This window comes from Arachis ipaensis, chromosome B3 (assembly GCF_059453495.1).
Source record: "Arachis ipaensis isolate K30076 ecotype BB chromosome B3, ASM5945349v1, whole genome shotgun sequence".
Classification (NCBI taxonomy): Eukaryota; Viridiplantae; Streptophyta; class Magnoliopsida; order Fabales; family Fabaceae; genus Arachis; species Arachis ipaensis.
Window position 1 is genome coordinate 105,535,938 of NC_142438.1, and position 72,089 is coordinate 105,608,026.

At 38.9% G+C, this 72,089-nt stretch overlaps 2 non-coding genes and 1 pseudogene across 2 annotated transcripts; 1 reads left to right on the forward strand and 2 right to left on the reverse strand.

Moving 5' to 3' along the window:
• Nucleotides 1-20,800: 20,800 nt before the first annotated feature.
• On the reverse strand, nt 20,801-29,187 carry LOC148571914 (uncharacterized; annotated as a pseudogene).
• Nucleotides 29,188-37,092: 7,905 nt separating this feature from the next.
• LOC148571915 (small nucleolar RNA R71) lies at nt 37,093-37,196 on the reverse strand. The gene has a single exon (XR_015907791.1). It is a non-coding gene; the product is annotated as a small nucleolar RNA R71 (small nucleolar RNA).
• A 31,260-nt stretch (nt 37,197-68,456) lies between these two features.
• On the forward strand, nt 68,457-68,564 carry LOC148571916 (small nucleolar RNA R71). Its single transcript, XR_015907799.1, has one exon. It is a non-coding gene; the product is annotated as a small nucleolar RNA R71 (small nucleolar RNA).
• Nucleotides 68,565-72,089: the final 3,525 nt, after the last annotated feature.

A 72,089-nucleotide genomic window follows, 5' to 3' on the forward strand; every position in this document is an offset into this window, starting at 1 on the left:
GTGCCAAAACCATGGTTCACAACTTCGATACAACTAACCAGCAAGTGCACTGGGTCGTCCAAGTAACACCTTACGTGAGTAAGAGTCGAATCCCACGGAGATTGTTGGTATGAAGCAAGCTATGGTCACCTTGTAAATCTCAGTCAGGCAGATATAAAGTGATAATGGTGTTTTCGAATATTATATAATAAAATAGGGATAGAGATTCTTATGTAAATCATTGGTAGGAATTTCAGATAAGCGAATGGAGATGCTTTTCGTTCCTCTGAACCTCTGCTTTCCTACTATCTTCATCCAATCAGTCTTACTCCTTTCCATGGCTGGCTTTATGCAAGGGCATCACCGTTGTCAGTGGCTACATCCCCTCCTCTCAGTGAATAATATGCTCACGCACCCTGTCACGGCACGGCTATTCATCTGTCGGTTCTCGATCATGCTGGAATAGGATTCACCCTCCTTTTGCGTCTGTCACTAACGCCCAGCACTCGCGAGTTTGAAGCTCGTCACAGTCATTCAATCATTGAATCCTACTCGGAATACCACAGACAAGGTTTAGACTTTCCGGATTCTCTTGAATGCCGCCATCATTCTAGCTTACACCACGAAGATTCCGGTTAAGAGATCTAAGAGATATTCATTCTAGCTTGTTTCATGTAGAACGAAAGTGTTTGTCAGGAACGTGTTCATAGGGGAGATTGGTGATGAGCGTCACACATAATCATCACCTTCATCACGTTCTTGGGTGCGAATGGATATCTTAGAAGCGAAATAAGATGAATTGAATAGAAAACAGTAGTACTTTGCATTAATCTTTGAGGAACAGCAGAGCTCCACACCTTAATCTATGGAGTGTAGAAACTCTACCGTTAAAAATACATAAGTGAAGGTCTAGGCATGACCGAGATGGCCAGCCCCCTAAAACGTAATCAATAGTCTCCTAAGATGAACAATGGATTAAAACTGAGACCAAAGATGCCTAATACAATAGTAAAAGGTCCTATTTATAATAAACTAGTCACTAGGGTTTACATGAGTAGGTAATTGATGCATAAATCCACTTCCTGGGCCCACTTGGTGTGTGTTTGGGCTGAGCCTGAGTGTTGCACGTGTAGAGGTCCTTCTTGGAGTTGAACGCCAGCTTTTGTGCCAGTTTGGGCGTTCAACTCTGGTTTTGGCTCCTTTTCTGGCGCTGGACGCCATATTTGGGTAGAAAGCTGGCGTTGAACGCCAGTTTACATCATCTATTCTTGGCCAAAGTATGGACTATTATATATTGCTGGAAAGCCCTGGATATCTACTTTCCAACGCAATTGGAAGCGCGCCATTTCAAGTTCTGTAGCTCCAGAAAATCCACTTTGAGTGCAGGGAGGTCAGAATCCAACAGCATCAGCAGTCCTTCTTCAACCTCTGAATCTGATTTTTGCTCAAGTCCCTCGATTTCAGCCAGAAAATACCTGAAATCACAGAAAAACACACAAACTCATAGTAAAGTCCAGAAATGTGAATTTAACATAAAAACTAATGAAAACATCCCTAAAAGTAACTAGATTCTACTAAAAACATACTAAAAACTATGTCAAAAAGCGTATAAATTATCCGCTCATCATAACATCAAAAGTGGGAAAATTTGGGTGAATAGGTAAAGAAATTCTTGCTTTACAAAGTATGTATGTTAGGTGAGATCTTAGACTAATCAAGGATTCACTTATTAGCTCACTTAGCCTTATACATATACCCTTACCTTTACCTTGGCCCCATTACAACCTTAATTAAAGACCTCATGATTTTTGTATGCCTATATTCTATAATTGTTGATTGGTTAGATGAAGAACAAAGTTATGGAAAGTAAGGATAATAAGAAGAATAGAGTGATTAACTTAATAAACACTGAGTGACTAGAGAGTAAACACAAAATTCAGTGAGGGTTCAATAGCTCATCAACATATATCTCTTCTTAAATTGTTAATTGTCTTGCAAGTTTGTAAAATATTTTTCTCTCCCATCTCAATGGTAAAAGTGCTTTATCATTATCTAAGGTTTGGCTATATATATATATATATATATATATATATATGATTCCTTGAGAATGTAAATTAATTTAACTACATGTAAGCTTTATATACAAGTGAATAAAAATTAGAATTGCATGATTCATTTAGGTAGTTGCATTTAGAATAGATTGCATTGCATGAGATTCCACCACTTTAACCTTACCTTACTCTTTATCTTGGATTTAGCATAGGACATGCTATTGTTTAAGTGTGGGGAGGTTGATAAACCCATATTTTATGATATATTTTGTGCCTAATTTAAGTGATTTATTCAATCTTTCACTCACTTATTCATGTTAATTGCATGGTTTTACTTTCCCTTCCTTATTATGTGATGTATGTAAAAAAAAAAACATGTTTCCTATGCTTTAAAAGTAATTGTTTTAATTACCCTTTATTTCCATTCGATGCCGTGATTCGTGTGTTGAGTAGTTTCAGATCTTCTAAGGCAGGAATGACTTAAAGGATGGAAAGGAAACATACAAAAATGGAAGGAAAGCACAAAACAGAGTTTTTGAAGAAACTGGAAGTGACGCGATCGCATGGACGACGCGGCCGCATGCCAGCGCAAAATGGCAGTGACGCGACCATGTGATTGACGCGATCGCGCGCCTTAAGTGATACGCATATGACGCGGACGCATGACTGAAGCGACCGCGTGATAAGGAAAACTCCAGATGACGCGACCGCGTGACCCACGCGGACGCGTGACAGAGGCCACGCACCAGAAATTACAGAAAATGCTCCTAGCGATTTCTGAAGCCCTTTTTAGCCCAAATCCAAGTCCAGAAGGCACAGATCAGAGGTTATGAAGTGGGGGAATGCATCCATTCAGAGAGAGTTTCCAATTAGTTACTTTTCATGATTTAGATGTAGTTTTTAGGGAGAGGTTCTCTCCTCTCTCTTTTAGGATTTAGAATTAGGATTTCTTTTGCTTTCAGGATTATCTCTTTTTATCAGGTTCAATATTCCTTTTTAATTACTTATTTTCTCAATTTAATTTATGAATTCTTCTATGTTACAGATTATTATTTGAATTAATGTTATTTGAGGTATTTCAGTTTATGATTGCTTTCTTTTATTTATATTACTGTTGCTTCCAATCTGAAGACATTTTTATTCAAGTAGATTTACTTTTTTCCTTTTGGTCTTGGTTAAGAAATCAGTAACTCAGGAGTTATCAAACTCAACATGATTGATGATTGTTATCTTTGCTAATTGAATTGAACTTCAATAATCCCAATCTTTCCTTAGGGATTAACTAGGATTTGAAGATCAAACTAATTAGTCATTTAACCTTTCTTTGCTTTAAGTAAAGGCTAACTAAGTGGAATTAAGATTCAATCTTCATCATCATTGATAAGGATAACTAGGATAGGACTTCCAATTTCTCATACCTTGCCAAAAGTTTATTTTACATTATTTATTTATTTTACCTGCCATTTAAATTATTTGTTCCCCATCTTCAAAACCCCAATTTACAATCTTCATAACCAATAATAAGAACATACTTCCCTGCAGTTCCTTGAGAAGACAACCCGAGATTTAAATAATCGGTTATCAATTTTAAAGGGGTTTGTTACTTGTGACAACCAACACGTTTGTAAGAAAGGTTGATTGCTTGGTTTAGTAACTATACTTGCAACGAGAGTTTACTATAACTTCTAAACCATCAATCTTCAGTCTCTTCAGCGACGCTTATCCGTCGCGGTCATTTTTTTTGTTATATGCAGAATGAAAATGCAAATGTAGTCTATATGCAGCTATATACAGAGGTTATGAGAAGAGTCATTAACAAAAACAAAAATAGAATAAAGTAAAATAAAATTAAGATGGAAACGAAACGATCATAACATGGTGGGTTGTCTCCCACCTAGCACTTTTAGTTGAAGTCCTTAAGTTGGACATTTGGTGAGCTCCTTGTCATGGTGGCTTGTGCTTGAACTCGTTTTGAAACTTCCACCAATGCTTGGACTTCCAATAAGCTCTATAAATACCAAGTAAATTTCTCAAGCTTTGATTGAGTTCTTCACAAGATTTGAGCTCCCAAATTTGATCCTTATATATTTCTGGATCCCAAATCTTGTTTCTGTACCCGTCTACAAGTTGATCATCATGATTCTATCCGGGTGGTAAGCAATCGGAATTCTCACTAAGGCATCCAAACAGCCTCCTAGACCCATTCAGTTGTGCTTTACACCAACCTTTGCATTTAAACTTTGAGCTTTTCACCATATTGAATCTTCCATGACAATTCCTACCACTAGCCATCTCCCTCTTACTCGTAAAGCCACAAAGAGCTCGAAGTTGACCATCTGTCTCAAGTAACACATATTCAAGCGGGAAGGTAAAGGTCAAGGATAAGTATTTTACCCACTTGAATGTTGTATTGGATGGTAATGGCTTTGGGGGAGAGGTCTCCAACAACTTTGACAAGGTGATTTCAAGCTCCATTCTCTTGTGATCTTCCTTGATAACTTCCGCCTGTTTACAAGCTTCTTCAATTTCAACCTCTTCCTCTTGATAGCTGATGAGCGGATAATTTATACGCTTTTTGGCATTATTTTTAGGTAGTTTTTAGTATAATTTAATTAGTTTTTACTATGCTTTTATTAGTTTTCAAGCAAAATTCACATTTCTGGACTTTACTATGAGTTTGTGTGTTTTTCTATGATTATAGGTATTTTCTGGCTGAAATTGAGGGACCTGAGCAAAATCTGATTCAGAGGCTGAAAAAGGACTGGAGATGTTGTTGGATTCTGACCTCCCTACACTCGAAATGGATTTTCTGGAGCTACAAAAACCCAAATGGCGCTCTCTTAATTGCGTTGAAAGGTAGACATCCAGGGCTTTCCAGCAATATATAATAGTCCATACTTTTCTCAAAGATAAACGACGTAAACTGGCGTTTAACGCCAGTTCCATGTTCCATTCTGGCGTTAAACGCCAGAAACAGGTTACAAGTTGGAGTTAAACGCCCAAAACAGGTTACAACCTGGCGTTCAACTCCAAAAATAGCCTAGGCACATGTAAAGCTCAAGTCTCAGCCCCAGCACACACCAAGTGGGCCCCGAAAGTGGATTTCTGCACTATCTATCGTAGTTTACTCATTTTCTGTAAACCTAGGTTACTAGTTTAGTATTTAAGCAACTTTTAGAGATTTATTTTGCACCTCATGACATTTTTAGATCTGAACTTTGTATCTTTGAAGATATGAGTCTCTAAACTCCATTGTTGGGGGTAAGGAGCTCTGTTGTGTCTTGATGAATTAATGCAACTATTTCTGTTTTCTATTCAAACACGCTTTTTTCTATCTAAGATATTCATTCGCACTTCAATATGATGAATATGATGATCCGTGACACTCATCACTATTCTCAAACTATGAACGCGTGCCTGACAACCACCTCCGTTCTACCTTAGATTGAATGAGTATCTCTTGTGTTCCTGACTCATGAGTCTGATCACCTCTCCTGACAATAGAACTTTCAGATCCGTGAGACCAGAGTCTTCGTAGTATAAGCTAGAATCCATTGGCAACATTCTTGAGATCCAGAAAGTCTAAACCTTGTCTGTGGTATTCCGTGTAGGATCCGGGAAGGGATGACTGCAACGAGCTTCAAACTCGCGAGTGCTGGGCGTAGTGACAGACGCAAAAGGATCAATGGATCCTATTCCATCACAAGTGAGAACCGACAGATGATTAGCCATGTACATGGACCTTTTTCACTGAGAGGACGGATGGTAGCCATTGACAACGGTAATCCACCAACATACAGCTTGCCATGGAAGGAACCTTGCGTGCGTGAAGAAGATGACAGTAGGAAAGCAGAGATTCCGAAGACAAAGCATCTCCAAAACTCCAACATATTCTCCATTACTGCATAACAAGTATTTATTTCATGCTCTTTTATTCTTCGCAATTCAAACTGATAATCATAATTGATATCCTGACTAAGTTACAAGATAACCATAGCTTGTTTCAAGCTGACAATCTCCGTGGGATTCGATCTTTACTCACGTAAGGTATTACTTGGACGACCCAGTGCACTTGCTGGTTAGTGGTACGAGTTGTAAAAAGTGTGATTTACAATTTCGTGCACCATGTTTTTGGCGCCGTTGCCGGGAATTGTTCGAGTTTTGATAACTGACGGTTTATTTTGTTGCTTAGATTAGGAAAAAATTATCTTTTTAGTTTAGAGTCACCAAAATTGCGTCTTCTATTATTGTTTTTGGTTAAAATTTTTTTAAATCCTTATTTTCTTTTTCAAAATTTTTTTCTTCTTCAAAAATTTTTTATAAACTAATAATTGAGTTTTTCTATTTTAATTTAGTTTCATGTTTTAAGTTTGGTGTCACTTGCATGATTTTATTTTTCTTTCAATTTTTCAAATTATATGTTCTTAGTTCTTTCTTGATCTTCAAGTTGTTCTTGTTTATTTTCCTTATTTGATCTTTAAAATTTCCTGTTTGGTGTTTGTTGCTGTTTATCTTATACATTTTCGAATTATTAGTGTCCAAAATATAAAAATTTTAAGTTTAGTGTCCTTTGTGTTTCTATTTTCTTAAAAATTTTTAAAATTTGTTCTTGGTGTTCATCTTGATCTTCAAAGTATTCTTGGTGTTCATCTTGACATTCAAAGTTTTCTTATTTGTTTTCTTTGTTTTGATCTAAAAATTCTAAGTTTGGTGTCATTTTATTGTTTTTCTCTTTCCTCATTAAATTCAAAAAAATATATTTTCTCTTTATTTTAAATAATTTTCGAAATTTACATCAGAATTTTAGATTTTTATTTTAAAATTTCTATTTTATCTTATCTTAGTTTTAAAAATTTCGAAATTCAAATCTTTTTAAAAAAAATCATATCTTTTTCAAAAACTTATCTTATCTTATTTCAAATTTCAAATTTCAACTTCCAAAATTCAAAATTCAAATTTTAAAATTTGAATTTCAAAATTCAAATTTCAAAATTCAAATTTCAAAATTTAAAATTCAAAATTTAAGTTTCAAATTTAAAAATCGAATCTTTTCAAAATTTAAATCTTTTTCAAATCCTTATCTTATATTGTTGACTTTTCCAAAAATTAAAAATTCAAAATTTAAAATTTAAATTTCAAAACTTTTTAATTTAAATTCATTATCTTCTCTTACCTAACTTATCTTATCTTTTCTAATCTCAAATCTTAAAATCAAATCTTTTTCATATCTTTTCTTTTATTTATTTATTTATTTTATTTTATTTTCTTACAAGTATCTTTAATTTTAAGATATATCTTTTTCAAAACTTCCTAACCAATTTCTCTCTCTTCATTTTTTCGAAAATCCTCACCCACATTTTTTTTCAAATCTTTTTAATTAATTAATTTAGTTTTCAATTTTCTTTTAATTTTTCTTCTAATTTTTGAAATTATAGTCAATTTTTCATTTATTTTATTTTATTTTATTTTAATTTTGGTTTTCAAAAAAAAAATTTATTTGCAATCTGCATCATCTCCCTTTCTCCATCATGGACCTAAGTGCAAATGAACAGTCCAAAAGGACTCTGGGGTCATATGCTAACTCCACTACTGCTGCATATAGGAGTAGCATCTGTATACCTCCCATCAAAGCAAGCAGTTTTGAGCTAAATCCTCAGCTCATTGTCATGGTGCAGCAAAATTTCCAGTATTCCGGTCTTCCACAAGAAGAACTTACTGAGTTTCTGGCGCAGTTCTTGCAAATTGCTGACACAGTGCGTGACAAGTAGGTAGATCAGGACGTATACAGGCTGTTACTGTTTTCGTTTGCTGTAAAAGATCAAGCTAAGAGGTGGTTAAATAACCAACCCACATTTCAGGAGATACTATCTTCTATAACAAGGCAGTTAGCATAATTTAAGGAGATACTACAAGAAACCAAAATTGCTGACAAGGATATGGAATCATAATTGAATCAGACAAAACAGCAGTTATCAAAACAGATAACAGAGGAGTGCCAAGCAGTTCAATTAAGAAGTGGGAAAACATTAAATACCTCACTTCAGAGCAGCAGAAAGCTAAGAAAAGAACAACTGACAGAGGATGAGCAAAATGTTATCCAAAATCCCTCTGAGGACAGTAAGAGCCCAGAGAGGAATAACTCTGGCGTTCAAACGCCAGAAAAGGATGCAAAGATGGCGTTAAACGGCCAACCCACGCGCAGTTCTGGTGTTCAAACGCCAGAAACAGGCAAGGAGTTAGCGTTAAACACCCAATGGAAGCTCAGTTCTGGCGTTCAAACGCCAAAAACAGGTAAGAAGTTGGCGTCCAACGCCAATCCAGCTTCCAAACCTGGCATTCAAACGCCAGTGAGGGATCAGACATGCACAAGTGCTGATATCAACCCCTCTAAAAAGGCTTCTCCAACCACCTTTGTAGGAAATAAACCTGCAACAACTAAGGTTGAGGAATACAAAGCCAAGATGCCTTATCCTCAAAAACTCTGCTAAGAGGAGCAGGATAAGCAATTTGCCCGCTTCACAGACTATCTTAGGACTCTTGAAATAAAGATTCCGTTTGCAGAGGCACTTGAGCAAATACCCTCTTATGCCAAGTTCATGAAAGAGATCTTAAGTCATAAGAAGGATTGGAGAGAAACTGAAAGAGTTCTCCTCACTGAAGAATGCAGTGCAGTCATTCTGAAAAGCTTTCCAAAAAAGCTTAAAGATCCCAGGAGCTTTATGATACCATGCATATTAGAGGGTAATTTCACCAAGACAGCTTTATGTGATCTTGGGGCAAGTATCAACCTAATACCTGCATCCACTATCAGAAAGCTTGGTTTAACTGAAGAAGTCAAACCACCCCGGATATGTCTTCAACTTGCTGATGGCTCCATTAAATACCCATCAGGTGTGATTGAAGACATGATTGTCAGGGTTGGGCCATTCGCCTTTCTCACTGACTTTGTAGTGCTGGAAATGGAGGAGCACAAGAGTGGTACTCTCATTCTAGGAAGACCTTTCCTAGCAACTGGACGAACTCTCATTGATGTCCAAAAGGGGGAAGTAACCCTGAGAGTCAATGAGGATGAGTTTAAGTTAAATGCTGTCAAAGCCATGCAGCATCCAGACACACCAAAAGACTGCATGAAAGTTGATCTTATTGACTCTTTGGTAGAGGAGATCAACATAGCTGAAAGTCTCGAATCAGAGCTAGAAAACATCTTTAAAGATGTCCAGCCTGATCTGGAGGATTCAGAGGAAATAAAAGAACCTCTGAAAATTCCTCAGGAAGAGGAAAAACCTCCTAAATCCGAGCTCAAACCACTACCACCATCCCTGAAATATGCATTTCTGGGAGAAGGTGACACTTTTCTGGTGATCATAAGCTCTGCTTTAAATCCACAGGAAGAGGAAGCACTACTTCAAGTGCTAAGGACACACAAGGCAGCTCTTGGGTGGTCCATAAGTGATCTTAAGGGCATCAGCCCACCAAGATGCATGCACAAGATCCTATTGGAGGATGATGCTAAGCCAGTGGTTCAACCACAGAGGCAACTAAATCCAGCCATGAAGGAGGTGGTGCAAAAAGAGGTCACCAAGTTACTGGAGGCTGGGATTATTTATCCTATTTCTGATAGCCCCTGGGTGAGCCCTGTCCAAGTTGTCCCCAAGAAGGGAGGCATGACAGTGGTTCATAATGAAAGAAATGAACTGGTTCCTACAAGAATAGTTACAGTGTGGCGTATGTGTATTGATTATAGAAGGCTCAATACAACCACCAGGAAGGATCACTTTCCTTTACCATTCATAGACCAGATGCTAGAAAGACTAGCAGGTCATGAATACTACTGCTTTTTGGATGGCTATTCAGGTTACAACCAAATTGTAGTAGATCCTCAGGACCAAGAGAAAACAGCATTCGCATGTCCTTCTGGAGTGTTTGCCTACAGAAGGATGCCTTTTGGTCTGTGCAATACACCTGCAACCTTTCAGAGGTGCATGCTCTCTATCTTCTCTGATATGGTAGAGAAATTTCTGGAAGTCTTCATGGATGACTTTTTAGTCTTTGGAGACTCATTCAGCTCCTGCCTTAACCATTTAGCACTTGTTCTGAAAAGATGCCAAGAGACCAACCTAGTTTTAAACTGGGAAAAATGTCACTTTATGGTGACTGAAGGGATTGTCCTTGGGCATAAAATTTCAAACAAGGGAATAGAGGTGGATCAAGCTAAAGTTGAAGTAATTGAAAAATTACCACCACCTGCCAATGTTAAGGCAATCAGAAGCTTTCTGGGGCATGCAGGATTCTATAGGAGGTTTATAAAGGATTTTTTTAAAATTGCAAAACCTCTGAGCAATCTGCTAGCTGCTGACACACCATTTGTGTTTGACACAGAGTGTCTGCAGGCATTTGAAACTCTGAAAGCTAAGCTGGTCATAGCACTAGTTATTTCTGCACCAGACTGGACATTACCATTCGAACTAATGTGTGATGCCAGTGACCATGCCATTGGTGCAGTATTGGGACAGAGGCATAACAAGCTTCTACATGTCATTTATTATGCTATTCGTGTTTTAAATGATGCCCAGAAAAATTACACAACCACAGAAAAAGAATTGCTTGTAGTGGTTTATGCCATTGACAAGTTTAGATCATACTTAGTAGGATTAAAAGTGATTGTGTACACTGACCATGCTGCTCTTAAATATCTACTTACAAAGCAGGATTCAAAACCCAGGCTCATAAGATGGGTGTTGCTTCTGCAAGAGTTTGATATAGAAATAAGAGACAGAAAAGGGACAGAGAACCAAGTAGCTGATCATCTGTCCAGGATAGAACCAGTAGAAGGGGCGTCTTTTCCCTCTATTGAGATCTCTGAAACCTTTCCGGATGAGCAATTGTTTGCCATTCAGGAAACACCATGGTTTGTAGACATTGCAAACTATAAATCTGCAAGATTCATACCCAAGGAGTACAGCAGGCAACAAAAGAAAAAATTAATTACTGATGCAAAGTACTACCTGTGGGATGAACCATATCTCTTTAAGAGATGTGCAGACGGAATAATCCGTAGGTGTGTGCCTAGAGAAGAAGCACAGAAGATCCTATGGCATTGTCATAGATTACAATATGGAGGACATTTCAGAGGTGAGCAAACAGCCACAAAAGTTCTCCAATGTGGCTTCTACTGGCCCACTCTCTATAAAGACTCCCGAGAGTTTGTGCGTAACTGTGACAGCTGCCAGAGAGCTGGTAATCTGCCTCATAGTTATGCCATGCCTCAGCAAGGGATCTTAGAGATTAAGTTGTTTGACGTATGGGGTATTGACTTCATGGGGCCTTTCCCACCATCATACTAAAACACTTATATTCTGGTGGAAGTCGACTATGTATCCAAATGGGTAGAGGCCATTGCAACACCCACCAATGATACTAAGACAGTGCTGAAGTTCCTCCAGAAATATATCTTCAGCAGATTTGGTGTCCCTAGAGCACTAATCAGTGATGGAGGCACTCACTTCTGCAACAAACAGCTTTACTCTGCTATGGTCCGATATGGAATTAGCCACAAGGTGGCAACTCCATATCATCCACAGACAAATGGGCAAGCTGAAGTCTCTAATAGAAAACTAAAAAGAATCATGGAACGGACTGTAAGTACCCGTAGAAAGGATTGGGCAAGAAGCTTGGATGACGCTCTGTGGGCATACAGAACAGCATTCAAGACTCCTATAGGGACCTCTCCATACTAGCTTGTGTATGGTAAGGCCTGTCATCTGCCCGTGGAACTAGAGCATAAGGCCTACTGGGCAACTAGATTCCTAAACTTTGATGCCAAATTAGCTGGAGAAAAAAGATTGCTCCAGCTAAATGAGCTAGAGGAATTCAGACTCACTGCTTTCAAAAATGCCAAGCTTTACAAAGAGAAAGCAAAAAGGTGGCATGACAGAAAGCTGTCATCTAGAGTCTTTGAACTAGGACAGAAGGTTCTGCTGTTTAACTCTAGGCTCAGATTATTCCCCGGGAAACTTAAATCCCGGTGGAGGGGACCATATGTGATTACAAGTGTGTCACCATATGGCTATGTGGAGCTTCAAGACATTGATTCTAATAAGAAGTTCATTGTTAATGGACAGAGAGTCAAGCATTATCTTGAATGCAATCTTGAGCAAGAATGCTCAAAGCTGAGACTAGATTAAAAGCTCAGCAAGGTCCAGCTAAAGACAATAAAGAAGTGCTTATTGGGTGGCAACCCAATTTTTACTTATCTATGTTAATTTTTTGTTTTCCTTTTGTATTTTATGTTTTCTTTAGGATGATGATCATGTGGATTCACAGAAATCAAAGCAAAGTCAAAAACAGCATTAAAAACAGCTCACCCTGGAGGAAGAGCTTACTAGCGTTTAAACGCCAGTAAGAAGCATCAGACTGGCGTTTAACGCCAGAAAGAAGCATCAAGCTGGCGTTAAACGCCAGAAACAAGCACCAAGTTGGCGTTCAACGCCAAGAAAGGGGGAAAAGCTGGCATTTAACGCCAGAAACAAGCAGCAGTCTAGCGTTAAACGCCAGGATTGCACTCTAAGGGCGTTTTGCACGCCTCAATGGAGCAGGGATGCTAAGTCCTTGACCCCTCAAGATTTGTGGACCCTACAGGATCCCCACCTACCTCACCTCTTCTTCTCTCCTCTTCACACCTTTCCATAACACTCTTCTCCATACTCTCTTCACCACTCACATCCATCCATCATAAACCCCTCATACACACTATCACCCTCCCTTGGACGAACCCACCATACATCTCCATCTCCTCCTTTCTTTCTTCTTTTGCTCGAGGACGAGCAAACATTTTAATTTTGGTGTGGAAAAAGCCCCGCTTTTTAATTTTCCATAACCACATGGCACCTTTCATGAGATTAGAGAAGATCAAAGAGCTATGAGGGAGGAGCAACAAAGGCAAGGAAGTGACATAGAGGAGCTCAAGAGCACCATTGGTTCTTCAAGAGGAAGAAGACGCCACCCTTACTAAGGTGGACCCATTCCATAATCTCCTTGTCTAATTATTTTTTTCTGTTTTTGTTCTCTATGTATTATGTTTATTTATGTTTGTGTATGTACTACATGATCATTAGTGTCTAGTGTCTATGCCTTAAAGCTATGAATGTCCTATGAATCCATCACCTTTCTTAAATGAAAAATATTTTTAATCACAAAAGAACAAGAAGTACATGATTTCGAATTCATCCTTGAAATTAGTTTAATTATTTTGATGTGGTGACCATACCTTTTGTTTCTCTGAATGAATGCTTGAACAGTGCATAGGTCTTTTGAATTTGTTGTTTATGAATGTTAAAATTGTTGGCTCTTGAAAGAATGATGAAAAATGAGAAATGTTATTTGATAATCTGAAAAATCATAAAATTGATTCTTGAAGCAAGAAAAAGCAGTGAAAAGCAAAAGCTTGCAAAAAAAAATGGCAAAAAAAAAGAAAGAAAAAGAAAAAGCAAGCAGAAAAAGTCAGTAACCCTTTAAACCAAAAGGCAAGGGTAAAATAAAAAGGATCCAAGGCTTTGAGCATTAATGGATAGGAGGGCCCAAAGGAATAAAATCCTGGTCTAAGCGGCTAAACCAAGCTGTCCCTAACCATGTGCCTGTGGCGTGAAGGGGTCAAGTGAAAAGCTTGAGACTGAGCGGTTAAAGTCATGATCCAAAGCAAAAAAGAGTGTGCTTAAGAACCCTGGACACCTCTAAATTTGGGACTCTAGCAAAGCTGAGCAACAATCTGAAAAGGTTCACCCAGTTATGTGTCTGTGGCATTTATGTATCTGGTGGTAATACTGGAAAACAAAGTGCTTAGGGCCACGACCAAGACTCATAAAGTAGCTGTGTTCAAGAATCAACGTACTGAACTAGGAGAATCAATAACACTAACTAAATTCTGAGTTCATATAGATGCCAATCATTCTGAACTTCAAAGGATAAAGTGAGATGCCAAAACTGTTCAGAGGCAAAAAGCTACGAGTCCCGCTCATCTAATTGGAGCTAAGTTTCATTGATATTTTGGAATTTATAGTATATTCTATTCTTTTTATCCTCTTTTATTTTCAGTTGCTTGGGGACAAGCAACAATTTAAGTTTGGTGTTGTGATGAGCGGATAATTTATACGCTTTTTGGCATTGTTTTTAGGTAGTTTTTAGTATAATTTAATAAGTTTTTACTATGTTTTTATTAGTTTTCAAGCAAAATTCACATTTCTGGACTTTACTATAAATTTGTGTGTTTTTCTTTGATTTCAGGTATTTTTTGGCTGAAATTGAGGGACCTGAGCAAAATCTGATTCAGAGGCTGAAAAAGGACTGGAGATGCTGTTGGATTCTGACCTCCCTGCACTCGAAATGGATTTTCTGGAGCTACAGAAACCCAAATGGTGCGCTCTCAATTCGGTTGGAAAGTAGACATCCAGGGCTTTCCAGCAATATATAATAGTCTATACTTTGCTCAACGATAAATGACGTAAACTGGCATTTAACGCCAGTTCCATATTCCATTATGGCGATAAATGCCAGAAACAGGTTACAAGTTGGAGTTAAACGCCCAAAACAGGTTATAACCTGGCGTTCAACTCCAGAAACAGCCTAGGCACGTGTAAAGCTCAAGTCTCAGCCCCAGCACACACCAAGTGGGTCCCGGAAGTGGATTTCTGCACTATCTATCGTAGTTTACTCATTTTCTGTAAACCTAGGTTACTAGTTTAGTATTTAAGCAACTTTTAGAGATTTATTTTGCACCTCATGACATTTTTAGATCTGAACTTTGTATCTTTGAAGGTATGAGTCTCTAAACTCCATTGTTGGGGGTAAGGAGCTCTGTTGTGTCTTGATGAATTAATGCAACTATTTCTGTTTTCTATTCAAACACGCTTTTTTCTATCTAAGATATTCATTTGCACTTCAATATGATGAATATGATGATCCGTGAGACTCATCACTATTCTCAAACTATGAATGTGTGCCTGACAACCACCTCCGTTCTACCTTAGATTGAATGAGTATCTCTTGGGTTCCTGGCTCATGAGTCTGATCGCCTCTCCTGACAACAAAACTTTCAGATCCGTGAGACCAGAGTCTTCGTGGTATAAGCTAGAATCCATTGGCAGCATTCTTGAGATCCGGAAAGTCTAAACCTTGTCTGTGGTATTCCGAGTAGGATCTGGGAAGGGATTACTGCAACGAGCTTCAAACTCGCGAGTGCTGGGCATAGTGACAGACGCAAAAGGATCAATGGATCCTATTCCATCACAAGTGAGAACCGACAGATGATTAGCCATGTACATGGACCTTTTTCACTGAGTGGACGGATGGTAGCCATTGACAACGGTGATCCACCAACATACAGCTTGCCATTGTAGGAACCTTGCGTGCGTGAAGAAGATGATAGTAGGAAAGCAGAGATTCAAAAGACAAAGCATCTCCAAAACTCCAACATATTCTCCATTACTGCATAACAAGTATTTATTTCATGCTCTTTTATTCTTCACAATTCAAACTAATAATCATAATTGATATCCTGACTAAGAGTTACAAGATAACCATAGCTTGTTTCAAGCTGACAATATCCGTGGGATTCGACCCTTACTCACGTAAGGTATTACATGGACGACCCAGTGCACTTGCTGGTTAGTGGTACGAGTTGTAAAAAGTGTGATTTACAATTTTGTGCACCAGTAGCTTTCTTCCAATTCAATATCTTCTTCATTACTCACCAAGGGCTTGGGAGGTTGTGCTTCTTCTTCTTTAATCTCCATCTCTTGATCAACCTCTTCAAAGTCTTTAGCCATGATATGCCTTGGAGGTTTTACACCCTCTTCAACATCAAATTCAAACATTTTGGAAGGAGGTTCTATGACTGGACTTTCCCATGGAGGTTCAGCATCTCCTAAGTCTTCAACCACTTCTTCCTCTTCAATAATTATTGCTTTGTCCAGTTGTTTTAGTATAAAATCGTACTCATCATTGATGATTTTATTTCCATGATAACTCCTTTCAATTATTCCTTCATCTTCAAGGGTCTCTCCTATCTCCACATTTTGGGCCTCCTCTTGCTCTAAGACAAAATCAGACTCCTCCTTGATGTCTTCCTTCACTAATTCTTCAACCACTCCTTCGACTTCAAGGGTCTCCACTACTTTCATCTGTAGGGCCTCCTCTAGCTTCTTATGAAGTATGGATTCGCGAAGATAATTCCTTCTTTCTTGTTCCACATCAATAGTATAACTGGGATCATCTTGCTCTTGGATTGATGGATATGGGTGCTCTTCCATGGAGGGTGGTGATGGGATGAGAAGATTATTATGTGGTTGAAAAGGAAGCGCACTGAAGCTTGAGGGTTGAATATTGGAGGTAGAGGGTGGTCCATGCGGGATATAAGATTTTGGAGTGTAGAGGTGAGACCAATGATATTAGAGATGAGTGTGTTGTTATCCAATGGAGGTTGGGGTGGATAGAAGGGTTCATTTGTTGGGAGAAAGGGCTCATAATACGGAGGTGGTTCTTCTTGATAAGGATATGGAGATGGTGGATATTGAGGTGGTGGTTCTGGATGTGGTTCATGTGGTGGTTGGTGTGGTGGATGTGGGTTAGGGTCATATGGGGTGAATGGTGGAAAGGTGCTTGTGAGTATGGTGGTTCAAAGGTGTGTTGGAGAGGTGGTTCATAGGCATATGGTGGAGCTTGCTGGTAACTACAAGGGGGTCCACCATATCTATCATCTTGGTAAGCACCTCGGAATGGCTCTTAACAATAGTAATTTGGTGGAGGTGGTTTGTCACGAAGGGGTCCACCATAACTATTGTCTTGGCATGCATTGTAGGATGGTCGTTGTCCATGGTATCTTGGAAGGTGTTGTTGCCGAAAGGGTTGATCAGATCATCGTAGCTCCTTCCATCTTTGATTGTTTTGACCTTGATGCATGTTCCTGTTATAGCTTCCATTCCTTGCAACAATATTAAAACCGAACTCAAAGCGAGAGAGGTGAGAATTCATAGTAGCTAAAGAAAATAAAAACAAAAACTAATAAAAATTAATGAAAATAAACTCCTAAAACTAGAAACACTAACAACAATATAAGATAAAGATTTGAAAAAGGTTTAAATTTTGAAAAGGTTTGATTTTTAAAATTTTAAATTTAAATTCTGAAATTTGAATTTTGAATTTTGGAATTTAAACATTGAAATTTGAAATTTGATTTTGAAATAAGATAAGATAAGATTTTGAAAAAGATATGATTTTTGGAAAAGATTTGAATTTTGAAATTTAAAACTAAGATAAGATAAGATAAAAATTTTAAAATAAAAATCTGAATTTTTTTTAATTTTCAAAAAAATCAATTAAAATAAAGAGAAAATATATTTTTGAATTTAATGAGGAAAGAGAAAAATAATAAAATGACTAGCTTTAGAGGGATCCAAACCAATCAGCAAATTCCAATTATCAATCACAAAGGAGTTTGATAACTCAAGTGTCACCAATTACTCAACCAAAGCCAAAAGGGGAAAAATCTAAATTATTTATATCATAAACAGAAGGAAACAATCATAAATCTAAAATACCTCAATTTATATTAAATAGAAAATCAAATTAAACATAGGAATCCATAGACCAAATTGGCAACATCAAGTAATCAACTAAAGTAATAGAATGAATAAAGTAGAAGAGAACGTAAAGTATAGGAACATTGAACCTGGAATGAAGAAATAACCATAAACTAAGAGGAATCCTAATTCTAAAATCTAAGAGAGAGGAGAGAGCCTCTCTCTGTAGAGAACTACATCTAAAACCTAAAATTGTGAATTATGAATGTTGTTTCTATGTTGTTGTGTCAATGGATGCATTCCCCCACTTTATAGCCTCTAATCTGTGTTTTCTGGGCCAAAAACTGGGTCAAAACAGCCTAGAAATCACCCTCAGTGATTTTTGGTATGTACAGGTCACTGCAAAGTCATGTGGAAGCGTCGTCCACGCGTTCGCGCGGATTGAGTTTTTGCCAGGCCACGTGTCCGCCTGATCTACGCGTTCGCGTCGCCTGGCTTTAGGGCAGCTATGACAAATTATATATCGTTGCGAAGCCCCGAACATTAGCTTTCCAACGCAACTAGAACCGCATCATTTGAACCTTTTTAGCTCAAGTTATGGTCAATTTAGTACCAAGAGGTCAGTCTGGACAGCATTAGCAGTTCCTTTAGTTTCTTGTATTCCTTCCACTTTTGCATGCTTCTTTTACATTCTCTAAGCCATTCCTGCCCTGTAATCTCTAAAAATAATTAACACACATATCACGGCATCGAATGGTATAAAGGAGAATTAATTTTTGGTAAATTAAAGGCTTGGAAGGCAAGTTTCCAATTATAGAACAAAATTAGGAAGGAAAATGTAAAACCATGCAATTAGTATGAATAAGTGTGCAAAGACTTGATAAAAATCACTCAAATGAGCACAAGATAAACCATAAAATATTGGTTTATCAATAATCCACTAAGCACGCATAACTAAACTGACTAATTTAACAAAAACTGAACAAACTAATTAAACTAAGAAAATGTAAACAGGAAAAAAATTGAGAATCTGCAAAAAGTTTACCTTTCAAAGTATTGTCTATGTTCTCAGCCTCAGTTGGATTAATAAATTCTTTGTCCTGCTCCTCTATAATATCTCCTTCATTCTCATCCAATTGCTCTTCACTATCAGGTTCATTGTTAAGTTTAAGAAATGTATCAATCGGCATTGAAGCAAATTGACATATTTTTCCCTTCTTAGTTGGCCTTTCTTACAAGCTACCGCACTCTTCAATATCATCTTCAATTGTGGTCTCTTTTCTCTTCAAATCTTGACTCATTCTAGAATCTACTTCTGTAGTATTCTTGTGAGCCATAGCAGTAGATTTAGAAGGAAGTTCTTTTTCTTGTCTATATGTTGATCCTTGTGAGTGAGTCATACTTGCTTCCATCTATACTTTACTTTTCTTCAAATTCTGCCCTTTTTCTTTTGCAACTTTTGGCTTTTCTACAAAATCCTTCTTATCATTTGCTTGGATACCATTTTTTCTTAACTTCTACTCCCTTTCCTTATCACTAAGGGTTTTTATCCTCTTAAGTGGTGGCGGTGGTTGATGTTGCTGCTGACCAGAAGAAATCTTTTCTCGCTTAACTTCCATATTTTTGAAGAACTTTGCATGCAATTCAGCACTTGACTTTGAATCTATCTCCTATTCAATGAATTTTTTGAACATTTTCTAAAAAAGGAAATAAAATAATGAGATTAATATACATCGTAAAAAATCTATTAACATAATAGTAAAAAACCAAATCACATATTAAAAGAACCAAGAATCTATAAGAAATTCACCTGTTCATAAACAATTACACCAAAAATAAAAGTAAAAAAAGTTATTCTATGTCGAGAAGAGAAATCTCTTTAAAGATCAGAATCATCATCATATTCAGCTTGTTGTAGAACAAGTGAAGGTTTCTCAATGATTGTATTTGGCATGTCTTCTCTAGTCCATTGAACTTCACAATTATCCTTTGGCACAAACAAATTATTCGCTTGATCAAAGGAGTCTTTCTGATTAGACTCTTCGGCTTCAACATCATACATATTGAATAAATCCCTTGGCACTGTGTCCATGACATAATGCTTGTCTTTGTTAAAAGGGTCTTGAATATAAAAGCATTGGTGGACATGTGAAGCTAATACAAAAGGATCATCCCGAGAACATCTTTTATTAAAATGAACTGAAGTTAGACCAAAATTCTCTTCTTCAACTTCAAACCAATCACAATTGAAGAGAACAAATTTGAAACATGCATAATAGTCTAACTCAATTATGTCATTTATTGCACCAAAATATGTTACAGCTTTTGTCATTGGGTTGTTGTCCTTGGCACTAGCAAAGCTTGGTGTTTCGCATACCAAAGTCACACCACTATTTTGAGTTGTGTGGCTTGCATCATGTTCTCTAGTTTGAAATTTGTAGCCATTGATTACATAACTAGAAAATCGTTTTGCAACTGTGTTTGGGCCTCTAGATAAATCTTTAAGTTATTTCGGAACATCTTCATGAGAAGCACGCTCTTTGAACCATTCACTAAAATCATGGCTTAGAGTTTTTGCCTTCTTCCATTTTCTACCTTTAGTTTGATTGTTGACATGTTCCTCATACTCTCTAAAGTAAGTAAAAAGTGAGTAAGTTAAATTTGCTAATAGAGAATTGGTAATTGGAAAATATATAAGAAAAATACCTAATGTAGTCTTTAACTTTATCACAGTTGAATAAGATGTACCGATGAGCTTGTATTTTTGAGTTGGTATCTAGAGAAAAAGGTTGCCCTTTCCTCTTTCCACCAATTGGTCGCCCCAAGAATGCAAAATAGCTATCATGACATACGTCAGCTTCACTGTAATTATCATAATTTTGTGTCCTCCTACTCAGCCTTGTATCCACATTAGGACTTAAATACCTTGAGCAAAATGTCAAGTATTCCTCGGCTAAATATCCTTCAGCAATTGAACCTTCGGGGCAGCTCTTATTGCGAACGTAGGACTTTAACCTACACAGATATCTCTCGATGGGGTACATCCACTTAAATTGAACTGGGCCACCCAACCTTAACTCATTTACCAGATGAATAGGCAAATGTACCATTATATCAAAGAAACTATGAGGAAATATTCTTTCCAATTGGCACAAAATTTCTCTAATATCTACTTCTAAATGATCTATTGTATCATTTTCAAAAACTTTTTGGTACAAAGAACGAAAGAATGAACCTAGATAAATTAAAGGGCCAGCTACTTGATTCTGCATTGTGCATTTTATAGCTACTTGCAACAAATAATTCAACATAAAATGAGCATCATGACTTTTGTAGCCTGATATCTTTTTCTCAACAACATGAATACACCAAGAAATAATTTAGGCACTACCAGATGGAAATTTTACTAACTTCAAAATATCATAAAAGATGGTTTTTTCTTGATTAGTATGGTTAAAATAAGCCTTAGCAATTTTTGCTTTCTTGCCACCATCTATCTCCTTTGGTTGAAATTTTTTTCTTATGCCCATATCATTGAGATCGTAACGAGCATTTGTATGATCTTTGGACTTTCCTGGAATGTCTAATAAAGTTCCAATTATGTTATCACATACGTTTTCTCGATGTGCATAACATCAAGATAATGGCGCAATGTATTTTGCTTCCAATATGGCAACTCAAAGAAAATGGACCTTTTCTTCCATGGACCATCAATTTTATTTTTTTGCTTCTTTCTAAATACCTTGTCAAAATCTTTCAAATCTTCAAAAATTTGTTCCCCATCTAATAAAGCTGGTGAAGACCTCAATACAACATCGCCATTGAAAGATCTTTTGTCCATCCTATGGATGATTCATAGCCAAAAATTTACCGTGATCCATGTAGCACATCTTCCGGCTATGTTTTAAATAACAAGAGGCGGTGTCATAATTACAGCAAGGACATGCTAACTTTCCCTTTGTGCTCCAACTGGATAACATAGCATAAGCTGGAAAGTCACTTATGGTCCATAAAAGTGCTGCATGTAGTTGAAAAGTTTTATTCTTTGAAGCATCATATGTTTCCACTCCAACTTCCCATAAAACCTTCAACTCTTCAATTAATGGCTGAAGATACACATCAATGCTTTTTCCAGGCGAACATGGTCCTGGGATGAGCAAGGACATCATGACATACTCTGGTTTCATGCAACACCATGGAGGAAGATTGTATGCAACCAAAACTACTGGCCATGTACTATGGGAGATGCTCATGGTTCAAAATAGATTAAATCCATCGCTAGCTAACCCTAATCTTATGTTACGAGATTCTTTAGCAAAATCGGGATGAAGCCTATCAAAGTCTTTCCATGATTGGCCATCAGCTGGGTGTCTTAACTTTCCATCCTTTGAATGATGTTCATCGTGCCACCTTAATGATTCAGCTGTTTTTGAACAAAGGAATAGCTTCTTAAGCCTTGGAATCAAGGGAAAATGCCTCAAAACCATCGCAGGCACAGGTTTTTTCTTTAACTTATCAACTTTTATATCTACCTCAACATTTTCTATGTACCTGGAAGCTCCACAAATTGGACAAAATTCATCATCTTCATATGTATCCCGGAACAGAACACAATCGTTGGGACAAGCATGAATTTTATTATAACCAAGTCCTAAATCTTTTACCGTGGCCTTGATTTTATTGAAAGAATCAGGAATATTCAAATGAGGAATCGCTTCTTTCAGTAATTCAAGTAAAGCAGTAAAGAATGCGTTGCTCCAACCATTAAGAGTCTTCAACAAATAAAATCGGATAACGAATGATAATGTCGAAAATTTTTTACAGCCAGGATATAACTCTTGTTTTCCTTCTTCAAGCAATTTATAAAACTTTTTTGCATCTTCGTTTGGCCCATCACTATCTTTATCTCCTTCAAGCACATGCCGAACGTCTCGTTTTGCAGCCCATGAATGTCGTCGACAAATCCTTCATGGACTTCACTCTCATCAGATTCACTATCCATGTGACTTATCCTTTCGCCGTGATGAACCCACATAGTGTAACCTTTTTGAAATCCCTTACTTATTAAACGATCATAAACTTCATCCCCTCGCCCCAACTTAAGTTATTACATATAGAACAAGGACAAAGAATTTCTTGTCCTTGTGGTCTACCTTTAGAAAAGGCAAAATCCAAAAATGAATTAACACCATGTTGGTAACCCTCAGTATGTCTTGGTAAACTAGTCCACCCTTTGTCCATTACTTTCTCAACTAAAATAAAAGAACACAGAAATATGTTTTAGACTAACTATAAGTGATTTTTTCAATCAAGAGCTTATTGCTTCTAAAGAATTTCAAGAAGTCAACCACACATGTTCAAAAGAGAACATCTCAACCAATCATGAGACTAACAATTTGTATCTAACAAACTATGCAAAGAAGCTTAAGGAATCAATTAATCAGTAAATATTCTTAACAATTAAATGTTCAAACAAACTTAAAAAGATAATATATTAAATGATTTACCTGTAGTGTAGCTCAATGTCTAAGGTAGTCGCAGCTACAGAAAGACCTGCTATTTGATTTCCTTTTTCTGGTTTTAAAGAGACAAACTAAAACAGCAACAAAGAATAAAAATATAAGTAATTTATAACCAGATTTTTTAACAAAAAAATTCACTTTTTAAACCAATTTTTACAAATCCTATTTTCAAAAGTGATATATAATTGATAAATCAAACAGTACCCAACTAGCCAAAATTGGGTTAAAAAATTAAAACAAAAATCATAGCTAAGCTCCTAACACAACAATAGTGGACTTGTACCAAAGGCCAAACTACTTTAAATGTGGGACCAGTAATCTAGTTGTGTTCTGAAAAAATATCCTCCTATATTAAAAATTTACTATTGACTGAATTAATTGATTAACACCTGTGGTAAAAGCTTTAAAATTTATCTCATAAAATGTATGTGAATTTAGGCAGTTTGTTTAATAGATTCCTCCACCGATTTTTGAGACAAGAGGAAGAATTAAAAAGTGAGTAAGTTAAAGGAAGAAATAAAATATTTTACAAAAGCGGGCAAAAGGATAATTACCAAATCAAGAAAAGACAGTTCTAATTGAAGACTCAATAGAGGAAAACGACTCAGCAATAGCATATTCAGCTTTATACATTGCTATGTTGCAAACCCTGTTTTATTGCTCAACTGTGCAAAGCAACACATTCATCACCCATTGCATTTTCTTCTTCGCTTCCTTCACATTTATATTTATAATTCCTCTTAAGAACCCACTGTTTCCAGAAACTTATGCCCCATTGTTCAGTCTTTGTTTACATTTCCCCAACAAAGAAAAGGACTTTATTTTCATACTATATTCTTCACTTATAAATTATTAATGAATTATTATTATTATATCATACATGTGTATAAGACAAATTTAGAATATTCCAAAGGGAATGGGAGATTGCTAATAACGTTGAATTAACTTATTAGCTTATTTGAATTATTATGAAAATTATCAAGTGCGATAAAAAAATAGGTCTGCTATTTGTGTACCTCTTTTTAAATGAGTGTTATCCCCATACCTGTATATGAATTTTTAAAAGCTAATGTAAAATAAGTGCTTACACAGTGCTAGCTTGTTGAGTTTAAACTAAACTATGCACAAGGAATGGCTGCAACTTTAATAAATGGGATATACCAGGGAAGTAGAAAAGGATAAAAAATAAAATTCTCAGTTCACAATTATGCAGTCCAAATTCAAACCAAAACAGAAACTTAGTCAACATTCAACACTCATCTTGCTCATATTCACAAACATTACCACTTTCCTTTCTTCTTCTTAAATCCAACAAAAATACCCAAGTCCCAACAGTCAATCAAGCCCTAACTAAGCAATAGCAAATCAGATAAGAAAAACACTTACCACAGATGACAACCCTCAACCCGCTGATGCAGTGAAGCAGCAGCAACAAAGCAGAAGCAGCGAAGCACAACCCAGTGAAGCAGAAGTAGCGAAGCAGAACATGGGAGAAGCAGCAAAGCAGAAGACGCAAGGACACCATAGAGAACGGAGAAGCACTGAAGCCGCGGAGAGGAGAGACTCAGCGACGCCGGGAAGGAGGAGGCAGCAATGATTTCGGGAAGGATGCAGCGACGATGATGTGCGACAATGGTGAGTTGCGATTTAGGGCTTCCTGGTGACTTGCGATGATGGTGCGATTTCGGGCTTCCTGGTGAGATGCGGTTCGATAACGTCTTGGATTCTGAAGGCGTGGGTTAGGGTTGATGGTACGGTGGAGGGAGGAAGAGCGTTCTTCGCCCTTTGGTTTCGAAGAGTAGAAGAGGAAGAGCGCGCGTTTCTGATTCTAAAGGTTCTTAGCTTATTTGCTATGCTATTAGTGACAAATAATTAATAAACAATATAATAGATATATAATATATTTATTCTAAAATTATTTTAATTTTATTTTTTTATATTAATATTTGTTATATATTTATAATAAAAATAAATAATATTTATTATAAATTTATTTTAACTTTATGTTTTCAAAATATAATATTTTTTATATATTTATAATAATAATATATAATATTTATTATAAATTTATTTTTTTAAAATAATATTTGTTATTTATTTATAACAATAGGTTTTGAGTATTTTATAAATTCAGTATTTATAGAAAAAATAGTTTAAATTTATATAATTATCTGAAATTATTTTTATTGGTATTGTTTAATTTGTATAATTATTTAAATAATATTAGATAATGGTTGTTTCATAAACAATTGTTGTAATAGTTGTAAAATCGTTCTTTAAAATAGTCAAAGAGAACGGTTTTATTTTGTTACTATAGCGTAATGAAAAAATGAACTTCAACAGCAACACTGTAAAAACCGTTGTCTAAGACCATCTAATAGAACGGTTTTAAAGTGCTGCATTTCGGCAACAGTTTTAATGCATTTCTTTTGTACAATTCTTTAAACAACAAAAAAAACCGTTCCTTAAAAATAAATCAAGATAACGGTTATAAAACCGTTCTTTAAAATAGTCAAAGAGAACGGTTTTAATTTGTTGCTATAAAATAATAAAAAATTGAATTCAATAGTAACACTACAAAAAACCGTTGTCTAAAACTATCTAAGAGAACGGTTTTAAGGCGTTGCAAAATTTGGCGTTGCTAAAGGCCATATTTGTTGCAGTAATTATCATGAAAAATAGAAGTTGGTGATAGATGGTGATTGGTAGTGTTGGATGATGGTTGAAGGAGGGAAAGAGAAGAGGAGAAGGGAAAAGAACAAAAGAAATGGAGAGAAGAGAAGAAAAGAAGTGAGTGAAACAGGGCAGGGGGTCACGCGTACGCGTCAGGTCACGCGTACGCGTGGATGGCAGAAGTGAGGTGCAACGCGCACGCATCGTCGATGCGCACGCATGATAGTGCAGAGAGAGGAAGATGACGCATACGCATGGGTCAAAATTGTGCTAGACGCACAATTTCAGCACACTACGCGCACAACACGTTGGTTTTTGTAATGGACTTAGAAAATTTGGGGATCACGCGTACGCGTGGGCGAGGCATACGTGTGAGGGGTTGGAAACTTGGGGGAAACGCACACGTGCGGGTAACGCATATGCGCGGCTGGAAGCTCTGTTTTTCAAAATTTTCCAATTTATCGCACCAAACAAAGCATTCCAAACATCCAAATAGCTACCAAAACATCATCAAACCTTATTTAACATACTAGACTCCCAAATAAACTCAACAAATTAACTAAACAAGAAATTAAACTTATTTTACCAATATTTACAGAAGAGAAAAATAAAAAGATGTTACCATGGTGGGGTGTCTGATAAACCCCGTTTTTAGGGTTTATCATGCATAGAATCTAAGGATTTTATCAATGATCTTCCACACTTATTCATATAAAACTGCATGATTTTGTGTCTCTTTCCCATTTTTCCTCATAGATGAAAATGTGCTTCTTTTGCATCAAAATTGATACATTGTAATCCTCCTCAATTACCATTAGATGCCTTGATCCATTTGTTGAGTGATTTCAGAAGTTACAGGGCAAAAATGGCTAAGAGGAATGAAGGAAGCATGCATGAATGGAAGGAGCATGGAACAAATTAAAGAATTAAAATTTGCACATGCACGCGCACGCGCACCCTGCGCGTACGCGTGGATGCGTTCATCCAGAGCCAGCGCAGTGGACCCGAGCGAGGAGCCGGCGCGCCTATATGGCTGGGCTATATCCCTTATGACGCTCGCGCGCACCTTACGCCTGTGCGCAAGATCGCAAAGGACCCAAGGACGCGTACGCGTGCAGTGCGCGTATGCGTCGATGTGCGCACATGATTTTTTAAATGAAACACGTGCCCAGCGATTTCAGGGGGTTTCGAGGCCCTGTTTTGGAGCAGATTTTGGAGGGAAAAGCTTAAGAAGACCAAGGATTAGGAGTGTTAGGACAATTAGTCATAATGGGAGATATTTTTAGGAAGTTAGTTACATTTTATTTCTAGAGAGAGAAGCTCCAACTTCTCTCTAGGTTTTCATCCTCCATTGCAAGTTTCCTTGGAATTCTTGGTGAGATCCATTGATAATTGACTTTTTATGTTGATACAAGTGTAGATCCTCTCTTCTTCTACTCTTAATTGATGTTCTTTTGATTCTATTTCTTAGATCTAGATTTGGTATACTTTGTTACTTTGAATTTGGATTAATGAATTGAGGTTTCATTCAATTGTTTGATTGTTGATGATTATTTGGATTAGATAGCTTTAATTCAATTCTCTTCTTTCAATTACATCATGTTTTCTATAATTGCTTACTAATTGTTTGTGATAATGACAACCTTAGCTATGGAGTAGATTTCTCTTACTTGGCTTAGGGGTTGAGTTATTGGAGACACTTAAATAGTTGATATCAATTGTAGATTATGAATTGAGAATTGCTAATTGACTTGGAGTGCACTAAAGCTAGACTTCCCTAGGGTGAGACTAGGACTTGTGACTCAAGTTGGTTACTCTCACTTGACTTTCCTCCATTGTTAGGGGGTTAACTAAGTGAAGCAACAATCAATTCTTATCACAATTGAAGGAAACTATAATGATGGAACTTCCAATGCTTACCCTTGGCCAAGGCTTTTATTTCAATTAATTGTTGATTGCCTTGCTAGTTTGAATTCTTGCACCAATTCTCAACACCATAAAAGCTTTCCTAATCAATGATGCACATTCTAAAGCAATTCTTAGGGAGAACGACCCGGGATCAATACTCTCGGTCACAGATTTTAGAATTGTTTGATGCGGTATTCGCGTGTTGGTTAGACTATATTCATGATCGGATTCATCACTAGTTTCTAACCGGCATAAGAATATTAACGTTCATCAAAGTGGTGCCGTTGCCGGGGACTTGCTTATGTGTGCCATTCTATTGGTTAGTGTGAATATGTTGATATGTGAATACTTGAATTTCTCTCTTAATTGATTGTTTGCTTGTTTGATTATTAGTTAGGATTAGTCTTTGCTTAGATACCAATTGATGTCATGAGTTTCTTATCTCCTTCATTGTATGACGCGTTCACTACCAAATCCGAGCTTAGCACCCTTTGATTCGGAAATTAAAAGAACCTTGCTTCATATTAGGCAAGCTCGGAGGCGGTTAGTCTTTGAGGAAGGTGAAAAGGTTTTTACCAATTCACCAACCATATCATCGTCATCCAACAAAGGCACTAATTACTCTTCCGTTGATACTACTAGTAGTTTTTCTTTTGATCTAGGTTTTGACAACATGGCCGCTCCAAGGAGAGTTACTCTCAAGGAAGCGGGTGCACCGGATTTTGTTCTCCAACTTCTACATGTGCTTCATCCCAACTTGAATGCAAACTTTGAACTCAAGACCGCTCTCATCAATCTCTTACCAAAGTTCCATGGACTTTCATGGTGTATGCTCGACTACTAGGCGGAAAGGATCCGATGAAGTAGCTATATGGTTGTTTGCCTTTCCCTTCTCTCTTGAGGGAAGAGCCAAGGAGTGGTTCTATACCTTACCTAGTGATGCTGTGTCCAATTGGGATTTGCTTAGGAGAGAATTCCTTGATAAGTTCATGCCCGTGGAAATGACAGACAAGCTAAGGAAGGAGATCTCATGTATTGTACAAGGCGATATGGAAACTTTGTATGAATATTGGGAACGGTTTCGCAAACTTCTTGATTCATGTCCCAACCATATGATTGACACTCAAGTCTTGCTTAGCTATGTGTGCCAAGGCATGAGAGAGCAAGATAAGAATTTGTTGGATGCTTCAAGCAACGGTTCTTTGTCAAAGTATAGGATGGTGGAGGAGGCATGGCAACTCATTACCGACTTGGCCGAGTCCACTCAACATGCTAGACGGAGAGTCAACCGTCCAAAGGCCGTAAATGAAGTTTCTTCTAGTGGTGAGACCACTACCCTTACCAAGACCTTGTGTGAAATGACAAGCCTTCTAAAGCAACTCCAAGTAAATCAACAACAACCTCCATCTTAACAACAACCTTCTCCTCAAAACCTACAATGTCAATAATTGGTCCCCCAATGAGTGTGTGGCATTTGCTCATGCTACTCCCATTACACGGACGAATGTCCAAGTCTCCAAGAAGATAACACTCTAGCGGCTACCCACAACTTTTATGATCGCCCCTACTATGAACGTTCGAATTAAGGATACCATAACCAAGGGAGCAATTATAACCAAGGGTACCCCCAACAAGGAGGCAACTATAGCCAAGGGAGTAACAACTCCAATCAAGGATGGAGGGATAGCTCCAACCAAAGTTGGCAGGACAATTATCAACAAGGAGGAAGGGACAATGGAGGCAACCAAAGATGGAACAACAACACTTCACAAAACCGCTATTCACAAAACCCCCCAAACTAACAACCAAATCAAGGAAGGAACTATCAAACCTACATACCACCTCATAGACAACCTCTTCCAACCAACCAACCCCAAGCACCACAAATTACCTACCCTTCCATATCTCCAAATCAAGATGACACACTCCGGTCCATACTCCAAGGACAAAAAGAACTCCAAAACACACTCAACTCAAGTCTTAATGGCCTCACTTATACTCTCCAAGCTCTCATTGCTCGCATGGAGCCACCTTCTATTCCCACTCCTCAAGCCTCAACCGCTAGTGCCATACCCTCTCAACCTTTACCCAACCCCAAGGGTGGCATCAATGCCGTAACCTTGAGGTCCAGAACGCAATTGAAGGAAAGGGATTCCAAAGCACCTAGTCCAATGAAAGTTGCTCAAGAGGAAGATGGAGTTGAGATAGAAGAAATTGAAGAAGAAGATGAGTCACATATAATAGTTGAAGATGAAGACCCTCAACCAAAGAGTGAAGTCCTTAGAAAGGAGCAAATTTTAGAGGAAGTGGCTCAACCAATTCCATTTCCTACATTGACAAGAATGGCTAAGAAGTGTGTGGAGCTTGACCTAACAATGGTAAAGATGTTCAAGAAAGTGGAGGTAACTATCCCCCTCTTTGATGCGATACATCAAGTACCTAACTATGCGAAATTTCTTAAGGACTTGTGTATGAACAAAGATAGAATTCATGAGTTGGAAACCATTCCATTGGGTAGTTCCATTTCGCCTTTGATGGGATCCATTCTGGAAAAGTGTGTTGATCCGGGTCCTTGCTTAGTTTCTTGTATCATTGATGGAGTCCAATTCGTTGATTGTATGTGCGACCTTGGTACATGCGTTAGCATTATGCCTCTTTCCGTTTATCATCTATTGAAGCTTCCACCGTTGAAGCGGTCAGCGGCTAGGTTTCTCTTGGCGGACAAGAGCATAATAACCGTGTCGGGTATTACGGAAGATGTGTTGGTCAACATCAAGGGTTTGATATTTCCAATTGATTTCCATATCATTGAGATGCCACCAAGTTAATCCGAGAGGGTCATCTATCCTACTTGGGAGGCCGTTTCTGAGGACCTCTAGATTCAAGTTGGATGCCCACTCGGGAACCTACTCATTCGAGATAGATGGCAGAGTTGTAAGTTTTAGCCTAGAAGAGGCAATGAGGCACCCACCGGAGAACCATTCCATATTCCGGTGTGATCTAATTGACAACATTGTGGTGGAAGTGCATTATGCAAAGCTAGAAGAGAAACATATGATTGAAGGAAATAGTGAAGATCCAAGTGAAGAAGTTCAAGTGACAAGCCAAGAGCAAAAGCTAGAATTGAAGCCATTACCACGCCACCTAAAGTACTTATACCTTGATGAAGCCCACAAGTTTCCGGTGATCATAGCAAGGGAACTAAATCCTCAACAAGAAGAGAAGTTGCTATGTGTTTTGAGGAAGAACAAAAGGGCAATAGGGTGGAGTTTGGCGGATCTAGTGGGGATAAGTCCCCAAGTGTGTGAGCACCGGATCTTTTTGGAAGAAGAAGCTAGACCCGTGAGACAACCTCAAAGGCGATTAAATCCTACTATTTTGGAGGTTGTCAAGAAAGAGGTAACACGGTTACTTGAGGCAGACATCATCTACCCTATTTTGGATAGTGAATGGGTAAGTCCCGTTCAAGTTGTGCCTAAGAAGTCCGGGGTAACCACAATCAAGAATGAAAGTGGAGAGCTCATAACAACACGGGTGCAAAACTCTTGGCGAGTATGCATAGACTACCGAAGGTTGAATTCGGACACTAGAAAAGATCATTTTCCACTTCCGTTTATCGATCAAATGCTCGATCGATTATCCGGTAAATCTCATTATTGCTTCCTAGATGGCTATTCGGGATACTTCCAAATATACATTGCTCTAGAGGACCAAGAAAAAATAACATTTACTTGCCCTTTTGGAACTTATGCCTACAAGCATATGCCATTCGGCTTATGCAATGCACCGGCAACTTTTCAAAGGTGCATGATGAGCATCTTTACGAATTTTCTAGAGCAATGCATGGAGGTATTCACGGATGACTTCACGATATATGGTGATTCTTTTGATCATTGCTTAGATAGTCTTGAAAAAGTTTTGGAAAGATGTACTAAAACCAACCTTGTCTTAAATTTTGAGAAGTGTCATTTCATGGTCAAGCAAGGCATTGTTTTGGGACATATTGTTTTGAAAGATGGTATTTCCGTAGATCCGGCTAAAATTAATGTCATATTTAGTTTGCCTTACCCCTCTTCTGAGAGGGAGGTCCCCTCTTTTCTTGGACATGCAGGATTTTATCGGAGATTCATCAAGGATTTTAGCAAGGTAGCATTGCCTCTCTCAAGGTTGCTACAAAAGGATGTTGAGTTTGATTTAAGCAAGGAATGCATGGAGGCTTTTGACAAGCGCAAGATAGCATTGACCCAAGCTCCCATTGTGCGAGGGCTAGATTGGAGTCAGCCATTTGAAATAATGTGTGATGCTTCAAATTTTGCCGTGGGAGCCACGTTAGCACAACGTGAGGGTAAGAATCCATATGTCATAGCCTATGCATCAAAAATATTAGATGGAGCCCAATCCAACTACACTACTACCGAAAAAGAACTTTTGGCCATTGTTTTTGCCTTGGACAAATTCCGAGCATATCTTCTCGGTTCAAAGGTGGTAGTGTACTCAGATCATGCGGCATTAAAGTATTTTTTGGCTAAGAAGGAATCCAAACCAAGATTGATTAGATGGGTTTTATTGTTGCAAGAGTTTGACTTGGAAATCAAGGATAGGAGTGGTACGCAAAACCTAGTGGCGGACCATCTAAGTCGCCTTGAACATACAAAAGGTGATACTACTCCTATCAATGATTCATTTCCCTTTGAGGGCTTGCATGCAATCTCGGAAACCATTCCTTGGTATGCACCATTCGCCAATTACTTAGTATCTCGCTCCTTCCCTCCTAATCTCTCCAAACACCAAAGGGATAAGCTAAAAAATAAATCCAAATACTATGTGTGGGATGACCTATACCTTTGGAGATGTGGGGCGGATCAAGTAATTCGGAGGTGCATTCCACAAACCGAATTCCACTCAATCTTGGAAGCTTGCCACTCCTCCGAAGGAGGAGGCCACTTTGGACCTCAAAGAACGGCAAGGAAAATCCTAGATTGTGGCTTTTGGTGGCCAACTCTTTTCAATGACTCTTCTCATTTTTGTAAATCTTGTTCTCAATGCATTAGATTTGGTAATATCTCTAAGAAGGATGAAATTCCCCAACAAACCATGCTATTTTATAAAATTTTTGATGTGTGGGAAATCGAATTCATGGGGCCATTCCCAAATTCTAATGGTTTCCTCTACATTCTACTCGCCGTTGATTATGTGTCCAAATGGGTGGAAGCAATACCCACCCGGACGGATGATGCTAATGTGGACCTTTCTTTTGTGAGAAATAATATCATTTGTAGATTTAGGTCGCCACGAGCAATCGTGAGTGACCAAGGTTCACATTTTTGCAACAAAAGAATGGAAGGGCTAATGAGGAAATATGGCATCATGCATAAAGTAGCCACGGCCTACCACCCACAAACAAACGGCCAAGCCGAGGTTTCCAATTGGGAGATTCAACGCATCTTGGAAAGGATTGTAAAACCCAATAAGAAAGATTGGAGTGCCAAGCTCACCGATGCATTATGGGCATACCGAACGGCTTACAAAACGCCAATTAGCATGAGCCCCTTTCGGTTGGTGTATGGCAAAGCTTGCCATTTACCGGTGGAGATATAGCACAAGGCATATTGGGCCATCAAAGAGTGTAATCCAAGTTTGGGTGGAGCCGGAATTGAAAGAAAGCTACAACTAGCAGAGTTGGAATGTTTGAGGCTTGAAGCTTATGAGAACTGTAGACTTTACAAGAAAAAATAAAAGCCGTCCATGATAGGAACATAAGAGGCAAAGAATTCAAGGCCGGTGATCTTGTCCTTCTTTACAGTTCTAGATTGAGATTGTTGCCCGGTAAACTAAGGTCAAAATGGGAAGGCCCTTAGTGAAAGCGGAACCCTATGGGGTTTACCATTTGCGCCATCCCTCAAGTTCGGATCTCTTCAAGGTCAATGGGCACTGTCTCAAGTTGTATCATGGTGAACAAATGAAGAGCAACAAAGATATTGAGGTATTCCTTTTGGAAGATGCACCTCTTGACAAAGAGCAATGAGCTAGTGGAAGTCCAACTTAAGGACATTAAATAAAAGTGCTAGGTGGAAAACACCCCACCATGGTGAGATCTATCCTTTCTCCCCTTTGTGTATAGTTTTTGAATTCTTCATTGTTTTGTAATTGCTTAGCTATACTTTTGCTTGATTAGAATTGCTTGTGACTACCTGATGCCAGGGCATTTTGGCCAGTTTCACTGACCTTTTCTTTACTGTTTTTAGGTTAGTTTCATGCATTTCTGTAGGAAATAAGCAAGTTTTGGGTAAATATTCACTTATGCCTTGACTCAAGCATACATTGTGCATTTTACATAATTTCATGAGGATTTTGCATAAGTTTAGTGACAAATATTATGTTGCATTACTCATGACTTGGACTAGAGCTTTGATGCACTTTGTTGCTTGATTTTAGGACCAAAAGGAAGCAAGAAAAGGGGAGGTAACTTGCAAGATTAATGAGAAAAGTGATTGCCAATAACACTCTCAAAAAGCCATCAATGCCCACGTTAGAGAGTCACGTTAACCAAGTTAACGTGAACTCTAACGTGGAGAAAAGAAGTTGAGCCAACGTTAGTGACACTCAACATTGTCACTAACGTTGGCAATTACTCATAAGTGGCCACGTTAGAAGCCACGTTAACCTAGTTAACGTGGCCTCTAACGTTAAAAGGGGGGAGAGAAGCCAACGTTAGTGACACTCAACATTGTCACTAACGTTGGCCTATGGTGCAAAGTACCACGTTAACTCCCACGTTAACTTGGTTAACGTGGGAACTAACGTAGAGGATGAAGAGTTGTCGACAACGTTAGTGACACTCAACATTGTCACTAACGTTGAAGCAACCACACAACCCCAAGAGTCACCTTAACTTCCACGTTAACTTGGTTAACGTGGAAGCTAACGATGAGAAATGAAGGATGAGCCAACGTTAGTGACACTCAACATTGTCACTAACGTTGGGATGGCTAAAAGAAGGCCACGTTAGAAGCCACGTTAACTTAGTTAACGTGGACTCCAACGTGAGACCTAGGAGCACATTGGAACGTTAGTGACAATGCTGAATGTCACTAACGTTCTCGAAGGATGGCAAAGGCCACGTTAGAAGCCACGTTAACCTAGTTAACGTGAGCTTTAACGTGAAGCAAGAAGGGGCACACTGGAACGTTAGTGACAATGTTGAGTGTCACTAACGTTCTCGAAGGTTGACAAGGCAACGTTAAAAGCCACGTTAACCTAGTTAACGTGGCTTTTAACGTGAGGCAAAGGGGTGCATTGGAACGTTAGTGACAATGTTAAGTGTCACTAACGTTCCCGAACTTAGACATTCACTAAATGATTAACACTCCTTACGCCCTGAGCTTAAGTCTCTGCCCACTTCACACTTTCTCTCTGCAAGTAAAGCCAAGCCCAAATAAAGAAAGGAACTGCTTCAAACTCAAGATCCAAAGGCCCAAGACTTGAAGAGTAAACTAGAAGCTGAGAAGAGTAGTATATATAGGAGTAGCTTTGAATTGTAAAGGAGTTCTGAAAGCTGGAAAAAAGGAGAATTACTCTCTGTATTTTACTTTCTTTGCAATTTCTAGTTTTATGATGTATTCTCCATCTTTGTTTTCATTTTCAAGAGCTATGAACAACTAAACCCCTTTCATTGGGTTAGGGAGCTCTGTTGTAATTTGATGGATCAATACTAATCTTCATCATTCTTCTTCTATCTTTCCTCTTGATTTTACTTGAAAGCTTTCGATCTTCATCCAATTGAGTAGTTATCTTGGAAGAGAAGCTATTCAAACTTGGATCTTTTTTGAACCTTGGAAGAGGAATGAAGAGATCAAGCTAGAAATGCTTTCTCATGCTGGACCAAATTGGGTTTGGATGGGTATGTGACTATAACCCTCTCAATACTTGGTTTGGGAAATGCATGTGGTATAATCAGTGACCATACTTCATCTCTTCTCATGAGCAATTGACCAAGGAATTGGCTATTGATCAAGATTTGAGAGATTGAATTGCAAGAAATTGTAATTCAATCACTTAAGATTGCCAAGGAGATCAATGAGTGCATTGATTGAGGAAGAGATGAAAATAAACTTGATCCGGAGAATTGCAACATCTCCTAAGCCCAATGAACTCCCCATCTCTGATCTTACCCATTCTCTTTAATTTCTGCCATTTACTTTTATGAGCAAATCCCCCATTCCCATTTACAATTCTGCAATTTATTTTCAGTCATTTACTTCCAGTCCTTTAATTCTAGCATTTACTTTTCTGTTATTTACATTCCCACCATTTTATTTTCTGCAACTCTCAACCCAAATCCTGGATTCGCTCAACTAGAACATTCTTCTAATTAAAGTTGCTTGATCAATCAATCCCTGTGGGATTCGACCTCACTCTATTGTGAGTTTTTACTTGACGACAACTTCGGTACACTTGCCGAAGGGAGATTTGTTGAGAGACAAGTTTTCCGTGCATCAAGTTTATGGCACCGTTGCCGGGGATTGATTGTGCATCAACAATGATTAGATTGGAAGATCACTAGATTGAGCATTTTATTTTGTGAATTTCATTTTCTGTTTGAGTGATTTACTTTTTGTTTTAGTAAACTTCTTCCCTTCTCCCTCTACTCTTTTGTTTTTCTTTGTTATTTTCAATTCTGTTTACTAACCCACTAACTGTTTGATATATTGCATCACCCATAACTAACAGCAATTCTGACACAAATACTGTCTGCACCTATTTTCTCTGCTTGTACTTGTTGGTTGTATGACAGGGAGAAGAAGCGGGGCTTCAACTTCCTTTGATTCTGAACCGGAGAGAACCTTCCTTAGACTAAGGAGGGAGGCAAAAGAAAAACGAGTAGCTGGTGCTGAAGAAGAGGAGGAACAGTTTGAGGAATACTTTGAACCAAACATGGAAGAAAACATGGAAAATCGTCATGAAGAAGAGACTCACAACCATGGCAGAGGAGGTGGAGCAAATCATGCTGGGGAGGATAGAAGAGTTTTGGGCTCTTACATTAATCCAAACCCAGGCAATTGTGGAAGTAGCATCCAAAAGCCAACAATCCATGCCAACAACTTTGAACTTAAACCACAGCTCATCACCCTTGTTCAGAACAACTATTCGTTTGGAGGAGGTGTTCAAGAAGACCCCAATCAACATTTGACCACCTTCCTGAGAATATATGACACAGTGAAATCTAATGGTGTTCATCCTGACGCCTATAGACTACTCTTATTTCCCTTCTCACTCAGAGACAAGGCAACCAAGTGGCTGGAATCCTTCCCAAGAGAGAGCTTGACAACTTGGGAGGATGTGGTGAACAAATTCTTAGCAAGATTCTACCCTCCTCAACGAATCAATAGGCTGAGAGCTGAGGTTCAAACCTTCAGGCAACAAGATGGTGAGACTCTGTATGAAGCATAGGAGAGGTTCAAAGACTTAACAAGGAGGTGTCCACCTGACATGTTCAACGAATGGGTCCAGCTGCACATGTTCTATGAAGGGCTCTCTTATGAGTCAAAGAAGGTAGTAGACCATTCATCTGGAGGATCCTTGAACAAGAAGAAGACCATTGAGGAAGCCATAGATGTTATTGAAACAGTAGCAGAAAACGACTACTTCTATGCTTCCGAAAGAGGGAACACAAGAGGAGTGATGGAGTTAAACAATGTAGATGCTCTGTTGGCCCAAAACAAGCTCATTACCCAGCAGCTAGCTGACCTCACCAAGAAGATGGAGAGGAACCAAGTAGTAGCAATCTCCACTTCATCAACAACACAAGAAGGAGTAAACGAAGAAGCAGAGGGGAGTCAGGAGCAAGCCAACTACATTGGGAATTCACCAAGGAAAAACTATGATCCATACTCCAAGACTTACAATCCTGGATGGAGAAATCACCCGAACTTTGGGTGGGGAAGTGAGCAAGATCAAAACCAAGACCAGAGACGTTACAACTCCAACAACAATGCAGCTCACCAGCAATTCACCCAGAGGACATCTCAACACCCCCACAACAACACTTCTCCACATACTTATCAAAACCAAAACAGCACATCTACTCCGAACCACTCATCAATTGATGACAAGCTCTCTAAGATTGAAGCCTTACTTGAAGGAATATGCCAAGAGATTCAAGAAAATAAGGTGTTCAAAGAGGAGGTGCGAGCCAATATTAAGAACCAGGGAGAGACTATTAGGAAGCTGAAATTCCAGGTGGGATATTTAGCTGAGAAGATTCCTAAACCTACTGATAGCTTCCCAAGTAACACGGAGAAAAACCCCAAGGGAGAAGCAAAGAAAGTAAGATGGGAAGATTGCAAAATGGTCACTACAAGTGATCAAGAGATTGAAGACAAGCAAGGTAAAATGCGCAAACAACCTGAAGACAACTCAACAAAGGAGGAGGATAGAAAGCACAAAGAACCAGAAATCTCACAACAAGAGCTGCTGAAGCTCTATGCACCATTCCCTCAACTGCTAAATGGTGCTGTGGGAAAAAGAATATACTCAAGGTTCCTAGACTTGTTTGCATCTCTGCATGTGAACATACCATTCATCAATGCAATTCAACAAATGCCTGCATTCATCAAGTATATGAAGGAACTTCTTCCGAGGAAAAGCTCACTCAAGGGAGGGCAGACTATAGTGATGAACAAGGAATGTAGTGCCCTTATTCAACCTGAGTTGCCTACAAAAAGAAGAGACCCAAGAAGTTTTCATATCCCTTGTGCCATAGGTGAGACTATGTTCGATAGAGCACTATGTAATTTGGGGGCCAGCATCAACTTACTGCCTTTATCCCTGGTGAAGAGGCTGCAGATTAATGAGATAATGCCCACAGATGTAATCATCAGACTGGCTGACAAAACTCAAAAGCAAGCAATAGGAGTGGTGGAAAATGTGTTGCTAAAGGTTGGGAAGTACTTTCTCCCAACAGACTTTGTCATTCTGGACATGGAAGAGAGTCACACTCACCCAATCATATTGGGAAGACCATTCCTAGCTACGGCCAGAGCACTTATCGATGTAGAGAAAGGGGAGCTAATATTGAGAATTCATGATGAACGACTCAGCTTCAATGTCTTCAACTTCTCACAAGAAACAGATCAAGAGGACAAGGAACTAAGCACAAACGATAAGGAGACACTGAAGGAGGAAACAAGCACTGAAGCACAGCCAGTTCATTCTGAAACCCCCTCAATTGATAAACAAGGAAAACAGCAACTGCCACAGCTCAAAGAAAAGTTGGAGGAACCCAAACCTCTAGAGGCAGGTGAAGACAGCATCACAACTCCTTGGAGAAAAGAGGTCACCAAGGGGAAGGCAACCTCAAAAGAAACAAAGAAGAAGGTACCAAGGAGATGGAGGAACAAGAAGATCCCTACGGAAGATTTCTCTCCAGGGGATAGAGTTGTCTCATCTTACTTCCCAGATATTCCTCCTAATCTCCCTACTGTACCATCTCAATTATCTAAGGTCTTCAGTATCAACAGAGTTCTTTCCCTGGAACATGTGGAGATCATTGATCCAACCAATGGATACAAGTCCACAGCAAGAGGGGAGGACTTTAAGCACTACCAACCACCATGATGAAAGAAAAACGTCAAGCTAGTGACGCTAAAGAAGCGCTTCATGGGAGGCAACCCATGTTTTATATGCTTTCAGATGATAATGAATAAGTCAATCTTTATGATTTCAACCCAAACTTGACAAACACTTGGTGAATTCTTTATCATGCAGTATATAGTGAAGAACAAGTTTGGTGTTCAAAGCAAACCAATATGCATGCTGGTCTTGGGAGCTTGAACAAAACTTTTCATCACATTGCTTCAAACTAAGTTTGGTGTCACCCCATGGTGCCACCAAAATGCATATAAGGAACCACCAATAGTTAGTTAGTTGGTTGGAATTCATAAACAAACAATCAAATCCTTTCTTTCATTTTATTCTAGCCGTAGAGTTTTAATTTTTTTTCCTTATTTCAAATCTTTATAGGAAAGGAAAAAAAGCATAAAAAGGGATTGATTGGACAATTAAATAGGGGAGATTTCGCCACTTAAAGAAGAGGGGTTACACACTTGTTCTAAAGAGGGAATACGTTGGAAAATGTTGCCATGCAACATTGAAAAAAGGGGACCCCTAGAAGACCGAGCAATCCCCATCATAAAGTGATGATCCTTGTCTTCTAGCCATGCATAACCCCAACCGTCCATCAAGTGACCACTTCATCAATCTACACCCTCCATTCTCTCACAACTTCTCTATATAAACAACCCTTGTCCATACCACCCTTCATTGTCATCACACACCTTCACCACTCTTCATTTCGGTACAATACACCCCTTATCCGATTATAAACATTCCTCCCCTTACTCTCCTCATTGCCATAAAACCCTAAACAACCAAAAGTCTCCACAACCTTACCACCTTCACATATTAAATCATTCATGGCATCTTCAAGTTCTAAGAGAAGGGAGGGGAAGGAACCCATGGAAGAACACCCATATAATGAGAAGAGATTTAGAAGCTTGCATCATGCATTGCAATACGGGTGGATGGTTGATAAGGAAATCATTTATGAGCTGGAATTTCAAGTTAAGAAGACTGAATGCCCCGAAATCATAGAGAAGGTAGAAAGGAGAAGATGGGAGCTCCTCACTGACCCGGTCACTAAGGTGAATATAAATCTCATAAGAGAATTTTATGCAAATGCAGTCAGGTATGATAAGAAAGATGAGTCATATACAAGCTTTGTGAGAGGAACAATGGTGGATTTTGGTCCCATGAGTGTAATGAGGGCATTGAAGCTACGGTCTATACCATTTAAAGAAGAAAGTTACCACTCAAGATTGGACAACAACCCCAATTATGACCAGCTTTTACTAGACCTTTGTGTACCAGGAGCTGACTGGGAAAGGGGTGCAGGAAATAAACTAAAGTTCATTAAGAGAACAGATCTCACTCCTGAAGCTAAGGGGTGGTTCGAGCTAGCGAGGAGGTCTATTCTCCCAGCTGCAAACAACTCGGAGGTGAATCTCGAGAGAGCAACAATGTTGCATTGTATACTCAAGGGAGGAGAAATCAAAGTTCATGAAATCATAGCTCAAGGAATTAGAAAGATGGCAGAGAAAAGCGACTCAAGAGGAACATTAAATTACCCCAGCACTATTTACCGAATATGCAAGAAAGCTAGGGTGGTTTTTGAAGATGAGGACCCCGTTTGGATAAAGGAAGGCATTCCAATAACGGTCCGAAGGATGAATGCTGCAGCATTGCCCCTGCCTCAACGAAAGCAAAGAAAGAGGACAGCCCCTCAAGTAGTTGAAGGACAGGTCTTAGAGGGACAAGCACCACAGACCTTGGACATGCACCAATTACAGGAAGCCATTGATGGCTTATCTAGACAATATTTGGAAAGCCAAGGAGCACAGAAAGAGCTTCAACTACAGATGATGGGGCAGCAAGATGAGTGGCAAAGGCAAATGATGGAACAGCAACTAAGCCAAGGACAACAATGGGGAGAAGCATTCAACAGGATGGAACAAAGGCAAAACGAGCAACAAGAATCCACCCAGAGGCTAATCAACATCCAAGCACATCAAGGGGCACACATACATGAGATGCATCGAAGACAAATAGAACAGGCAGAACTATTGGACGAGCAAAGGGCATTCGCAGAAGGAGTTTACATGAGTGAAACAGGACATCAGATAAATACTCAAGCCAGGCTCGGCTACTTAGTGGGACAGCTGCCAATATTGCATCCAGGAATAGCCAAGTATGATGAAATGAAGGATGAATTAGCACGAAAGGAAAGACAAAGGGTGGAAGAGAGTCATGAGTCAGTGAGGAAGGCACTTGAGGATTGGAAGCAAGCAAGATTGGCACGGATGCGAGGAAATGCAAGAGGAAACAAGGAGGACAAGCAAGGAAAAGAGCGTGGACATCCACAATAGTAAAAGGTGGTGGAGTTCCTTCTTTGTTCCATCTTTCTCTGTGTTTTAAATAAGGAAGATCTTGTATGAAATAGAACTTGCTTCCATGTTATGTTTGAACCTTTTTCAAATCATGTTATTTTTTTAGTTTTTGGTATTGAAGAGAGTCTATGTGCACTGGTCTTTATGTCACTGCACCATCACTTAACCTACTTGTAAGCTTGTCCCTTTAAATCAAATAAAAAGAGAATGATTCTGTTTGTAAAAGACCAGAGTGGAGTTGATATTGTGGAAGTGCATTCATGAATCTTTGGGGTAGTCATAAGTTAGCTAAGTTGGTTCAACCACAAGGCTAGGAGGACAACTATTTATCCTGAATACTTTGCTTTGGATACACTCATGAGACTAAGTTAATAACAAGATCCTAAGAAGAGAAAAGGGAAAGAACAATGGAAGTGAAAAACAAAAGAAAAAGAGTAAGCAATAAGGCTAGGCATCAATGGTTTTAAGCTTGAGGCAAGTGTCTGTGGTGCTCCTGTGTGAGGGATCTACTTGGATGAATAAGCTCTTAGTGGTGCCTTATCACTTGGTAACTTGGGTTAACTAACTCGGGATTATCAGCTGAAAGTCCACTATCAAGAGTAACCTTCACTACAGAACACTTAGTAACCCAAAGAGGTGCTGGACACCAAGGTCTCAAGAAAAGAAAATAAATAAACTAAATGCCTGTAGTGTGTATGTATAGGGGATAGGCTTGAGGGAGTAAGTCCTTAGGGGTGTCTCAACACCAAGCACCTTGAACCAACTTGTTCGAGAGTGTTGGCTGAAAGCTTATCTTAAAGAGTTGCCCCCTTATAGAGCACTTAGCCTAAATAACACAAACAACCCTTGTAATAACAATAAAAGGATCAATGAATAAAAGTCTCATGGGATATGAACAAAGTGGGTGTTTTAGGACAGAATAAAGGTCTGAAAGCCAGTAATGGAATGAACCTAAGTTGCTATGCATGAAACCACCATAAAATCAGTAATATGACTTCCACAAGGATGACTCATTCCTCTGGATATTCCATTCATCATTCTCTTGTTCCAGTACTTGCTTAGGGACAAGCAAGCTTTAAGTTTGGTGTTGTGATGCCAGGGCATTTTGGCCAGTTTCACTGACCTTTTCTTTACTGTTTTTAGGTTAGTTTCATGCATTTCTGTAGGAAATAAGCTAGTTTTGGGTAAATATTCACTTATGCCTTGACTCAATCATACATTGTGCATTTTACATAATTTCATGAGGATTTTGCATAAGTTTAGTGACAAATATTATGTTGCATTACTCATGACTTGGACTAGAGCTTTGATGCACTTTGTTGCTTGATTTCAGGACCAAAAGGAAGCAAGAAAAGGGGAGGTAACTTGCAATTAATGAGAAAAGTGATTGCCAATAACACTCTCAAAAAGCCATCAATGCCCACGTTAGAGAGTCACGTTAACTTCTAACGTGGAGAAAAGAAGTTGAGCCAATGTTAGTGACACTCAACATTGTCACTAACGTTGGCAATTACTCATAAGTGGCCACGTTAGAAGCCACGTTAACCTAGTTAACGTGGCCTCTAACGTTAAAGGGGGGGAGAGAAGCCAACGTTAGTGACACTCAACATTGTCACTAACGTTGGCCTATGGTGCAAAGTACCACGTTAACTCCCACGTTAACTTGGTTAACGTGGGAACTAACGTAGAGGATGAAGAGTTGTCGACAACGTTAGTGACACTCAACATTGTCACTAACGTTGAAGCAACCACACAACCCCCAAGAGTCACGTTAACTTCCACGTTAACTTGGTTAACGTGGAAGCTAACGATGAGAAATGAAGGATAAGCCAACGTTAGTGACACTCAACATTGTCACTAACGTTGGGATGGCTAAAACAAGGCCACGTTAGAAGCCATGTTAACCTAGTTAACGTGGACTCCAACGTGAGACCTAGGGGCACATTGGAACGTTAGTGACAATGTTGAATGTCACTAACGTTCTCGAAGGATGGCAAAGGCCACATTAGAAGCCACGTTAACCTAGTTAACGTGAGCTTTAACGTGAAGCAAGAAGGGGCACACTGGAACGTTAGTGACAATGTTGAGTGTCACTAACGTTCTCGAAGGTTGACAAGGCAACGTTAAAAGCCACGTTAACCTAGTTAACGTGGCTTTTAACGTGAGGCAAAGGGGTGCATTGGAACGTTAGTGACAATGTTAAGTGTCACTAACGTTTCCGAACTTAAACATTCACTAAATGATTAACACTCCTTACGCCCTGAGCTTAAGTCTCTGCCCACTTCACACTTTCTCTCTGCAAGTAAAGCCAAGCCCAAATAAAGAAAGGAACTGCTTCAAACTCAAGATCCAAAGGCCCAAGACTTGAAGAGTAAATTAGAAGCTGAGAAGAGTAGTATATATAGGAGTAGCTTTGAATTGTAAAGGAGTTCTGAAAGCTGGGAAAAAGGAGAATTACTCTCTGTATTTTACTTTCTTTGCAATTTCTAGTTTTATGATGTATTTTCCATCTTTGTTTTCATTTTCAAGAGCTATGAACAACTAAACCCCTTTCATTGGGTTAGGGAGCTCTGTTGTAATTTGATGGATCAATACTAATCTTCATCATTCTTCTTCTATCTTTCCTCTTGATTTTACTTGAAAGCTTTCGATCTTCATCCAATTGAGTAGTTATCTTGGAAGAGAAGCTATTCAAACTTGGATCTCTTTTGAACCTTGGAAGAGGAATGAAGAGATCAAGCTAGAAATGCTTTCTCATGCTGGACCAAATTGGGTTTGGATGGGTATGTGACTATAACCCTCTCAATACTTGGTTTGGGAAATGCATGTGGTATAATCAGTGACCATACTTCATCTCTTCTCATGAGCAATTGACCAAGGAATTGGCTATTGATCAAGATTTGAGAGATTGAATTGCAAGAAATTGTAATTCAATTACTTAAGATTGCCAAGGAGATCAATGAGTGCATTGATTGAGGAAGAGATGAAAATGAACTTGATCCGGAGAATTGCAACATCTCCTAAGCCCAATGAACTCCCCATCTCTGATCTTACCCATTCTCTTTAATTTCTGCCATTTACTTTTATGAGCAAATCCCCCATTCCCATTTACAATTCTGCAATTTATTTTCAGTCATTTACTTCCAGTCCTTTAATTCTAGCATTTACTTTTCTGTTATTTACATTCCCGCCATTTTATTTTCTGCAACTCTCAACCCAAATCCTGGATTCGCTCAACTAGAACATTCTTCTAATTAAAGTTGCTTGATCAGTCAATCCCTGTGGGATTTGACCTCACTCTATTGTGAGTTTTTACTTGATGACAACTTCGGTACACTTGCCGAAGGGAGATTTGTTGAGAGACAAGTTTTCCGTGCATCACTACCTTGGATAACTTGTTCATAAAGACTTGCATTGATTTTTCCATGAATGACTTGATTATGTGGTAGAAGCACATTCCTGTTTAGGTTTTGCATTGATTTTGGTTGTTCTTGGCCTTTTTGGCTTGTTTGGCCAGTGAATACATGATAATTAGGCATTTTTCCATTCAAAAAAAGGGGGGGGGGCACGCGTGCGCGCACCGTGCGCATATGCGTCCCTAGGTTTTCGCAGCTCTTGGGCAATTTACCAGAGAGTTGTGCAAATTCTGGGCCAGCTTTGGGCCCTGGGCATAACCAACTTCACGCGTACGCGTCCAAGGCAATTTGCGCAAAATTGGGCCAATTTCATGCTACTGGCCCAACTGAACTCACGCGTGGGCGCACCAGGCGCGCACGTGTACCTCGACCATAATACCATTCGACGCGTTAGCGCACCGTACGTGTCCGCGTCGCTCACCAAATTTTATTCTTTGGTACTTTTTTCCGAGAGTTGGGCCAGAGTTGTGCCTAACCTGTGCTGAGGGCACAACACATATGCATGCGCATGCGCACCTGGCGCTCGCGCGCCCACTCACATTTCGCTACTTCACGCACACGCGCACCGTGCGCGTCTGCGCTCTTACTGATTTTGCCCATGCAGGCGCACGCGTGCATGGCGCGCGCGCGTCGGCTTCGCGAACCAATTGAATTAGAGTGTGCCTTTCTCCTTCTATTTTCTTTTTTTCTTCTTACCACCATCCCTCTTCTTCACCTCTCCCCTCCTCTAGCATCCCTACCTCCTCTTCTTTGCCACCACCGGCGGCAACCACCACCTCCGGCAGACCCACACCTCTCTTTTCCCTCTTCCCTCTCTTCCTCTTCACTAACCTTCTCTCACCTCCATACCCTATCTCCTCTTCTCCCTCTCAAGGTACTCCTTATTTCTAACTTTTGTTTCCTTTTTCCTTTTTTTCATTCCCTTAGTTACATGCTCTTCCTCTTTTTCTTAAGTAGTTGCATTCATGTTCTCTTTGTTTGTTGCATTTTCTTTCCTTATTTCTTTTCATTTTCTCATGGGTGCTCTAAGTGGAGCTTACTCTTGCATTGATGAGTTTGTTTGATTTACTTGCTTTCTTTTGTATTTAGTGGTGTGATGTGATGATTGATGATGCTTTATGGGATGCTACATTGTCACTCTTCTCTAAGTTTTTGTCATAAAGGGATGCACATCAAGTGTTTAATGAAAGACCCATATGACTTCTTGGAATTATTTTGACTAAGTGTTCTCTATTTTGGTGTTCTTTCTCATTCACTTGTTTGTTCATGTATGCATTGAGCTTACTACATTTCTTGCTTCATTTCTACAAGCTCATCCCCTATTTTTCTTACTTTTTGTTGTTGATGTTAAGAGTGTGTGCTTCTCATGCTTCTTGTTTGCATGCCTATACCACTCATGTATCACATGCTAGTGACTAGCTATGATCTTCATTATTGCCTTAGTTACATGTTGCAGCTGTCATGTATCTAAGCCATTTATTCTTTTGTGCTTTATCACTTGCATGATTATTCTTTCTTGGCACCTATTTAAGCTTAATTTCACCATTTTTCCTTCTTTTCTAGGATGGTGATCAAACGAGACAATGGAAAGGCCCCTAAAAAGGCTCCATCACGGTCTACTAGCAAAGCACAACAAGGCCCACGAGCTAAGCCCCTCATCACCAAGACTAAGAGCATTGCTAACATTAATGTTTTGGAAAAAGACAATCCGGCGAGGGATCCGAACAAGTTCCCCAACCGCTATTGTGAACTTGTCTATCCCTTGATCAAGCCGAGGAACTATCATGCGGAGCCCCTTCTAGCCCCTCCGGCTCATGTCATACCGCTCATTATGCCCTGCATCGAACGACGGCAATGGGAATTCCTATTGAGGAAGCCACGGGAGGCAAACTTGTCTTGGGTGGTTGAATTTTACACCAACTACCACTCCTCTTCCCTTACATCGGTATTTGTGCGCCGAAGGCAAGTTCTCGTCACAGAGGAGGTCATTCAAAATGTGCTTAAGACCGGACCATTAGCGGAAGGGGTTGATGCTTATCAAGAGATTTTGTCGGCATGGTGCCAACGTGCGTTTGATTGGGATGCTATCCTTAAAGTCATTGCCATACCCGAATAATTCTGGATTCGAGGAAGGTTGAGGCCCCGGCCCAAGGGCATCACCGCACGCTGTCTCACCAGAGAGGCTCAAGCATGGGCCCAAATTCTAGCCCACTATGTGCTCCCAAGCACCCATGGCTCCTCTATCACCGCCGAGTTAGCCTTGTTGGTTTGGTGTGTCCCCACAGAGAGACCGGTGTATATTCCCCGTCTCATCTGCCAATCTATGGGCCGCATCAACGCTAAGGGGAATCTACCTTTTCCCGCTCTAGTGACCGATTTAGTCGCCACAGCCGGAGTTCCCCGAGAGACCAAGGATAGAAGGGCCATGATCCCGGTGGATGGAGATGTTGTTCCAACTGGGAGATATCTTTACCCTCCGGCGGACACCAAAGAGCCACCCCTAATCGTTTGATGATTGGACTTTTGACGGTTTAGAATTTCACAATAAATTCTCGTTGCAATATAGTTTCTAAACCAACAATAATCTCAAAATTTGTTCGTCACAGTACAAACCCCTAAAATTATAAACCGAAGTATTAAACCTCAGGTCGTTCTCCCTAGGAATTACAACGAAGTGTCTTGTTATTGGTTATGGAGTATGTTTTGGGGTTTTTGAGATAAGAGGCATGAAAAATAAATGGCAAGAAAGTAAACTAAAGGCTAGAAAGCTCTTGGCAAGGTTGTGAGAATTAGAAGTCCTATCCTAGTTATCCTCCTCAATTGTGATCACAATTATCCATTGCAAACACTTAGTTAACCTCTAACTATGGAGGAAAGTCAAGTGGATGAATCAACTTGATTCCACAAGTCCTAGCCAACTCCCAAGGGAAAGACTAGCTTTAGTGGTATCCAAATCAATTAGCAACTTCTAATTATCAATCAACAAAAGAATTAGATAACTCAAGCGTCACTAATTACTCTACCAAAGCCAAGAGGAACAAAATCTACTCTAAAATCCAACCAAGCATTTTATCAAACACTTGGAAGGCATAAAAGGAAAACATAGTAAAATTGCAAGGAAAGTAAATCTACACTACTCAATTGCAAGAAATCAAACAACAACAAATCAAATGAACAATAAAGGAACATGAAAACATAAATTGCAGTGAAATGAAAATAGAAGAAACAAAAGTGCATCAACATAAAATTAGAGAATTACATGAATTAAATGCAAAACTAGAAAGAGGAAAGATAGAAGAAGAAGAATTGCAAAGAGAAAAGTAAATCAAAGCTTGAAATTAAACTAGATCTAAGAGTTCCTAATCTAGATCTAACCTACTCCTAATTCTAGAGAGAAGAGAGAGCTTCTCTCTCTAGAAACTAACTAGAGCCTCCTAAAACTAAAATAAAACTAAACTAATGACTAGATGTCTCATCCCTCTTCAATCCTTGGGTTAAATAGCATTAGAAATGAGTTGGATTGGGCCCACAAGGCTTTAGAATTTGCTGGCCACTAATTTGCTTTTAATGATTCACGTGAAAATCGGTGCGTACGCGCTCCTTTAAACGTGATATAACTATGGCAAATCTTATATCATTTTGAAGCCCCGGATGTTAGCTTCCCAACGCAACTGGAACCGCATTATTTGGACCTCTGTAGCTCAAGTTATGGTCGATTAAGTGCAAAGAGGTCGGCTTGACAGCTTTTGCGATTCCTTCATTTCTTCATGAGTTCTCCATTTTTACATGCTTTTCCTTCATTCCCTTGATCCAATCTTTGCCTCCTAAATCTGAAATCACTTAACAAACATATCAAGGTATCTAATGGAATCAAGGTGAATTGAATTTAGCTATTTTAAGACCTCAAAAGCATGTTTTCACTCTTAAGCACAATTAAAGAAGAAGTTATAAAACCATGCTATTTCATTGGATAAATATGGGAAAAGATGATAAAATCCTCTAAATTCAACACAAGATAAACCCTAAATATGGGGTTTATCAACCTCCCCACACTTAGACCAAGCATGTCCTCATGCTTAAACCAAGAGAAAGCAAAGGGCATCAACATTTATTCAATGTAAACTAATCTAAATACAACCTAAACTATATGCATCTATCTATATGAATGCAATTGCTTGGTCAAAATAAATCAATTCCCAAGAATACATATATGCACAAGGGCTAAGGGTATTGACAACTATGCCAAACCACAATTGATTTGAGCTATTAAATATTTTTACAAACTTGTATGAAAAGTGATTATCATAGGTGAAAACATGTGATTGAGCATCAAACTCTCACCGGATGTGTTTGCACTCTATTCGCTCAAGTGTTTAGGGTTGATTCTCTCAATTCTCCTGTATTTCATGCTTTCCAAGATTTGTTTTTCTTCTAACAATCAACATTTATTTCATGCATGCATACAAGTATCATGAGCTCTTTTCATTGGTTGTAATGGGGCTATGGTCAAGGTAGGGATGCATATTTGGTCAAGTGGACTTGAAATTTGAATCTTTGATTACCTTAAACTTCTCACCTAACCTATGACATCCTATACAATTCAAAACTAACCTAACTACCCATTTTTCACTTTCTAACATACTCATGTATTTTCTTTTCTTGATCACAACACATATGCATTGATTCTTATTGACTTTTGCTTTGCTTTGGGGCATTTTGTCCCCTTTTTATTATTTTTCTTCTTTTTCTTTCTTTTTCTATATTTTTTTTCTATACTTTTCTTTTTGTTTCTTTTCCTTTCTTTTTCTTTTCTTTTCTCATTTTTTTCTTTCTTTCAAACTATATACAAGAACATCAATGCATAAGGTTTTGTATTTTAATTAACACATGAGCATATACCCAATTCCCAATATCTACAACAAAAATACAAAACTACCTGGTGCACGAAATTGTGATCTCAGGCAACGGCGCCAAAAACTCTGTACGCACGTCTTAATAAATTGTTTTTCATTCACAACTTCGATACAACTAACCAGCAAGTGCACTGGGTCGTCCAAGTAATAAACCTTACGTGAGTAAGGGTCGATCCCACGGAGATTGTTGGTATGAAGCAAGCTATGGTCACCTTGTAGATCTCAGTCAGGTGGATATAAAATAGTTATGGAGTTTTCGAAAATAAATAATAAAATAAGGATAGAAATACTTATGTAAATCATTGGTGAGAATTTCAGATAAGCGCATAGAGATGCTTTCGTTCCTCTGAACCTCTGCTTTCCTGCTGTCTTCATCCAATCAATCCTACTCCTTTCCATGGCTGGCTTTATGTAAGGACATCACCATTGTCAATGGCTACTTTTTATCCTCTCTGGAAAATGGTCCGATGTGCTGTCACTGCATGGCTAATTGTTTGGAGGCATCACCCTTGTCAATGGCTGCATCCCATCCTCTTGTGAAAATAGTCCAAATGCTCTGTCACAGCACGGCTAATCATCTGAGGTTCTCGATCATACTGGAATAGGATTCACCCTCCTTTTGCGTCTGTCACTACGCCCAACACTCGCGAGTTTGAAGTTCGTCATAGTCATTCAATCCCAGAGTCCTACTCGGAATACCACAGACAAGGTTTAGACTTTCCGGACTCTCATGAATGCCGCCATCAATCTAGCTTATACCACGAAGATTCTGATTAAGAGATCCAAGAGATAGTCATTCAATCTAAGGTGGAACGGAAGCGGTTGTCAGGCACGCGTTCGTGGGGGAATGATGATGATTGTCACGTTCATCACATTCAGGTTGAAGTGCGAATGAATATCTTAGAAGCAGAATAAGTTGAATTGAATAGAAAAATAGTAGTACTTTGCATTAATCTTTGAGGAACTGCAGAGCTCCACACCTTAATCTATGGAGTGCAGAAACTCTACCGTATGAAAATACATAAGTCATAATGGTCCAGGCATGGCCGAATGGCCAGCCCCCATGAAAGTCTAAGATAGCATAAAACTGATCAAAGATGTCTAATACAATAGTAAAAAGTCCTATTTATACTAAACTAGTTACTAGGGTTTACAGAAGTAAGTAATTGATGCATAAATCCACTTCCGGGGCCCACTTGGTGTGTGCTTGGGCTGAGCTTGAATGTTACACGTGTAGAGGTCAATCTTGGAGTTGAACGCCAGTTTGTAACGTATTTCTGGCGTTCAACTCTGGCTTGTGACGTGTTTCTGGCGTTTAACTCCAGACAGCAGCGTAGAACTGGTGTTCAACGCCCTTTTACGTCATCTAAACTCGGCCAAAGTATGGACTATTATATATTGCTGGAAAGCCCTGGATGTCTAATTTCCAACGCAATTGGAAGCGCGCCATTTTGAGTTCTGTAGCTCCAGAAAATCCACTTTGAGTGCAGGGAGGTCAGAATCCAACAGAATCAGCAGTCCTTCTTCAACCTCTGAATCTGATTTTTGCTCAAGTCCCTCAATTTCAGCCAGAAAATACCTGAAATCACAGAAAAATACACAAACTCATAGTAAAGTCCAGAAATGTGAATTTAACATAAAAACTAATGAAAACATCCCTAAAAGTAACTAGATTCTACTAAAAACATACTAAAAATAATGCCAAAAAGCGTATAAATTATCTGCTCATCACTACCCTTTTATTCCCCCAATGTCCCAAGGTTCCCACACTTGAATGATACTCACACACACTAGCCTAAGCTAATCAAAGATCCAAATAGAGTACATTTATTGTTTTCCACTTTAAGGCCTGTAATGTGCTAAATTAAGAACAAGTGGTTAATTGTAGGCTCAAATTGGCTAACAATGGAAGATAAAAGGTAAGGCTCTTTGGGTAAGTGAGATAAATGAAATGATGGCCTCAATCATATAAATGCATGAATACACAAAATAATGGACATAAAGAATCAAACAAATCAAGATTACAATCATAGAAAGAGAATAATGCACACAAGAAGGAAAATAAATGGTTATAAGATGTAACCACACCATTAGGCTCAAATCTCACAAGCTTGTGTTCTTAGCTCAAAAATCATGTTCTACAATGTATATATAATTCAAGCAAGTTCTATGAAAAGTTTTCACTCAAATCAATTGGTGCCCTATAGATAGAAATCTTAGAAAAATCTCATTATTTTGACTATGCTTATTGTGTATATATATGCAAAATTAAGAAAATGAAACTAAAAAATCCTAAAAAAAACCTAGAATGGAATGCAATAACTAACTAACATTGGTGTTGAAAAACTCATTATTACCCATGGAGATCGGTCGGACGACCTCCCCACACTTGAAGATTGCACCGTCCTTGGTGCATGCAAAGAAGAGCAATGTGGGTGGGTTGCTACAATTGATGAGCTCCTTCAAAAGGTTGTGCGAATGACTTGTTTGTTGCTCCATTTAGAAACTTTTCCTTTTCTTCCTTTCTTGGTGGCCAGCCTAAGAGGAAAGAAAAAGAAAGGAAATTAAGCCTATAACAAAGATATCAAAGCAAATAGAACATAGACGGGGGTTAATGCCAAATAAGAGTAAGGTTCTCACCACATGTTAGCTACACATGTAAGTGAGAAAACAATATAGGCAAAGGGCATATCAATTAATACTTGATGCAAGAGTAAAGTCAAAGCATGAAGAGCATATTAGACATCAAGTTCAAATAAGAAAAAGTGGGTCATGAAAAACAATATTAGGTCATATCAATGCATATAGACACAAGAGTCATACAAGATTAAGCATTGATTTAAAAGTTTCATCACCCAACAATATCAAACAAGTCAAGAGGCACCAAAATAATGCAAGAAATTCTCAACGATTGAATGGAAAAATTCAACACCATTATTAAAATGAGAAACTTAGAAAAAAAATGAAAATAGGCTATAAAATCAAAAGTGAAATGAAAAGAATAGAAGTATACGAATGCGATAAACAAAAGAAAATGGAAGAGGAGAAAAAAAACTCTTTTTTTTTTACCGGCGCGGACGCGTCATGCACGCTTACGCGCCGATGTGCATTTTGGTCGAAGGGAGCATACGTGCCAGGTGCGCGCACGCGTGGGTGAGGTTGGACCAAAGGCATAATGCTGGCCCAGAGCTGGCACAACTCTCGAGTCATTGGCCTGGGAACCCTTTAGCGAATCGGCGCGCACGCGGCATGTGCGTGGGCACGCGCATATGCAAAATAAGGACATCGACGCGTAAGGGCGCAGTGCGCGCACGCGTACACGCAGTTGTGCAGTTGGCCCAGCTATTGCGCGAGATTGGCCCAACTCTCTGGAAAAAGTATGGGCCTGAATAATGCATATGGACGCGCACGTGCACAGCGTGCGTACACGTCCTTAACTTTTTTTTTTCAATTTCAAAAATACTATAAACAGCTAAAAATCTCCGTAACACTACCTACAACTCAAGATCAACTAAAATGCAAATTTAATAACAATTTCAAGTGCAAACAAACATAACTTGCACTTTAAGCAACTAACAACCAAAATATTAAGATAAAACTGCATGAAGAGGAAAAACTACCTACAATGGCAACTCAAATCACTTATTAATCAAATCTACAAGAGAGTGGAAAGAATATACCATGGTGGGGTATCTCCCACCTAGCACTTTTGGTTTAAGTTCTTAAGTTGGACATTTGGGGAACTCTTTGTCATGGTGGTTTATGCTTGTACTCATCCTTGATTCTCCAAGGATCTATGCTCCTCAAATGGTTGACAGAAATTCCAACCTTCTTCACCAAGTTTGGATGGAGTTCCACCCAAGATATGAGCTCCCTTAGTTTGTCTTTATGCTTCGATCCGGGATCCCATATCTTATTTTCGCACCCATCTTCTTGTTGTTCTTCATGAATTTTTCGTTCGGGTGGTTAACAAGTATGACAAGTAGAATTCTCCTTAGTGCTCCAAGTCTTCTTCCTAGACCCATGTAAAGTAGGATTCATCCAATCATAGTCCCTATACTTTGAAGTTTTGACCTTGATGAGCCTTATTCCAAACCTGCAACCATTACACAACTCCCTTTTACTCTTAATTTCACAAAGAGCTCTAAGTTGACCATCATTTTCAATTAACCCATATTCAAGTGAGAAAGCAAAGCTTAGGGATAAGAATTTTACCCACTTGAATATTGTGTTGGATGGTGACTTGGGGAGGGAGACCTCCCCACACTTAGACAATGCGAGGTCTACTTCTTTAGGCTCTTCTTTAGTTGTTTCCACCTCTTCGCAAGCTTCCTCAATTTCAACCTTTCCCCTTTTATCACTTGGTTTGGTGTTGTCTTCAAGAACTTCATCTTGCCCAATGGGAGGTGATTCAATTTTGGATAGGAATTCATTGATGAATGAATTCATCTCTTGATCAACCTCTTCATATTCTTCAATTTCGATATACACCAATTCAACTTTTTCCCCTTGGTAGCTCTCTTCCAATTTACTCTCTTCTTCATTGCTCACCAAGGGTATGGGAGGTTGTGCATATTCTTCTATAGTTTTAACTCTATGTCCAATGGGAGAGGATTCAATTGTAGATAGAAATTCATCCATGATTGAATCCATCTCTTGATAAACCTCTTTCAAGTCCCCAACTATGATATGCGTTGGAGGTTGCGCACCCTCCTCAACATCAATATCAAGCTTCTTGGAAGAGTGCTTCATGATGCTACATTCCCATGAACTTTCAACATCTCCTAAATATTCAATCACTTATTCCTTTTCTTCAATGATCATAGGCTCCTCCAATTGTTCTAACACAAAGTGGCATCCCTCATCACCCACTGGAGTTTTCAATATCTCCTTCATGCTATGCTCTTCAATTGATTCTTCACATGCGGCTATGGAAGCACCTTGAGTGTTCAAGCATTGGTAGGCTAAAGTATGCACTACCTTAGTCAAATTAGTCACAAACTCTAGGGTGTTCCTTTGCATGTCCGCTTGGCCTTGAAGTAGCAAGGTGAGAGAGTCATCTATTGGGGCTTGGGGTGGATAAGAGGGTTCATCATTTTGGAGAGAGGGTTCATAGTAGGAAGGTGGTTCTTCTTGGTAGGGGTATGGAGATGGTGTGCCTTGAGGTGGTTCTTCATAGTAGTCATGATAAGGTTGTGGTGGTTCCAAAGGTTCTCGCTCATAATGGTCATAAGAATATGGTATGGGTGATTGGTCATGTGGTAGATATGGATCATAGGGAGGTGTTTGGTAATGAGAGGCTTGTGAGAATGGTTGAGGTTCGTGTTGAGGATAAGAGTTATAGGCATATAATGGTGGTAGTTGATTTTCACATAAAGTTTCACCATAGCCATTGAATTGACATGCATTAGGATGAAAATTATACCTATACGCATTCGGAGGTTGTTGCCAATAGGAGTGATCAATTCCTCGAGGCTCCTCCCATCTTTGTTGGTTCCATCCATAATGAGTGTCATCATTGACGTTTACATTTCCTACAACACAATTAGGACCAAACACATAGCCAAAGTGAGAATTCATAATAGCAAGAGAAAATGAAAGCAAAAATCACATAAGAAGCAAGAAAATTAAATCCTAAAACTAGCAAGAACTAACAAAGAAGCATAAGGCAAAACTATTTACAATATTCACATATATACAATAACCAATAACATAACACCATTTCAAATCCCCGGCAATGGCGCCATTTTTGATGAGAAGACTTTTGTGTGGTTTAGAATTTCACAATAAATTCTCGTTGCAATATAGTTTCTAAACCAATAATAATCCTTTCATACAAAAATTTGTTTGTCACTAGTACAAACCCCTAAAATTATAAACCGAAGTATTAAACCTCGAGTCGTTCTCCCTAGGAATTACAATGAAGTGTCTTGTTATTGGTTATGGAGTATGTTTTGGGGTTTTTGAGATAAGAGGCATGAAAAATAAATGGCAAGAAAGTAAACTAAAGGCTAGAAAGCTCTTGGCAAGGTTGTGAGAATTAGAAGTCCTATCCTAGTTATCCTCCTAAATTGTGATCACAATTATCCATTGCTACCACTTAGTTAACCTCTAACTATGGAGGAAAGTCAAGTGGATGAATCAACCTGATTCCACAAGTCCTAGCCAACTCCTAAGGGAAAGACTAGCTTTAGTAGTATCTAAATCAATTAGCAACTTCTAATTATCAATCAACAAAGGAATTAGATAACTCAAGCGTCACTAATTACTCTACCAAAGCCAAGAGGAACAAAATCTACTCTAAAATTCAACCAAGCATTTTATCAAACACTTGGAAGGCATAAAAGGAAAGCATAGTAAAATTACAAGGAAAGTAAATCTACACTACTCAATTGCAATAAATCAAACAACAACAAATCAAATGAACAATAAAGGAACATGAAAACATAAATTGAATTAAAATGAAAATAGAAGAAACAAAAGTGCATCAACATAAAAGTAGAGAATTACATGAATTAAATGCAAAACTAGAAAGAGGAAATGTAGAAGAAGAAGAATTCCAAAGAGAAAAAATAAATCAAAGCATGAAATTAAACTAGATCTAAGAGTTCCTAATCTAGATCTAACCTACTCCTAATTCTAGAGAGAAGAGAGAGCTTCTCTCTCTAGAAACTAACTAGAGCTTCCTAAAACTAAAATAAAACTAAACTAATGACTAAATATCTCATCCCTCTTCAATCCTTGGGTTAAATAGCATTAGAAATGAGTTGGATTGGGCCCACAAGGCTTTAGAATTCGCTGGCCACTAATTTGCTTTTAATGATTCACGTGCAAATTGGCGCGTGCGTGCCCCTCTAAATGTGATGCAACTATGGCAAATCTTATATTATTTTGAAGCCCCGGATGTTAGCTTTCCAACGTAACTAAAACCGCATCATTTAGACCTCTGTAGCTCAAGTTATGGTCGATTAAGTGCGAAGAGGTCGGCTTGACAGCTTTTGCGATTCCTTCATTTCTTCATGAGTTCTCCATTTTTACATGTTTTTCCTTCATTCCCTTGATCCAATCATTGTCTCCTAAATCTGAAATCACTTAAAAAACATATCAAGGCATTTAATGGAATCAAGGTGAATTGAATTTAGCTATTTTAAGACCTCAAAAGCATGTTTTCACTCTTAAGCACAATTAAAGGAGAAGTTATAAAACCATGCTATTTCATTGGATAAATATGGGAAAAGATGATAAAACCCTCTAAATTCAACACAAGATAAACCCTAAATATGGGGTTTATCACCGTCCCCATGAGCATTCCCTCCACATCTTCCGCACCGCCAAAATCACCCATGCAACGCATAGAAGAACTCCACAAGAAGCTTGACCGTTATGAGCGGCGTAACGAACGCCGATACACTTTTGTCAAGAAGCTTCTAAGTTGCCTAGCACCACCTATGGGAGAACCGGAAATTTTCACGTCCACCGGCACCGATAATGAAGAAAGCGACGATGAAGAAGAGGATGGACTTTCGGAAGTCGATCCGCCACTCCGTCTCACTCAAGGCACGGAGGACTGTGCCAACTTCTAAGTTTGGGGAGGTCGGTCGGCTGACCGGTCTTCGTAGGTAACACCCAAATAAATTGCTTGAATTTTTTTTCTTAACTAGAGTAGATTGCATATTAGGTCTTTCATTTTTGGCGTCTTTTGCATATTAGTATCTCTTAATAAATCCACTTGGTTAGAGCAATGACTTCTATTCTAGAAAACTAGAATTTTAGGGAAATCCTACCAATTTTGAAATTTAAAAATCTTTTGATGCTTACCTTGTTTGAAGAATGTATTTTGGAACATGGAATTTGAGCCAAGAACATAAGCAAGCGAGTTTTGAGCCTAATGGTGTGGTTACATCTTATAACCACTTATTTTCCCTCCTTGTGTGCAATTGTTCTCTTCCTACGATTGTGATCTTTGATTTGTTTAATTCTATATGTCCATTATTCCTTGTATTCATGCATGTATATGATTGAGGCCATCGTTTCTTTTAGCCCACTTACCCAAATAACCTCACCTTTTATCTTCCTTTGTTAGCCAATTTGAGCCTACGATTGACCCACTTTGTTCTTAATCTAGCACATTACAAGCCTTAAAGCGAAAAATAATAAATGTCCTTTATTTGGATCTTTGATTAGCTTAGGCTAGCGTATGTGTATCATTCAAGTGTGGGAATCTTGGGACATTGGGAGAATAAAAGGGTAATTTTGTATTTGTTGTAAATATTGGAAATTGGGTACATGCTCATGTATTGATTAAATGTAAAACCTTGTGCATTGATGTTTTTGCATATATTGCAAGAAAAAAAATGAGAAAAAGAAAAATAGTATGAAAAAAAAAAGAAAAAAAAAGAGAAAAAAAAATAGAAGAGCAAGAAAAGAAAAAAGAAAGAAATAAAAAAGGGGACAAAATGCCCCAAAGTAAAGTCAACAAGAATCAATGCACGCGTGTTATGAAATGAAAAAAAACGCATGAGTATGTTAAAAAGTAAAAGAATGGGTAGTTAGGTTAACTTTAAAATTGTATGAGATGTCATAGGTTAGGTGAGAAGTTTAAGCTCGTCAAAGATTCAAATCTCAAGCTCACTTGACCAAATATGCACCCCTACCTTGACTCTAGCCCCATTATAACCTAAAGAAAAGACCCCATGATACTTGTATGCATGCATGGAATATATGTTGATTGTTAGAAGAAAAACAAATTTTGGGAAAGCATGAAGTAGGGGAGGATTGAGTGATCAATCCTATACACCGAGCGAATAGAGTGCAAATACTTCCGGTGAGGGGTTCGAAACTCAACTCCTTGTTCCCGGCTCCCGCGAGAGTTCTTCATACAAGTTATGCATATTTCACTTTGATGACTAGAATTGGTAGAGTTCATACATTGCCCATCATCTTGTCCTATGTGCATATACATATGTGTTTTCTAGAAAGATTGAATTGCTCTTGGCCAAGTCGATAGTAGTATACACCCTAGTTGCATTCAGGTAGGTAGATCGCATCACATGAGTTCTACGCCCTTGTAGTCCTTTGATCTTTTGCTTTCCCTTAGCATGAGGACATGCTAGACTTTAAGTGTGGGGAGGTTGATAAACCCCGTTTTTAGGGTTTATCATGCATAGAATCTAAGGGTTTTATCAATGATCTTCCACACTTATTCATATAAAACTGCATGATTTTGTGTCTCTTTCCCATTTTTTCTCATAGATGAAAATGTGCTTCTTTTGCATTAAAATTGTTACATTGTAATCCTCCTCAATTACCATTAGATTCCTTGATCTGTTTGTTGAGTGATTTCAGAAGTTACAGGGAAAAAATGGCTAAGAGGAATGAAGGAAGCATGCATGAATGGAAAGAGCATGGAACAAATTAAAGAATTAGAATTTGCACATGCACGCGCATGCGCACCATGCGCGTACGCATGGATACGTTCATCCAGAGCCAGTGCAGTGGAGCCGAGCGAGGAGCCGGCGCGCCTATATAGCTGGGCTATATCCTTTATGACGCTCGCGCGCACCTTACGCCTACGCGCAAGATCGCAAAGGACCCAAGGATGCGTACGCGTGCAGTGCGCATACGCGTCGATGTGCGCACATGATTTTTTAAATGAAACACGTGCCTAGCGATTTCAGGGGGTTCCCAGGCCCTGTTTTGGAGCAGATTTTGGAGGGAAAAGCTTAAGAAGACCAAGGATTAGGAGTGTTAGGACAATTAGTCATAATGGGAGATATTTTTAGGAAGTTAGCTACATTTTATTTCTAGAGAGAGAAGCTCCAACTTCTCTCTAGGTTTTCATCCTCCATTGCAAGTTTCCTTGGAATTCTTGGTGAGATCCATTGATAATTGACTTTTTATGTTGATACAAGTGTAGATCCACTCTTCTTCTACTCTTAATTGATGTTCTTTTGATTCTATTTCTTAGATCTAGATTTGGTATACTTTGTTACTTTGAATTTGGATTAATGAATTGAGGTTTCATTCAATCATTTGATTGTTGATGATTATTTGGATTAGATAGCTTTAATTTAATTCTCTTCTTTCAATTACATCATGTTTTCTATAATTGCCTACCAATTGTTTGTGATAATGACAACCTTAGCTATGGAGTAGATTTCTCTTACTTGGCTTAGGGGTTGAGTTATTGGAGACACTTGAATAGTTGATATCAATTGTAGATTATGAATTGAGAATTGCTAATTGACTTGGAGTTCACTAAAGCTAGACTTCCCTAGAGTGAGACTAGGACTTGTGACTCAAGTTGGTTACTCTCACTTGACTTTCCTCCATTGTTAGGGGGTTAACTAAGTGAAGCAACAATCAATTCTTATCACAATTGAAGGAAACTATAATGATGGAACTTCCAATGCTTACCCTTGGCCAAGGCTTTTATTTTAATTAATTATTGATTGCCTTGCTAGTTTGAATTCTTGCACCAATTCTCAAAACCATAAAAGCTTTCCTAATCAATGATGCACATTCTAAAGCAATTCCTAGGGAGAACGACCCGGGATCAATACTCTCGGTCATAGATTTTAGAATTGTTTGATGCGGTATTCACGTGTTGGTTAGACTATACTCACGATCGGATTCATCACTATTTTCTAACTGGCATAAGAATATTAACGTTCATCAGTGTCTCCCACCTAGCACTTTTGTTTATTGTTCTTAAGTTGGACTTACGGGGAGCTCTCATCAAGGTGGCTTGTGCTTGAATTCATCCTTGAACTTCCACCAATGCTTGGAATTCCAATAAGCTCTATCATTCAAAATTAATAGCTCCAAGCTTTGATGGAGTTCTTCACAAACCATGAGCTCCTAAAATTGATCCATATCTTGTAATCTGGGATCCCAAACCTTGTTTTCACACCCGTCTTCAAGTTGATCATGGTAATTCCCTCCGGGTGGTAAGCAAGCCAAATTCTCACTTAGGCACCAAACTACCCTTCTAGACCTATCCAATTGAGCACTAGTCCAACCTTTGCATCCAATCCTTGAAGCCTCAACCACAATGAGCCTAGATTTACAACGCCAACCACTAAACATCCTTCTCTTACGCTTCATTCTACAAAGCGCCCTATGTTGGCCATCCATTTCAAGCAAACCAAATTCAAGTGGGATAATAAAGCTAAGAGTGATAAGTTTTACCCACTCAATTGAAGGATTAGATGGTGACTTAGGTAGAGGAGTTTCCAATGGTCTTAACAAAGCAAATTTCACTCCTGTCCACCCTTTTCTAGGGACGTCTACTACTTGACAAGGTTCTTCAAGTTCAAATGCTTCTTGCCAAGCTTCCTCAAGTTCACACTCTTCTTCACCAATGTCCTCTAGCTCTTCCCCATCACTCAAGTCATAAATAGGAGGTTGAGTGAAATCTACCTCAACATCAATTTCAAGTCCAATGGGGAAGGATTCATCAATCTCAAAAGGATCATATGTTGATGCGGAATCGTCATAAATAGGGGAACTTATTGCTTTCCCCACTTCTTCCAATATTTCATCATCCAAAATATGCTTAGGAGGTTGTACATTATCCTCCTCAACATCATCTTCAAACTCCATGGAAGAAGGCTCTTTAACTTGAGATTCCTCTTTGCACTCAACATCTCCTAACTCTTCAACCACTTCCTTTGGTCTAATTGTCTCTACTTCCTCCTCTTCTCGCACTTCTTGCCTTAACTCCTCTTCTTCACCTTGAAGCCCCAAATTCTCCTTCTCATTGTGCTCCTGGTGCGCAGAAATTATGATTACACTTTGATTATGTAAAATTCATCGCTCTTTCTTTCGCTGGTAATGGCGCCAAAATCATGATGCCAATACCATGGTTCACAACTTCGCACAACTAACCAGCAAGTGCACTGGGTCGTCCAAGTAATACCTTACGTGAGTAAGGGTCGAATCCCATGGAGATTGTTGGTATGAAGCAAGCTATGGTCACCTTGTAAATCTCAGTCAGGCAGATACAAAATAGTAATGGGGTTTTTGAAAATAATTAATAAAATAGTGATAGAAATACTTATGTAAATCATTGGTGAGAATTTCAGATAAGCGAATAGAGATGCTTTCGTTCCTCTGAACCTCTGCTTTCCTGCTATCTTCATCCAATCAGTCTTACTCCTTTCCATGGCTGGCTTTATGTAATGCATCACCATTGTCAATGGCTACTTTCGGTCTTCTCTCGGGAAAATGATCCAAATGCCCTGTCACGGCACAGCTAATCGTCTGGAGGCATCACCCTTGTCAATGGTTACATCCTATCCTCTCAGTGAATATGGTCAACGCACCCTATCACGGTACGGCTATTCATCTATCGGTTCTCGATCATGCTGGAATAGGATTTACTATCCTTTTGCGTCTGTCACTACGCCCAGCAATCGTGAGTTCGAAGCTCGTCACAGTCATTCAATCCCAGAATCCTACTCGGAATACCACAGACAAGGTTTAGACTTTCCGGATTCTCATGAATGCCACCATCAATCTAGCTTATACCATGAAGATCCCAATGTCTTGGACTCGGTCCCCTATATTAGTAATCTAAGAGATGTTCGTTCAATCGGAGGTAGAACGGGAGTGGTTTTCAGGCATGCGTTCATGGGGAATGATGATGATTGTCACGTTCATCACATTCAGGTTGAAGAGCGAATGAATATCTTAGAAGTGGAATAAGTTGAAGTGAATAGAAAATAGTAGTACTTTGCATTAATCTTTGAGGAACAGCAGAGCTCCACACCTTAATCTATGGAGTGTAGAAACTCTACCGTTGAAAATACATAAGTGAAAGGTCCAGGCATGGCCGAGAGGCCAGCCCCGAAAATGTGATCAATAGTCTCCTAAGATGAACAATGGATAAAAACTGAGACCAAAGATGTCTAATACAATAGTAAAAGGTCCTATTTATAATAAACTAGCTACTAAGGTTTACAGAAGTAAGTAATTGATGCATAAATCCACTTCCGGGGCCCACTTAGTGTGTGCTTGGGCTGAGCTTGAGTGTTGCACGTGTAGAGGTCCTTCTTGGAGTTGAACGCCAGCTTTTGTGCCAGTTTGGGTGTTGAACTCCACTTTGCAGCTTGTTTCTGGCACTGGACGCCAGAATTGGGCAGAGAGCTGGCGTTGAACGCCAGTTTGCGTCGTCTAAACTTGGGCAAAGTATGGACTATTATATATTTCTGGAAAGCTCTGGATGTCGACTTTCTAACGCAATTGGAAGCTCGCCATTTTGAGTTCTGTAGCTCCAGAAAATCCATTTTGAGTGCAGGGAGGTCAGAATCCAACAGCATCAGCAGTCCTTCTTCAACCTCTGAATCTGATTTTTGCTCAAGTCCCTCAATTTCAGCCAGAAAATACCTGAAATCACAGAAAAACACACAAACTCATAGTAAAGTCCAGAAATATGAATTTAACATAAAAACTAATGAAAACATCCCTAAAAGTAACTAGATTCTACTAAAAACATACTAAAAACAATGTCAAAAAGCGTATAAATTATCCGCTCATCACAACACCAAAATTAAATTGTTGCTTCTCCCCAAGCAACTGAAAATCAAATAGGATAAAAAGAAGAGAATATACTATAAATTCCAAACTATCAATGAAATATAGCTTCAATCATATGAGCGGGACTTATAGCTTTTTGCCTCTTGAATAGTTTTGGCATCTCACTTTATCCATTGAAGTTCAGAATGATTGGCATCTATAGGAACTCAGAGTTCAGATAGTGTTATTGATTCTCCTAGTTCAGTATGATGATTCTTGAACACAGCTTCTTTATGAGTCTTGGCCGTGGCCCTAAGCACTTTGTTTTCCAGTATTACCACCGGATACATAAATGCCACAGACACATAATTGGGTGAACCTTTTCAGATTGTGACTCAGCTTTGCTAAAGTCCCCAATTAGAGGTGTCTAGTGTCTTAAGCACACTCTTTTTTTTTTGCTTTGGACCTTGACTTTAACCGCTCAGTCTCAAGTTTTCACTTGACACCTACACGCCACAAGCACATGGTTAGGGACAGCTTGGTTTAGCCGCTTAGACTAGGATTTTATTCCTTTAGGCCCTCCTATCCACTGATGCTCAAAGCCTTGGGATCCTTTTTATTTGCCCTTGCCTTTTGGTTTTAAGGGTTATTGGCTTTTTACTCTTGCCTCTTGGTTTTAAGAGCTTTGGCTTTTTCTGCTTGCTTTTTCTTTTTCTTTCTATTTTTTTTGCCCTTTTTTTTTCTGCAAGCTTTGTTCTTTGCTGCTTTTTCTTGCTTCAAGAATCACTTTTATGATTTTTCAGATTATCAAATAACATGTCTCCTAGTCATTATTCTTTCAAGAGCCAACATATTTAACATTCTTAAACAACAACTTCAAAAGACATATGCACTGTTCAAGCATACATTCAGAAAACAAGAAGCATTGTCACCACATCAATATAATTAAACTAAGTTCAAGGATAAATTCGAAACTCATGTACTTCTTGTTCTTTTGAATTAAAACATTTTTCATTTAAGAGAGGTGATGGATTCATAGGACATTCATAACTTTTAAGACATGGTTACTAACTACTAATGATCATGTAATGAAGACACAAACATAGATAAGCACATAGCATAGAAAACGAAAAACAGAAGAAATAAGAACAAGAAATGAATCCACCTTAGTGATGGTGGCGTTTCCTTCTTGAGGAACCAATGATGTCCTTGAGCTCTTCTATGTCTCTTCCTTGTCTTTGTTGCTCCTCCCTCATTGTTTTTTGATCTTCTCTTATTTCATGAAAGATGATGGAGTGCTCTTGATGTTCCACCCTTAGTTGTCCCATATTGGAACTCAATTCTCCTAGGGAGGTGTTGATTTGCTCCCAATAGTTTTGTGGAGGGAAATGCATTTGAGGCATCTCTGGGATCTCATGGTGATGAGCTTCATACGCCTCTTGAGCTCCATGAATGGGCTCTCTTGCTTGCTCCATCTTTTTCTTAGTGATGGGCTTGTCCTCTTTAATGAGGATATCTCCCTCTATGTCAACCCCAGCCGAATTGCATAGGTGGCAAATGAGGTGAGGAAAGGCTAACCTTGCCATAGTGGAGGACTTGTCAGCCACCTTGTAGAGTTCTTGAGGTATAATCTCATGAACTTCCACCTCTTCTCCAATCATGATGCTATGGATCATGATGGCCCGGTCTATTAACTTCAGACCGGTTGCTAGTGGGAATGATTGAGCATTGAATGAACTCCAACCATCCTCTAGCTACAGGCTTAAGGTCCAGTCTTCTTAGTTGAACCGGTTTGCCTTTTGAGTCAATCTTCCATTGAGCTCCTTCTACACATGTCCATGAGGACTTGGTCCAACCTTTGATCAAAGTTGACTCTCCTTGTGTAGGGGCGTGCGTTCTCTTCCATGTTTGGCAAGTTGAACGCCAACCTCACATTTTCCGGACTAAAATCTAAGTATTTCCCCCGAACCATTGTAACATAGTTCTTTGGATCCGGGTTCTTACTTTGATCATGGTTCTTGGTGATCCATGCATTGGCATAGAACTCTTGAACCATTAGGATGCCGACTTGTTGGATGGGATTTGTTAGAACTTCCCAACCTCTTCTTTGAATTTCATGTCGGATCTCCGGATACTCATTTCTTTTGAGTTTGAAAGGGACCTCGGGGATCACCTTCTTCTTGGTCACAACATCATATAAGTGGTCTTGATGGGCTTTGGAGATGAACCTTTCCATCTCCCATGACTCGAAGGTGGAAAAACAAAAAGCTTATGCTTTTACCACACCAAACTTAGAAGTTTGCTCGCCCTCTAGCAAGAGAAGAAAGAATAGATGAAGAAGAAAAAGAAATGGAGGAGAGGGAGAAGGGGTTGTGTTTCGGCCAAGAAGAGAAGAGAGGGTTGTGTTGTGTGAAAATGAGGAAGAATGGAAGGCTTTATATAGGGGAGGGAGGGGGGTTAGGTTTCGGCCATATAGGGTGGGTTTGGGTGGGAAATTGATTTTGAATTTTGAAGGTAGGTGGAGTTTATGAGGTAGGTTTATGGGGAAGAGTGGATGGATGTGAGTGGTGAAGAGGTGATGGGGAAGAGAGATTGAGGTGATTGGTGAAGGGTTTTGGGGAGGAGTGTTTATGGGATTTTGTGAAAGAGGGGTGAGAAGAAGTGAGTGGAGGTAGGTGGGGATCCTGTGGGGTCCACAGATCCTGAGGTGTTCAAGGATTTACAACCTTGCACCAAATTAGGCATGTAAAATGCCCTTGCACATAACTCTGGGCGTTCAGCGCCAGGTTGGTCCCCATTTTGGGCGTTCAACGCCCATTTGTTGCCCATTTCTGGCGTTGAACGCCAGAACCATGCTTGTTCTGGGCGTTCAGCGCCAGCTCCTCTCCAGGGTGCAATTCTGGCGTTCAGCGCCCAGATGATGCCCATTTTGGACGTTCAGCGCCCAGATACTGCCCATTTTGGGCGTTCAACGCCAGAACCATGCTCTGTTCTGGCGTTGAACGCCAGGCAGATGCTTCCTCCAGGGTGTAATTTTTCTTCTGCTGTTTTTGATTCCGTTTTCAATTTTTATATTTATTTTGTGACTCCACATGATCATGAACCTATAAAGACATATAACTAAGAAAAATATGGTTAGATAAATAAAAATTGGGTTGCCTCCCAACAAGCGCTTCTTTAATGTCAATAGCTTGACAGTGGGCTCTCATGGAGCCTCACAGATGTTCAGAGCATTGTTGAGACTCTCCAACACCAAACTTAGAGTTTGGATATGGGAGTTCAACACCAAACTTAGAGTTTGGTTGTGGCCTCCCAACACCAAACTTAGAGTTTGACTGTGGGGGCTTTGTTTGACTCTGCTTTGAGAGAAGCTTTTTTTGCTTCCTCTCCATGGATGCAGAGAGAGATCCTTGAGTTGTAAACACAAGGTTGTCCTCATTTACTTGAAGGATCAATTCTCCTCTGTCCACATCAATCACAGCTCTTGCTGTGGCTAGGAAAGGTCTTCCTAGGATGATGGATTCATCCTCTTCCTTTCCAGTATCTAAGACTATGAAATCAGTAGGGATGTAAAGGCCTTCAACCTTTACTAACACGTCCTCTACTTGTCCATAAGCCTGTTTTCTTGAATTATCTGCCATCTCTAATGAGATTTTAGCAGCTTGCACCCCATAGATTCCCAGTTTCTCTATTACAGAGAGAGGCATGAGGTTTATCCCTGAACCAAGATCACACAGAGCATTAAAGATCATGGTGCCTATGGTACAAGGTATTATGAACTTTCCAGGATCCTGTCTCTTCTGAGGCAGTGTCAGTTGATCCTGATTACTTAGTTCATTGGTGAACAAGGGAGGTTCATCTTCCCAAGTCTCAATATCAAATAATTTGGCATTCAGCTTCATGATTGCACCAAGGAACTTGGCAGCTTGCTCTTCAGTAACATCCTCATTCTCTTCAGAAGAGGAATACTCATCAGAGCTCATGAATGGCATAAGGAGGTTCAATGGGATCTCTATGGTCTCTGGATGAGCCTCAGAGTCCTTTGGTTCCTCAGAGGGAAACTCCTTATTGATCACTGGGCGTCCCAGGAGGTCCTCCTCCTTGGGATTCACGTCCTCTCCTTCCCTTACAGGTTTGGCCATGGTGCTTATGTCAATGGCCTTGCACTCTCCTTTTGGATTCTCTTCTGTATTGCTTGGGAGAGTACTAGGAGGGATTTCAGTGATCTTTTTACTCAGCTGGCCCACTTGTGCTTCCAAATTTCTAATGGAAGACCTTGTTTCATTCATGAAACTTACAGTGGCCTTAGATAGATCAGAGACTAAATTTGCTAAGCTAGATGGATTCTGCTCAGAATTCTCTGTCTGTTGCTGAGTGGATGATGGAAAAGGCTTGCTATTGCTAAACCTGTTTCTTCCACCATTATTAAAGCCTTGTTGAGGCTTTTGATCCTTCCATGAGAAATTTGGATGATTTCTCCATGATGGATTATAGGTGTTTCCATAAGGTTCACCTAAGTAATTCACCTCTGCTATTGCAGGGTTTTCAGGATCATAAGCTTCTTCTGTATAAGAAGCCTCTTGAGTACTGTTGGATGCAGCTTGCATTCCATTCAGACTCTGAGAAATCATATTGACTTGCTGAGTCAATATTTTGTTCTGAGCCAATATGGCATTCAGAGTATCAATTTCAAGAACTCCCTTCTTCATAGGCGTCCCATTACTCACAGGATTCCTCTCAGAAGTGTACATGAACTGGTTATTAGCAACCATGTCAATGAGTTCTTGAGCTTCTGCAGGCGTTTTCTTTAGGTGAATGGATCCACCTGCAGAAGTATCCAATGACATCTTTGATAGCTCAGATAAACCATCATAGAATATATCTAGGATGGTCCATTCTGAAAGCATGTCAGAAGGACACTTTTTGGTCAACTGTTTGTAACTTTCCCAAGCTTCATAGAGGGATTCACCTTCTTTCTGTTTGAAGGTTTGAACATCCACTCTAAGCTTGCTCAGCTTTTGAGGAGGAAAGAACTTGGCTAAGAAAGCCGTGACCAGCTTATCCCAAGAGTTCAGGCTATCTCTGGGTTGAGAGTCCAACCACACTCTAGCTCTGTCTCTTTGATGAGCGGATAATTTATACGCTTTTTGACATTGTTTTTAGTATGTTTTTAGTAGGATCTAGTTACTTTTAGGGATGTTTTTAATAGATTTTGTGTTAAATTCACATTTCTGGACTTTACTATGAGTTTGTGTGTTTTTCTGTGATTTCAGGTATTTTCTGGCTGAAATTGAGGGACTTGAGCAGAAATCAGATTCAGAGGTTGAAAAAGGACTGCTGATGCTGTTGGATTCTGACCTCCCTGCACTCAAAGTCGATTTTCTGGAGCTACAGAACTCGAAATGGCGCGCTTCCAATTGCGTTGGAAAGTAGACATCCAGGGCTTTCCAGCAATGTATAATAGTCCATACTTTGGCTAAGAATTGACGACGTAAACTGGCGTTCAACGCCAGCCTTCTGCCCAAATCTGGAGTCCAGCGCCAGAAAAGGATCCAGAACCAGAGTTGAACGCCCAAACTGGCACAGAAACTGGCGTTCAACTCCACAAATGGCCTCTGCACGTGCTACACTCAGGCTCAGCCCAAACACACACCAAGTGGCCCCAAGAAGTGTATTTATGCATCAATTACTTACTCATGTAAACCCTAGTGACTAGTTTATTATAAATAGGACCTATTACTATTGTATTAGGCATCTTTGGACGCCTGGTTCTTAGATCAGAGGGGCTGGCCATCTCGGCCATGCCTGGACCTTCACTTATGTATTTTCATACGGTAGAGTTTCTACACTCCATAGATTAAGGTGTGGAGCTCTGCTGTTCCTCAAAGATTAATGCAAGTACTACTGTTTTCTATTCAATTCTTCTTATTTCGCTTCTAAGATATCCATTCGCACCCAAGAACGTGATGAAGGTGATGATTATGTGTGACGCTCATCATCCTTCCCCCTTATGAACGCGTACCTGACAAACACTTCTGTTCTACATGAATTAAGCTAGAATGAGTATCTCTTAGATCTCCTAACCAGAATCTTCGTGGCGTACGCTAGAATGATGGCTGCATTCAAGAGAATCCAGAAGGTCTAAACCTTGTCTGTGGTATTCTGAGTAGGATTCAATGATTGAATGACTGTGACGAGCTTCAAACTCGCGATTGTTGGGCATTAGTGACAGACGCAAAAGGAGGATGAATCCTATTCCAGCATGATCGAGAACCGACAGATGAATAGCCGTGCCGTGACAGGGTGCGTGAGCATATGATTCACTGAGAGGAGGGGATGTAGCCACTGACAACGGTGATGCCCTTGCATACAGCCAGCCATGGAAAGGAGTAAGACTGATTGGATGAAGATAGCAGGAAAGCAGAGGTTCAGAGGAACGAAAAGCATCTCCATTCGCTTATCTGAAATCCCTGCCAATGAATCTACATAAGTATCTCTATCCCTTTTATTGTTTATTTTAATCTAATAAAGTATCATGTTTAAATCCGCCAAACTGAGATTTACAAGGTGACCATAGCTTGCTTCAAGCCAACAATCTCTGTGGGATCGACCCTTACTCACGTAAGGTTTATTACTTGGACGACCCAGTATACTTGCTGGTTAGTTGAACGGAGTTGTGTCCACACATAGTAAAGAGCCATAATAATAATTCCATACAATAACAAAGAGTACTACATTAATGTGATCACAATTTCGTCCACCACTCTTACAGCAAAAGGGAAAAACATGAGCCTGTAGACTTCAGGATTTACTCCATTAGTCTTAACAGTATCACATATCTGCAAGAATTCAGTTAAGAACTGAAAAGGATCTTCAGATGGAAGTCCATGAAACTTGCAGTTCTGTTGCATCAGAGAAACTAGCTGAGGTTTCAGCTCAAAGTTGTTTGCTCCAATGGCAGAAATGGAGATGCTTCTTCCATGTAAATTGGAATTAGGTGCAGTAAAGTCACCAAGCATTCTCCTTGCATTGTTATTATTTTCGGCTGCCATCTCCTCTTCATGTTCGAAAATTTCTGAAAGATTATCTCTGGATTATTGTATTTTAGCTTCTCTTAGTTTTCTCTTCAGAGTCCTTTCAGGTTCTGGATCTGCTTTAACAAGAATATTCTTGTCCTTGCTCCTGCTCATATGAAAAAGAGAGAACAGAAAAATAATAATAATAGGGGTCCTTTTACCACAGTATAGAGGTCCCTGTGTGAGTAGAAGAAAAGAAGAAGAAGAAATTCGAACACAGATGGAAGAGGGGGTTCGAATTTGGGTGAGATGAAGTGTTAGTAGATGAATAAATAAATTGAAAGAGATAAGGGAGAAGAATTTTCGAAAATTATTTTGAAAAAAGGGTTAGTGATTTTCGAAAATAGTTTTTGAAAAAGGTTAATAGTTTTTTCGAAAGTTCAAATAAAAAAAATAAAATAATTAGTTAATTAAAAAGAAATTTTTGAAAAAGAGAGAAGATATTTTCGAAAATTTGAGAGAGAGAGTTAGTTAGGTGGTTTTGAAAAAGGTAAGAAACAAACAAAAAGTTAGTTGAAACAAATTTTTTGAAAAGATAAGAAGTTAGGAAGTTAGAAAAGATATTTTGAAATCAAATTTTTGAAAAAGATAAGATAAGAAGATATTTTTGAAAAGATATGATTTAAATTAGTTTTGAAAAAGATTTGATTTTTAAAATCACAATTAATGACTTGATTCACAAGAAATCACAAGATATGATTCTAGAACTTAAAGTTTGAATCTTTTTTAACAAGGAAGTAACAAACTTGAAATTTTTGAATCAAAACATTAATTGTTATTGTTATTTTCGAAAATTTGATACAAAAATAAGAAAAAGATTTTTGAAATATATTTTTAAAATTTTCGAAAATAACTAAGAAAAATGAAAAAGATTTGATTTTTGAAAAAGATTTTGAAAAAGATAAGATTTTCAAATTGAAAATTTGATTTGACTCATAAGAAACAACTTGATTTTTAAAAATTTTTGAAAAAGTCAACTCAATTTTCGAATTTGATGAGAGAAAAAGGGAAAGATATTTTTTTGATTTTTGAATTTTTTATGATGAGAGAGGAAAACATGAAAGTGATGCAATGCATGAGAATTTTAGATCAAAACATGTGATGCATGCAAGAATGCTATGAATGTCAAGATGAACACCAAGAACACTATGAAGATCATTATGAACATCAAGAACATATTTTTGAAAAATTTTTAATGCAAAGAAAACATGCAGGACACCAAACTTAGAATTCTTTAATGCTTAGACACTAAGAATTCAAGAATGCATATGAAAAACGAGAAAAGACACAAAACATGAAAATGCAAAGATCAAACAAGAAGACTTACCAAGAACAACTTGAAGATCATGAAGAACACTATGAATGCATGATTTTTTCGAAAAATGCAAGATGCACATGCAATTGACACCAAACTTATAACATGACTCAAGACTCAAACAAGAAACACAAAAAATATTT